At 40.7% G+C, this 72,089-nt stretch overlaps 1 protein-coding gene across 1 annotated transcript; it reads right to left on the bottom strand.

Annotated features, from left to right (window-relative positions):
• Window positions 1-12,179: 12,179 nt before the first annotated feature.
• Window positions 12,180-45,059, bottom strand: LOC308679986 (nuclear factor 7, ovary-like; the record flags this gene model as incomplete). Its single annotated transcript, XM_081347860.1, has 6 exons — window positions 12,180-12,667; window positions 39,479-39,597; window positions 39,679-39,701; window positions 39,779-40,009; window positions 40,235-40,330; window positions 44,661-45,059. 6 exons carry the CDS (start codon window positions 45,057-45,059, stop codon window positions 12,180-12,182), a joined length of 1,356 nt encoding a protein of 451 aa, XP_081203986.1.
• Between the last annotated feature and the right edge of the window lie 27,030 nt (window positions 45,060-72,089).

Raw genomic sequence — 72,089 nt, 5'->3', positions numbered from 1 at the left:
ATTACTTGCCTCCTCCTTTGTCTGTCTGTTGCGTGCCTGTGGTGTCGGCTCCTCACGGTGGTGTCTGGAGTCAGGGGCGGCTGGTCATCCGAGTCCGCCCCGGCCTGCACCGGTGACAAAAAATGTGATTCATTTATTGCTATTGGAGAGGAAGAATTTTGCAAACTCGTTAATTCATCTAAATCGACATGTATGTTATACCCTATTCCGACTAAGCTACTGAAAGAGATGCTTCCAGATGTCACAGATCCTCTTCTTAATATCATTAATTCGTCTTTGTCTCTAGTATACGTACCAAAAAACTTTAAGCTGGCTATGATTAAACCACTTGTTAAAAAAACGCAACTTGATCCTACAGAATTAGTCAATTACAAGCCAATCTCGAATCTACCTTTACTGTCAAAGATATTAGAAAAAGCAGTATCCTCACAACTGTGTTCCTTTCTTGAAAGAAATGATATCTGTGAGGATTTTCAGTCAGGATTTAGACCGTAGCATAGTACTGAGACAGCTCTCGTTAGAGTCACAAATGATTTGCTCTTATCATCCGATCGTGGTTGTATCTCTCTATTAGTGTTACTTGATCTTAGTGCAGCATTTGACACCATTGACCACAACATTCTTTTAAATAGACTAGAAAACTATATTGCCATTAGTGGAATTGCACTAGCATGGTTTAAGTCATACTTATCTGACCGTTATCAGTTTGTAGCAGTAAATGAAAAGATGTCTCATCGATCACAAGATCAGTATGGCGTACCACAAGGCTCAGTACTAGGACCGCTGCTGTTCACTCTGTACATGCTACCATTAGGAGATATCATTAGGAATCATGGAATTAGCTTTCACTGTTATGCCGACGATACTCAGCTGTATATTTCTTCAAAACCTAACGAAACTTACCAATTCACAAAATTAACAGAATGCATAGATGATATAAAAAATTGGATGACTCGTAATTTGCTACTTCTAAATTCTGAAAAACAGAGATTCTAATTATTGGACAAAAAACTTCATGTAATAATCTAGAATACTGTCTAACACTTGATGGCTGCTCTGTTAAGTCTTCATCGTCGGTTAGGAACCTGGGTGTGCTCTTTGATACCAATCTTTCATTTGAAAGTCACGTGTCTAGTATTTTTCCATCTTAAAAATATATCTAAATTACGCCATATGCTCTCATTGACAAATGTTTAGTTTAGACAAATTAGTTAATGCGCTCATGACATCAAGGCTAGATTATTGTAATGCTCTACTGGGTGGTTGCCCTGCACGCTTAATAAACAAACTACAGCTAGTTCAAAACGCAGCAGCTCGAGTTCTTACCAGAACCAGGAAGTATGATCATATTAGCCCGGTTCTGTCAACACTGCATTGGCTGCCTATTAAACATTGTATACATTTTTAAATATTGCTAATTTCTTACAAGGCACTAAATGGTTTAGCTCCGCAGTACCTGAGCGAGCTCTTAACGCATTATAGTCCTTCACGTCTATTGCGATCTCAAAATTCCGGTCAGTTAATAATACCGTCCTAGAATATCAAAATCGACTGCTGGCGGTAGATCCTTCTCCTATTTAGCACCAAAACTTTGGAACAGTCTTCCTAACATTGTCCGGGAAGCAGACACACTCTGTCAGTTCAAAGCTAGATTAAAGACACATCTCTTTGACCTAGCATTCACATAATACATTATAGACTTCTATAATTCAATTTTAGGCTGCATAGATTAGGTCAGCCGGAACCGGGAGCACTTCCCATAAAATCCTGATGTACTCGTTACATCATAAGAAGAATGGCATCTACGCTAATTTTAGTGTCTTTGTTTATCCCAAGGTTTTCCCGCAGCCTGCCAGATCCAGGCCGTATCCAGATCTGACGAAAGACCTTCGCCTGGACCCGATGACAACGCAGTGCTGAAGTGTCAAATAGTCTCTCCCTATGGAGGATCCCTTTCCCACTCTACAGATAAAGTGTCATTCATTCATTTCGCGTACCTACCCCGAAGTGATAAAATAAAATAAAATTCTGTATCAAAATTTATAAGGAAAGACCAGTACTTTGTTTAGACTTGGTTTGTAGGGAATTCCAAACCTGTGCACAGATATTCAAACGCACATAACTATAGAACCAATTCGTAATGTGCATGTGAACGCCATCAGCGTTTATCACAGGTTCGCGTTTAAAGCCTGTGTAGAGATAATGGTGTTGTCATAGCGGCCCCTAATTTAATAACAAATGATCGTTGCGACGGAAGCGAATCAATCAATACTAACTTTAGCTGGAAAATAACTTTATTAAAGAACCGCTATAAAGCCAAAACAATTTCTGTTACCTTAAATTATACGTGTATCTCTGTAAAGCTGCTTTGAAACAATCTACATTGTTAAAAGCGCTATATAAATGAAGATGACTTGACTTGACTTGACTTGACTAAGACTAAGTTTCCTATTTGTACCTCCTCCTAAAAACCTCCAAATCTATCTATCTATGTATCTATGTATCTATCTATCTATCTATCTATCTATCTATATGTCAGTGTGTGTCATGAAGAACCTTTAATTCTCCAGCTCAGATCTCCTGCAGTCAGACTCACTGTTTGGGAAGATGTCCTGCATCTTCTTCCAGACTCTGAACGGCAGGTTGCCCAAGTATCGTGGCACATGAATCAAAGCTCCAGAAGCCATCTGTGGATCCGGCTGTGAGCTCTGGACTCTGGAAGAACATTCAGGAGTCAGAACTGCAGTGGCTTTGGATCAGAACCAGAGAGACCCAGAGACAGGAGCAGATCACTCACCTTTCCATTGAGACTGGAAACTCCTGCAGAACAAACACACCATTTATCATCAACAACTCAATCAATCAACCAATGATCAACCAATGATCTGAAATCAGACCTTCAGAAAGCAGACGTCATTGGCTTTCATCATCTCCTCCATGTCTTTGATTGTGTGTGAAAGAGCTGAGATGTGTGTGTTCATCTCCTCCAGCTTCTCCTCCATCATCTGCTTTCTCTGCTCCTCTTCCTCCCTCAGTGCAGTGACTGTAGCTTCTTCTTCATCTCTGAGAAACTGATGAAGCTTCTCAAACTGCTGTTTAATCTGACACTCTGTGTGCTCAGCTTGAGACTGAAATCACATCACATTCACTTCAATCATCTCAATCGACACACATCAACACTTTACATCATTCATATCAGAGATAAACTCAGATACCCGACATAGAACGGATCCAGAAGCAGATTGATGCTCGTCATTTATAGAAATAATCAACTGTAATCCATTATATTAAATATATCAAATCATTACTGTTTACAGTGATAGTATACATGACTCCTGATTCTGTTCTCACCTTGATGTGTTGAACTGTTTTCTCAAACTCTCCTTTCATTTCTGCATTGCATTTAAGTTTCTCTTGTAAGGACTTCAGTGCTGTATTGAGCTCCTCCTAGAATTGAACAAAAATACAGAGAAGAAGAGAAGACAATACAGTGATATGATGATAAAATGCTGTGAAGTGCTCCCCTCATCCTGGGGAATTCTTCTATTTTTGTGCACATCTGAAACTAAATTGATAGTAAAAAGGTTAAAAGGTCTTTAAGTGCCCCTATTATGGCTTTTCAAACTTTCATACAGTGTGTAATACGGCTGTTTGTGAATGTAAACGTTCTACAAAGTTGTAAAGTGTAAAGTGCACGATAAATTAAGTTATTGTCTCCCAAAAGAAAGAATCGAGTCAGAACCGCCTAAATGAGTCGTCAGTAACTCCAGTTTCACTGTCGCGACCTGTATGCGTAACAATGTAACACATTTGCATAATTAACGCCTATGGTCTTCATTGGCTGCCCGCGAACAACGTCTTCTTTGCCCCGCCCTCAAAAGCTGTAGCTGTTCGTGTTCATGTTGTGTACATGTCGAGAAGACCCTGTTTTCTGCTCTGCAACAGCAAACTCTCTTTGTAAACACTTCCTAATGATGAGGATGTCACAGTGTCTGGTTTGTGTTTCCCTGGGTGTCCACTAGAGGTCCTCCTCCCCACGGTGTCATTCACATTAGAAACTGCATTCCCCACAATCCTTGTCTGCACTCATCACTGTTCATTGCACTCAGCTGTTCCCCATCATGATTGTTAGTTTCTGTGTGTATAAATACCCTGCCTGTTTAGTGTTTGTCACGGAGTCCTTATGGATTGTCACTACACGTCTTTTGTCTGTTGTCTGTTTTCTGGTCTGGTATGGTCTGGTTTGGTTTGGTTTGGTCTTGTCTTGTCTTGTCTTGTCTTGTTTATTGTCTTTGACTGGTCTGGTCTGGTCTTGTCTTGTTTATTGTCTTTGACTGCTTATTTGGATTTTGACCCCTGCCTGGATACTACGATTTTGGATTACACTTAAATAAACATACTGCTACTGGATCTTCCTGGTTCCCATGTGTGTCCGTGACAGAAGGACTCCGTCATGTATAGATCCAGTGGTAAGGGTTTTCGTGGCTCTTCCCCAGCCATCGAGAGGGGGAATTCGAAAAACCGTGGATGAACATTTTTCAATGTTTTGCGCTATGGGCCCGTCAAACGGAGGAGATCATGGCGGCCAAATCCCCCGAGCCTCCTTCCGTCAGGCATGAACAATTGTTTGAGGGAACCTGCCTGGTCAAGTTTTCTGGGACCCGTGGAGGCCGCAGGGGAGGAGGTACTAGAGGCGACTTCCAGCACCACTCTCCACCTCGGTCTCTCCTCGACCCTGGGCCGGTGATGCTCGACCCAGAGCTCCCTTCACCATAGTTCTTGTCCCGCCCGGAGCCTACTCCTCGCCATCAGAAACGGCGGAGGAGGAGGAAGACCTCCAGCCTCCCCAAAGACCCGGAGCAGCCACTGTTGTCCCGGAGGCCGTCCCCGTGCAGCCCGCTGTTGTCCTGGAGGTTGTGCCCATGCAGCCCGCTGTCATCCCGGAGATCGTTCCCGTGCAGCCCGCGGTCATCCCAGAGGTCGTCCCCATGCAGCCCACTGTCATCCCTGAGATCGTCTCGGAGCTGCCCATCATCAGTCCTGCCACGGCCAAGAGAGATGTCTTCCTCTTTTATGCAGTGGCAGTTCTACATGCATGGAGGAGACACAGCATGTCTGCCGAGCCAGAGACTGTTCAGGTCACGTCTGCCGAGCCAGTGTCTCCAGACAAGATGGCCGCCGCCGAGCCGGTGTCTGTTCCTGAGCCGGTGTCTGTTCCTGAGTCGGTGTCTGTTCCTGAGCCGGTGTCTGTTCCTGAGCCGGTGTCTGTTCCTGAGCCGGTGCCTGTTCCTGAGCGGGTGCCTGTTCCTGTTCCGTGGCCGCCCGAGGGGTCGTCTCCACCATGGCCACCTGAGGGGTCGTCTCCGCCGTGGCCGCCCGAGGGAAAGTCTCCGCCCTGGCCACCCGATGGACTGACTATCCGCCCTGGCCGCCCAAGGGGAGGTCTCCGCCCTGGCCGCCCGATGGACTGTCGTCTCCTTCCTGGCCACCCGATGGATTGTCTGCTTCGCCCTGGCCGCCCAAAGGGTCTTCTGCTTCACCCTGGCCACCCGATGGACTATCTGCTTCGCCCTGGTCGCTGGCTAAGCCGTCACCCCCTATTTCTGTTCCCCTTCATGGACCATGGCTCTGAAATCAGAGCAGAGTAGACCAATCACAACAGACTGGGCCATCTGACCAATCAGAGCAGAGTAGACCAGAGTTGACCTAAACACAATAAGGAACCTTTAAAATAGCATAATATGGGCACTTGAAACAGTAACACACTATGCCAAAGGTGAAAGAAACTCCAGATATAATAAAGGTGAGTGAAATACATTTGTCTGCGCAGAATTACAAAGCTATTTCAAAGGCTCTTGGACTCAAAGAATCGCAGCGAGAGTCATTATCTCCAAATGGAAAAAACTGGGCACAGAATCAAACCTTCTCAGAAGTGGTTCATCAAGAAGTCACAAAAGAGCCAAGAACAACACAGAAGGAACTGCTTTTTTTCTGCTTTTCAGAAAATCCTAACAGAGAATATCCGATCTTCAGTCTGCTTATTCAGGCGAATAAAAGACAGGCATCACAAGTAGACCTCAGCTCCTCTACAGTAACAGCTGCAAATTCTGTCAGACAATGTTCTAGATGCAAAAGCAACTGTTCTTTCAGTACTGCCATGACACTGGGTAAGCACAGCACCCATGCATAATCAGAAGCATCCGTTGTGACTGTCGTCGGTAAAGAAGGATCAAATAATGCAAAGGCTGGTGTGTAACGTTAGCCTTTCTAAATTACTTGGCTATAGAAAAACTGGGCACACAATGTTAGTTTAGCCTACTTAGCTTGAATTTGATGCAATAATAGAAGCCTAATTTGTTTCAGTTCTAAATTTGTACTGTAATTTCAGTATTGTGATTATGAATTTGTTTAACTACAATGTTTCACTTGAATGTATCTGCTATCACAGCTCTCAATTAGATGCGGCAGATTACGTAATAGAGAGAATAAACTGACACTTTTCAAAGTCTGTGATTGTAGCGCCACTTAGCGGTAAAAGGAAGCAAATACAAGTCCCCAATTTTACCGCTGTGGGAACGGCGGCGGTAAAATAATTATTCTGGTTGAGTACCAACTGTACAAGATATTTAAGGCTAAGCTTTTGTAAGCAAAATCTTTTGCAAAATCTATTGCGGCGGGCCCAAAAGAAGCAGAAAGCTAGGAAAGCATTGTCGGAAGAATAGAGAAAGAGGAAACAGCAGACTGACCGAGATGGGAGGGGGGAGAGTCGCCAACAAGTTTTTATGACAGTGTTGTCAAATATCAATTCTGAAGCTGTAGGGGGAGCTCTTTAGAGAAACCTGCGAGCAAAAAACAGTATGTGTGTGTGTTCAAAACTCACTGAATGTGTGTGCACTAATTCTGAGTATGGGTTCCCTTCACGTCACTATCACTTACATGTGAAACGAGACATTTGTCTTACCTTATAAGATGAAACCACTTCACTGATGGGTCTGACTGTGTGATTGACGTGTTTCTGTGAAGTAAAGCACACTATACACACAGGCTGTTTGTCCTCCAGACAGAAGAGTTTGAGTTTCTCACTGTGTAAACTGCAGATCTCCTCAGATCCTGATGAACAGGTCTCATTTCTCTCCTTCGGGATTGACTCGCACAAGTTTTTTAACGCCAGATTAAGAGGAGGATCTTTGGAGGATCTTCTCCTGCAGACAGGACACTCCTGAGTTTTCTTGATTTTCCAGAACTGTTGAAGACACTCTTTACAGACACTGTGACTGCATGATAAAACAACAGGAGCCTTGAAGATTTCACAGCACACGGGACAAGAAAGCTCTTCAGCAGAGACATTTAGTGAAGCCATTTTCACCGTTTGAGCTCCAGCAACACAAACTTTACTGTCACTTTCTGAACTAAGGGTTTAGAAGTGAATCTCCTTTTCATCACAACGATCTGCTGTCTGTACAGAAACAAATGTCTCAAAAATCCTTCTTGAAAGCGTTTCTCTTCATTCACCACTGATCGCTGCTTCTTTATTGCTTTTGTCGAGAGAGAAGAGCATGACAGAAAAAAGAAATAATAAGTCAGTCTCTTCCTGGTAAGTGTTGTAAGAGGGTGGAGTTTATGATCACCTTTGGTTCAAAGACCAACATCAGGATTTCTTCAGGTTAAATTTTAACAAAACTTGCAGTGAAAGTTTCTCAGGTATAATGCTACAAAACCTTGAATCAAACACTAAAGAACAGGAAGAACACAAATATTAACAATAAAAATATACTCAAAGACACTTAATTTCTGTGTTTTATTTATTGCTCTTTATTTGTACATAGTTCATGTATTCAAGTATCCAATGACTTTTTCTGAGTTTTGTTTGTTTAATAAATCCTTTTGTTATATAATCTGTTTTGTAACTCTTCATCATCATCATCATTGGACTAAACTGTTACATGTCAATTCACAGCTGCTCTTGTTTCACTGTTTTTACAGTTATACTGTGTTTTTACAGTGCAAATGTAGTTGATTTACAGTACTCTTTAATTTACAGGCTTGCTGACAACCATAATTTAAAAATGCTGTAAATTTTAAAGAATTTATTTTTTCACTTTATCCACTCAAACAAGTGGATAAAGTGAAATTTTAGAACGATTAGTATAACAAACGTCTCGGTTATGTATGTAACCCTCGTTCCCTGAAGGAGCGAACAGAGATGCCACGTCGGACTGACTGACGAATTGTAATCTCGCTAGAGAGGCCAATCTACTTCGAGTGTAACTAAAACAAGCCAATGAACATTGGCATGCCATAATTGCATCAGCTGCGCTGCATCACTGCACGCGCATATAATGAGCAGCAGGTGCACCGCATCTTCAGGTTTTCGCTGAGGAGCCGAGCCGGTGACCTGGCTGTCCCAGCGGGACATAGCAGATGTGGCGACGTGATGTTCCCTCCTTCAGGGAATGAGGGTTACATACGTAACCGAGACGTTCCCTTTCAGGAGGTCACGTTCGACGCCACATTGAACTGACCGATGAATAGGAATCCCTACCAAAGCACCACAGCTGCTGATCCCATCCAGCGCCCTGTGTATACCTAGGATTGCACATATGGCACCAGCCTAGACCCGGTTCTCAGGGATTCAGCGCCAGACACTCCGCCACATCCAGCTGCCGAAGGGTGACGGATCAGATGGACCTGCGCGTAGACATGATCACAATGCATTTCTGAAGTGTACATTTAGTCAAGCACATCTTTGTCCTAAAGCAGCCTTTTTAGATGTCTCAGAGCAAGACGTACTGCAAGGAACTTGATGTGAAGTTGATGTGCCAATGCAGGTGGGGACTGTCCAAACCCCAGCAACTGCATGCCCGTTGCACATGGCCCCCCAGCCGGTGGCGGAGGCATCCGGGAAAACCACAGCATGCCTGGACACTCAGACACTCCTGCTCTCAGAGACCGTGCAATCGGGACCAAAAGGACTGTAGGCGTACCTGCAGTGGGGCAGCGAGGTGGAACACAGGGACCCGGCCGGGAAAGGCTCTCTCTTCGAGTCAATGTTCAGAAATTATTAATTATTATTGTTTTGAACTATGTTGTATAGCTGTGTTTTCCTGTGTGTTTGTTGTCAAACTCAAAAATTATTTCATTTTTAATTATTAATTGTATTTTATTGAGAAAATATTTTAGTTTGTCTTGTTTTTTGATCAGATAGCATTTTAAAGGACACATATCATGCTTTTAAATTATTCCTTTTTACATATAAATCATACGTTTGTAGTCTATATATAGCGGAACTGCAATGCTTGGGTCTGAACTCCTCATTATTATAGCTCCACAGGCCCCTTTTCTACCCCTTTTCTGATGTGCGTCTGAGAGCAACTCGTTTTGGTGCGGCCTCTTTAAATACAATTGAGACACTTCATACCCCGCCCCCTCTCCAGGTTGCAGATGTGACACTCGGTTCAACTCCACCCCATTCGGCCATTTTTGTAGTTTGATAGCAGAGATACGATTATCTAGCGGCACAGAAACTTTTTATTCACACGTTATTAACAAAATGTCAACAACAGAAGACTTGTCCAGCCAGCCTTACATGTTCGAGCCAGAGTCGGAGCCGGAGCGAGATGAAAATGAAGACGACGAACCTGCAGAACAACGTCTTCATATGGATGTATCGCAATGGTGTGTTACTGTATTTACACATGAAACTTTGGTCTTCCGACCTTTTACCACCGTGTCAATTTATTTTGATTAATATGTGCGACTGAGACACAGGAGAGAGAGAAGAGAGAGAGTGCGCGCACGCGACCGGGTCTCTCTCTCTGCTCGTTCTTTCAGTTAAACATGCGCCCTGTCACAAGCGCGGCAGTTACGGTACGGACAACTGGAATGTTATTAGAAGAGGAGTAATGATAATTCCGAAATTTCTTCCGTGACCGGTGAATGTAGCTCGATCGGCGTAGAATTCCGAGTTGTTCACACCATTTATAAGTTTCCGGAGCCAATTGAAACGATCCTTTAAGTATTCTGAGATGGGCTGCAGAGAATTGTAGAGCCATCTCAGGGAAACTAGTGTCATTCAAAAACAGCAAAAACCAAAAAAGACCAAAAAGCAAAACCGGCCAGTGGATACGTGACGACGACAAGACCAGTGACGACCAATGCGACCTACACAACAATTTATCGGTTTAACTACGTTAGCCAGAACCGGTCCGTATCAGACCCACAATCCACACAATCCACAGAAGGGAAGGCTACCCAACCATACCAAGGATTGACACCACAAAATGATAAAGAGAGGGGAGACTCACAGTATCAGATGTCGCGAGGGATATGAGGATAGGAATGGAGAGGGCTCGTAGCCGATCAGTGTGACAGGATCACGGCCAGGTCAGTTATCCAAGAACTTTTGAGCGTGTAAATAGTCCAGAGAATAGTCCAGAGAACAATCCAAAACGTGTTTCAGAAGTGTAAAATAGTCCAGTGAATAATCCAAGAAGATCGATTCCAAGAAAAAACATATCCAAAAACAGACGTAACAACAGTAGACAAACAGGTACCAGCGTGAAGCGGCAGCACAAGCGCGCCTAGCGTTCTCACACCGGAAGTGAATGCGTTTCAGTGTACGTAAGTCACAGTGTACGTAAGTCGTGGTCACTTGATAGAGGAGTCAGACCAAGACTTCGGTGCTCAGAACTCAGTGTTTATTTCAACATTTCTCTTATATGACTCGACATCGTTCCACCCGATTACATTGTGCATCTCCAACCATAACATCTCTTTCTCCTTTTTTTCATGTTTTTTCTCTTTTCTTACGCTCGCGATAACTCGCACCATCTAACTTTATTTAAACCTTCCCATTTCAATTCTTATAGTATCATATTTTGGAGCGAGCTCTGCGTTTGAATGTATCATATTTTGGAGCGAGCTCTGCGTTTGAATGTATCATATTTTGGAGCGAGCTCTGCGTTTGAATGTATCATATTTTGGAGCGCGCTGTGCGTTTGAAAAGCAAAACGCACCAAACAATAGGCTTCATGTTTTTATATTGTAATCAATATATTTTTCTCTAGTGTAGTTGTTACTGAAATCTTTTGGAAGACTTAATTTATTGTTTTTATTATTTTATGCAGCACTGCACGTAGCCTATGCCTACAAGGCACAACAAACCTGGTGTTCATTATTGTTGGAAACATTTGTGTGTGTGTGTGTGTGTATTCTGTGAATTTTAAAAATACATTTTAACCAGAAAAATTGAAAATCTATTCCCAAAATCGTGCAACCCTATATTTTTTCTTGATATCAGTATGTTCACAGTTTTTTTTTTTTTTTTTTTTTTTTACAGGGCCCAGATACAAACACCTTGGAAATGAAAGGTATGTACAATGTTTTTAGGAATGGCACAAAGGTGTCTGTCTTTCTATTATTGTTTTCATTAGGGTGCTTTTTGTTATTTGTTGATTATCTTTGGATTATGTTATGTTGTAAATAAATCCAAACAATCAAAAAGCCATTCTTTTTTAAATCTCCTCATTCTTTGTGCAAGGTTGCTCAGAATGACAGGGCCTGATAGCTCCTGAAATAGGGTCATTAGGGAGTGTCTTTGTCTTTCTCAGGTGTGAAAGGCTTACATATTAATGAGGTGATCATGCCCCTTCGCATAAAGCTTTCTCACACAAAACACTTCTTACAGTTTTAAATCAATATATTGTCTTCTCTGAATGAGCAGTCAGGGTGATTTTTACATAGTTTTGGAGCAAATATTCTAGGCTACGTGATACAATTTTCAAAAGTCTCAGTTTCATGAGCTTATTTCAGTGACAATTGTTTTTTGTATTTTCACAAACCACGCATAAACGTCATTATCTCAAAAGTACAAACTTTTACACAAATGCTGCTGACATATTATTGTACCAGAGTTTGTGCTAAATACAGTGTAATCACACTTTAGCCATGAAAATGTCACAAGTAACAGAAATAAGCACAAATGTCAGAGCATGTCAGAACACCTCCAGGCCCAGAAAACACCTCAGACACCAGAGGGTTAAGTATACTTCATAAAATTAACGGCCCAATCACAGCCACCGTACTGATACTCAGATCAACAGCACTCTTACTCATGAGATATGGATTAAATATTGGAAACATGATGAAAGCAGGAAGATCCAGATCTACAGGAGTGACGTTTACTGAATACTGACTGGTAAAGTCATCAGGGAGTCATAACAACTGAAGAATGGAAAGAGTGTGTGAGTGAAGGTGGTTGTGAATGTGTGTAGATGTGTGTTAGTTACAGGATCAGAGAACGACACTGTTCCTCCGTCATAGTCAAGAGTCACTCTCACACAATCAAGATCCTGATTAACACGAAAACCAGAACCTGGAGTGCATCCATACTTCACACACCAGACATCAGTGTTGAAGAAAACGGTTCCCTTCTTCTGGTTTGATGCTGTAGTTACTCCAAGAGTCCAGCGTTGATTCTCTTTAACCTCCACATCCCAGCAGTGTGTTCCTGAGTTAAAACCCTCTGAACCCAGAACACAGGGATAACAGTTAAATCTCTCTGGATTATCAGGAAGAAGTGGATTGTTCTCGCTGTATCTCACACTGGTCAGATCATCAGACAGGACGAGACGTGGATCTGCAGTGTTTGGATCCAGAATCACAGGAGCTGATGAGACACAATCAACAGAAGCTTTTATTCTGATCTTCATATAATGATCAACAGTGAACCCAACACAGATTATTATGAATTATGACACTCGTCCTGTTGATCAAACACATTTTCCTCTGATCGCTGTCAGTGCTGTTATTAGTTTCACACTCGTTTTTATCATCAGTGTTTAACGGCATCAACTACACACATTAAATATGGGATTCAGACATTTGTGTCCATCAGGAGAAACTGATACTTTGGGAAAGTTAAAATAATAAATCAATGAGATCTGTTGAGATTTCTGCTGTAGATGAAGAACTGTAAGTGTGTGTGTGTGTGATCTTCAGCAGCATCTGATCATCTTCATTTTATTGCCTCTTATAGTCTGTGCATCAGTTTAAAACAGTTTATTCTGGCAGTCTGTTGTGTTTGACTAACTACTTATGTTGGATTGAGAAATTATTATTAGTGGCAAAGCATCACTATTGTTCTCTTGCAGACTAATTATTATTCTTCTGGACAAAACTTCTGTGCGCTACTACTCCCGCAGCGTTTGTTATAGTTATAGACCCATGACGTCAAATCATGCAGATTATTGAGGAATGGTGAGCTTTATCTTTTATTAGCGATCAGGGGTACGATGGCTAGAAATTGGGCGAAAAAGTCCTATAGACTTTGGCGGGTCATAGCTCCAAGCAAAGATTAAACGTGTTTTTTACCACATTTGAAGAGGCTGGCAGGCTCTGCTCAAAGTTACCCCATAGACTTACTATGGTGAAGGACGGCCCATGAAACGCATGTGTTTCTCCTACTATGGTAAATTGCATAGGGATTTTGTCAAGTCAAGTCAAGTCATCTTCATTTATATAGCGCTTTTAACAATGTAGATTGTTTCAAAGCAGCTTTACAGAAATAAACGTATAATTTAAGGTAACAGAGAATGTTTTGGCTTTATAGCGGTTCTTTAATAAATTTATTTTACAGCTAAAGTTAGTTTTGATTGATTCGCTTCCGTCGCAACGATCATTTGTCATTAAATTAGGGGCCGCCAAGACGACACCATTCTCTTTACACAAACTTTAAACGCGAACCTGTGATAAACGCTGATGGCATTCACATGCACATTAAGAATTGGTTCTATAGTTATGTGCATTTGAATATCTGTGCACAGGTTTGTTATTCCCTACAAACCAAGCCTAAACAAAGTACTGGTGTTTCCTTATAGTTTTGATTCAGAATTTTATTTTATTTTATCAATTCGGGGTAGATACGCAGATTGAGTTTTCCCGACGACGCTTTATCTGTAGAGTGGTAAAGGGATCCTCCATAGGGAGAGACTAGTTGGCACTTCAGCACTGCGTTGGCATCGGGTCCAGGCGAAGGGCCTTCGTCAGATCTGGATACGGCCTGGATCCGGCAGGCTGCGGGAAGACCTCGGGATAAACAAAGACACTAAAATTAGCGTAGATGCCATTCCTCTTATGATCTAACGAGTACATCAGGATTTATGGGAAGTGTTCCCAGTTCCAGCTGACCTAATCTATGCAGCCTAACACTGAATTATAGAAGTCTATAATGTATTATGTGAATGCTATGTCAAAGAGATGTGTCTTTAATCTAGCTTTGAACTGACAGAGTGTGTCTGCTTCCCGGACAATGTTAGGAAGATTGTTACAAAGTTTTGGTGCTAAATAGGAGAAGGATCTACCGCCAGCAGTCGATTTTGATATTCTAGGTATTATCAACTGGCCGGAATTTTGAGATCGCAATAGACGTGACGGACTATAATGTGTTAAGAGCTCGCTCAAGTACTGCGGAGCTAAACCATTTAGTGCTTTGTAAGTCATCAGCAATATTTTAAAATTGATGCAATGTTTAATAGGGAGCCAGTGCAGTTTTGACAGAACTGGGCTAATATGGTCATACTTCCTGGTTCTGGTAAGAACTCGAGCTGCTGCGTTTTGAACCAGCTGTAGTTTGTTTATTAAGCGTGCAGGGCAACCACCCAGTAGAGCATTACAATAATCTAGCCTTGAGGTCATGAACGCATGAACTAATTGTTCCGCATGTGTCAATGAGAGCATATGACGTAATTAAGATATATTTTTAAGATGGAAAAATGCGGTTTTACAGATACTAGACACGTGACTTTCAAATGAAAGATTGGTATCAAAGAGCACACCCAGGTTCCTAACCGACGATGAAGACTTAACAGACTTAACATCAAGTGTTAGACAGTATTCTAGGTTATTATGTGAGGAAGTTTTTTGTCCAATAATTAGAATCTCTGTTTTTTCAGAATTTAGAAGTAGCAAATTACGAGTCATCCAATTTTTTATATCAGCTATGCATTCTGTTAATTTAGTGAATTGGTAAGTTTCGTTAGGTTTTGAAGAAATATACAGCTGAGTATCGTCAGCATAACAGTGGAAGCTAATTCCATGTTTCCTAATGATATCTCCTAAGGGTAGCATGTACAGAGTGAACAGCAGCGGTTCTAGTACTGAGCCTTGTGGTACGCCGTACTGAACTTGTGATCGATGATACATCTCTTCATTTACTGCTACAAACTGATAACGGTCAGATAAGTATGATTTAAACCATGCTAGTGCAATTCCACTAATGCCAACATAGTTTTCTAGTCTATTTAAAAGAATGTTGTGGTCAATGGTGTCAAACGCAGCACTAAGATCGAGTAACACTAATAGAGAGATACAACCACGATCGGATGATAAGAGCAAATCATTTGTGACTCTAACGAGAACAGTTTCAGTACTATGGTATGGTCCAAATCCTGACTGAAAATCCTCGCAGATATCATTTCTTTCTAGAAAGGAACACAGTTGTGAAGATACTGCCTTTTCTAGTATCTTTGACAGAAAAGGTAGATTCGAGATCGGCCTGTAATTGACTAATTCTGTAGGATCAAGTTGCGTTTTTTTAACAAGCGGTTTAATCATAGCCAGCTTAAGGTTTTTTGGTACGTATCCTAGAGACAAAGACGAATTAATGATATTAAGAAGAGGATCTATGACCTCTGGAAGCATCTCTTTCAGTAGCTTTGTTGGTATAGGGTCTAACATACATGTTGTCGATTTAGATGATTTAACGAGTTTAGTAAATTCTTCCTCTCCTATAGCAACGAATGAATCAAATTTTTTCTCAGGGAGACTACAATGCACTGCCTGATGCGATACTGTAGTAGACGGTTGCATAGTTATAATTTTGTCCCTGATATTATCAATCTTATAAGTGAAGAAGTTCATAAAGTCATTACTGATGTGCTGCTTGGAAACTTCTGTGTTTGAAGCTTTCTTTTTCATTAGTTTAGCCACTGTTTCAAATAAAAACCTAGGATTATGTTTATTTTCTTCTAATAGGGTTGAAAAATAAGCAGATCTAGCAGCTTTTAAGGTCTCTCTGTATGCAATCGAGCTCTCTTTCCATGAAATGCGAAATACCTCTAGTTTTGTTTTCTTCCAGTTGTGTTCCATTTTTCTGGCTGCTCTCTTAAGGGCCCAAGTGTGCTCGTTGTACCACGGCGTTGGACTATTTTCTTTAATCTTCTTTAAGCGCAAAGGAGCAACTGTGTCTAAAGTGCTGGAAAAGAGAGAGTTAAAAGTTTCTGTTGCAATATCAAGTTCTTCAAAGCTATCCGGGATGCTGAGATGATGAAACTGATCAGGAAGATTATTGATAAAGCAATCTTAAGTGGCAGAAGTGATAGGTCTAACATATTTGAAACACGGAGTTGGCTTTGCAGCCTTGGCTAAATGAAGTTTACACGAGACTAGATAATGATCTGAGATGTCATCGCTCTGCTGCAGAATTTCAACGGCATCAACATCTATTCCATGTGATAATATTAGATCTAGAGTATGTTTACGACGATGAGTAGGTCCTGACACGTGTTGGCTAACTCCAATTGAGTTTACAATGTCTTTAAATGGCAAACCCAATGCATCTTTTTCATTATCGATGTGTATATTAAAATCACCAACAATTAGTACTTTATCTGCAGCCAATACTAATTCTGATAGAAAGTCCGCAACTTCTTTGATAAAATCTTTATGGTGCCCTGGTGGCCTGTATACAGTAGCCAGCACAAATCTCAAACGTGATTTATCATTTATACTATATATTTTTACATTAAGCACTAACACTTCAAAAGAATTATATTTAAAACTTCTTAGTGGTTTTGAAAATATCACTATAAATTATAGCAACTCCTCCCCCTTTGCGTTTCAGACGAGGCTCATGTTTATAACAGTAATCTTGCGGGGTGGACTCATTTAACCCCCTGAGGTCGGCAATCACGCCGGCGTGATCTGCTCGTTTTTTTTTTTATATCAGTGCAAAATACTCTGTTGATTTTGATTTTACATACTTGTGTTTTACATCATTGAAAACTGTTAAATGTCTTCTTTTATTTGTGTACACTCATAATAAAAACAAAATGTTGTGTTTTTCGTAAAACAAAGAAAATAAACATCATGCGCGTTCTGCCGTCTCTCTAAATGTGAAACTCATTCTGAAACGCGACAGAAAATGACCTGTAACTCAGCGAATTTTTGTCACACAGACTTGAAACGCATGTCTATACAACGCTTGGAATCTCTATTTTTAAAGTATGTAAATTATATAAAAAAACAAATATTCTATTTTTAAGTAATCCATACGAAAGCAGCGGCATGTACAGTTTCTCAAACGCGCCCTCATTAAATTTAATTTGAACACGCCCACGCGCGCACGAGCTATTGACATGCAAATGATCCATGCGGAGAAACGCAGACCTGTAAACGCCCTCATTACCTCAAAGCAAAGAAGCAGAGACTTCGTAACTTACTCCTCTCTGCTTTTCATCGAGAGTTTGGAAGACTGTAAACTGTGCTGTGCTGTGCTGTTTACCTTGAATTTACCTCGGATTTACCTGAGAAGAACGCAATTTGAAGATGAGACGATTTTTAAGGTAATTCAGTGATTGTATACATGTTCGACATGAGGATGTTTTTATATTCTATAATAAAACACAGCATGGTAAAAGTAGGCTAGTATATATATATATATATATATATATATATATATATATATATATATATATATATATATATGTGTGTGTGTGTGTGTGTGTGTGTGTGTGTGTATTCTGTACATTTTAAAAAGCTATTTTAACCTGAAAAATCTAAAATGTATTCCCCAAATTGTGCAGCATAATTTCTCTTGATATCAGCATGTTCACAGCTGTTTTCTTGTTGTTGTTGTTTTTAGAGGAACAAGATGCCACTGAATAAGTTCTGCTGACTTCAACATTCACATAAGTCTCCATACATGAACATGCTAAAGTGAAAAATCAAACACCATGGAAATGAAAGGTATGTACTATGTTTCAGGAATGGCACAAAGGTGTGTGACAGTTCAAGTCTCTGTCTTTAGTTCAGTGTGTTAAATAATGTGTTTTTTTGTCATTTGTGTATCTTTGGATTATGTTGTGTTGTACATAAATTAAAAACAATCAAAAAGCCATTCTTTTTTAAATCTCCTCATTCTTTGTGCAAGGTTGCTCAGAATGATAGGGCCTGATGGCTCCTAATAGGGCCGTTAAGGAGGTTCTTTGTCTTTCTCAGGTGTGGAAAGCTTACATATTAATGAGATGTCCACGATTCTTGCATAAAGCTTTATCACACAAAACACGTCTTACACATTTAAAATCAATATGTTGTCTTATCTGAATGAGCAGTCAGGGTGATTTTCACATAGTTTTGAAGCAAATATTCTAGTGTCAAAAGTCTTATGAAGAAATAATCAGTATGGTTTTCATGAGCTTATTTCAGTGACATTTTTTTTTAGTTTTTTTCACAAACCACGCATAAATGTTATTATCTCAAAACTACAAACTTTTATATACTTGCTGCTGATATATTATTGTAGCAGAGTTTGTGCTGAATACAGTGTAATCAGATTTTAGCCATGAAAATGTAACAAGTAACAAAAATAAGCACAAATGTCAGAGCATGTCAGAACACCTCCAGGCCCAGAAAACCCCTCAGACCCCAGAGGGTTAAAGCAATGTAATCGTTTGGTTTTAGCCAGGTTTCTGTCAAACACAGCACATCTAGCTTATTATCTGAATCATATCATTAACAACAAGTGCTTTTGAAGTAAGCGATCGAATATTCAGCAACCCAAGCTTTAGCATTTGCTCATCTGTATTATAGCTGTTTTTTATTTGTTGAACATCAATTACATTTTTAACCTTAGATGGTTTTTTTTGAATTTCCAAATTCGGGGAACAGACACAGTCTCTATATGATGATAGCTAGGTGAAAGAGGCTCTATGTGATAGGATTTATCTGACCTGGGTGACGCGAGGCCGCTAGCAGACGGTCGGTTAAGCCAGTCTGTCTGCTTCCTGACCTGAGCCCCAGATTGTCATGTTTGAGCTCTAAGACTATGTGCCATATTACTAGAGAGAAGAGCAGCACCATCCCAGGAGGGATGAATACCATCTCTTTTCAACAGGTCAGGTTTGCCCCAAAAACTTTTCCAATTGTCTATGAATTCTATATTATTAAGCGGACACCACTTAGACAGCCAGCGATTCAGTGAACACAATCTACTAACTATCTCATCACTCCTGCGAACAGGAAGGGGGACAGAGCAAATTACAGTGCTTGACATCGTACTTGCGAGTTCACACACCTCTTTAATATTCATTTTGGTGATCTCCGACTGGCGGAGTCGAACATCATTAGTGCCGACGTGAATAATGATCTTAGAGAATTTACGATTAGCATTTGCCAGCACTTTTAAATTTGCTTTGATGTCAGGCGCTCTGGCTCCCACCAAACATGTGACTATGGTCGCTGGTGTCTCTATTTTCACGTTCCGTGTGATCGAATCACCAATTACTAGGGCACAATCAACAGAATTCTCAGTGGGTGTTTCACTGAGCGGGGCAAATCGATTTGTTATGGTAATCGGAACGGAAGAGTGTTTTTTCTTTTTTTTTCTTTTTTTTTTTTTTTATTAATTATGCATCACATCTTATTCACATATTCAACATTTTTTACATCTATCCCCCCCTTCAAGAGAACCCCACCCCCCCTCCAAAGTTGAACATGCAGCACAGCATTCAGTCACAGTCATGGTAGAATATCATATGGCAATGGTAATGACAATAATTAACAATAGTATAAAATTAAAAGATAATAATAATTAAAAAAAAATAAAAAATAAATAAATAAAAATAAGTATACATTACAACAATTAGGAGATAAGATAGAAAGTAAAAAACAAAACAACCAAAAGTAGTATTACAAACAGCAAAACTTCTCCTATAACATTTAACTGTTATTCCTTGGTCTGGGAAGCACCTTCCAAAATATGTCAGATATTCTAGGTCCTACATAATCAAGAAATGGGGTCCATATATGATAAAATAAACCAATTTTCCCTCTGGACCAGTATGTCAAGTATTCCATGGGTAAAAGTTCAAATATTACCTTATGCCAGTCTAAAACTGTAGGTGGTTTATTTGAAATCCATTTCAACAATATAGCTTTACGTGCAGCATATGTTAAAACATTCCACAATTTTTGACAATGTGATCCTTTTATTTGTGGGTGTGGTAATCCCAACAATAAACACACTGGGTCCAGGTCCAACTTCTTATTAAAAACCAAGTCTAATTTCAAAGCCACTTCTACCCAAAAATCCTGGATATGCATACAGGTCCATACAGTATGTATAAAGCTACCAACTTCCCTGTTACATTTCATACACAGAGCTGATTTCCTTGGGTCCATCTTATGTCTGAGTTCAGGTGATATCTGAAGGCGATGCAGTAACTTAAATTGTAATTCCTTCGCTCTAGTACACATGGATATGCTATTAGCATGCTCCCATATGTCCGCCTCCATAACTTTATCTATTACCGCCCCAAGGTCCTGAGCCCATGTTTGAATAATTGTATTATTAGTCTTAATGGACTTATAAAAGGCCTCATAGCATCGCCTTACTATAGCCTTATTGCTATGTATTTTGTATAGTAGTTGCTCAATTGGTGACATTTCCAGAGTAAATTTATGCCGAATTGGATTCTGTATAAAGCTTTTGATTTGTAGGAACCTAAGAAAATGTGTGTGTGATAAGTTGTATTTCAGTCTTAGTTGGTCAAATGACATCATTCTGTCCCCTTCAAATAAGTCTTTCAAAGTTGTGATACCAGCACTTTCCCACAGAGCAAACCCATTATCTGTCATGCCAGGGAGAAAATCTGTATTTCTTCGTATTGGAGTAATTGGAGATAAAACATCTGTTCTCTTTTCCCATTTCTTAATCATGTCCCAAGCCTTTAGTGTGGATTTAACAATGAAATTACCCTCTGCAACCTCTAGTTTATTCCGATTCAGGATAAAAGGGAGACTAGCTAATTGTAATGGCTTACCTAAATTATATGCCTCAATATCGAGCCAGACAGAGTCCGAGTCACTCCGTACCCAATCTACTAGATATCGAAATTGGGAAGCCACTTGATATAGTCTAATGTTGGGAACTGCCAAACCCCCCTGACCCGATGACAATTGCAATTTTGTTAATTTAAGTCGTGGTCTCTTGCCATTCCATATAAATGATCTGAACCAACCGTTAACCGTCTTAATAGTATTATTATTTAGTACGACTGGGATCATTTGGAATTTGTAGAGCAGTCGTGGTAAGATATTCATCTTAATTAAAGAGATTCTTCCCAGCATTGAGAGTGGTAAAGAAGACCATCTCTCTAGGTCATCATGGATGCGTTTAAGCAAAGGCTGAAAATTTGCTTTAAACATCCTTTGCAGCAGAGGAGTAATACATATACCTAGATAAAGAAAACCTTCTGTTGCCCATCTGAAAGGTGACAAGCCGGGGGGAAGAGAGTGATGCACCCGACCCAATGGCAAGGCCTCTGACTTACTGAAATTTATTTTGTAACCAGAAAACTTACTAAACTCGTTAATAACAGTAAGGACTAACGTAACAGATATTTCTGGTTGCGTGATAAACAATAGAACATCGTCAGCATACAGAGAAATCTTATGTTGCCTATGATTAATCGATATACCATGAATAGAAGGGTGGGTTCTAATGGCTTCTGCTAGTGGCTCGATTGCGATTGCAAACAGCAGTGGTGATAAGGGGCACCCTTGGCGAGTGCCCCTTCCCAAAGCAAAGTAGGGAGAGCATTTACCATTTGTGATGACAGACCCTACTGGGTTATGATAAAGCAGCTTGACCCATTCAATAAAATCTTTACCTAAATCAAATTACTTGAGTGTGAAAAACAAAAAATCCCATTCTATACGGTCAAAGGCTTTTTCTGCATCCAATGACACTACCATACCTTTAAGATTATTTTGCTGACACAGCTGAATAATGTTAAGTAACCTTCTAACATTATTACATGAGTTCCTTCCAGTAATAAACCCTGTCTGATCATTATTAATGATAGTTGGGAGGATTTTCTCTAGTCTTAAGGCTAGTATTTTAGATAAAATCTTAAAGTCTAAGTTTAGTAGACTGATAGGTGGGTAGGATGAACACATATCCGCTGGTTTATCCTTCTTAAGAATCAGGCTAATGTTCGCTTCTGTAAGTGTTTTGGGAAGAGCTCTCTTCTCGAAGGAGTCATTAAACATGGCAAGTAGGGGCTTCACCAACAGCGGCTTAAAACATTTGTAAAAGTCCGAGCTAAAGCCATCAGGGCCTGGAGCCTTTCCTGATTGTAAAACACCAACAGCTTTAGCTACTTCTTCCAGTGTTATCGGTCCGTTCAGTACTGTCTTTTGTTGGTCATTAGGCTTGGGCAGATTCAGATTGGAGAAAAAGCCCTCCATAAGTCTGGAAGACCCTGCTGGCTGCTCACTTGTATATAACTTTGCATAAAATTCTACAAAAACCTTATTTATGCCATTGCTATCCAGTTTTGCCTGCCCCAAGACATCTTTAACTGAAGATATGTTCTGAGAGATAGGTCTATTCTTAACCAGGTTGGCTAAATATTTGCTAGGTTTGTTACCAAATTCATATAATTTCTGCCTTGCGAATCTTATAGTCTGCTCTGCCTTCTGAGTGAGCAGTGAGTTAAGTGCTGCTCTTGTGGAAAAAGTTGTTTTAAGATTAGTATCCGTAGGATTCTGGTTATATGCCCTCTCACACTCAGCTAGCTGTAACTCCAGTTTCCGTTGCTTTTCTTGACACTTCCGTTTTGTGCTTTTTTCATAAGATATTATCAAACCGCGTGAGTAAGCCTTACAAGTCTCCCACAAAATAGAAGGAGATACATCAGGTGTATTATTACATGAAAAGAATAGCTGAAACTCAGTCCGAAAAAAAGATATAAAATTTGGGTCATACAACAGATGGTTATTAAACCGCCATTTACTTGATCGTTGCTGGGCCTCTCCATGTGAGAACTTTAAGTAAACCGGGGCATGGTCCGATATTGTAATGCTCCCAATATCACAAGATGAAACAGAATACAACATTGCTTTAGGGACAAACAAGTAGTCTATTCTAGAGCTACTTTTATGCACTCCAGAGAAGAATGTGAATTCTTTGTTGTTTGGATTGAGTGCTCGCCACACATCCAAATAACCTAGTTCTTCACATACATCAGCGGTTGCTTGCGCCCGTTTAGTAGGGTTAGTTCTTTCAGCAGGTAACTTATCAATGCGAGGGTCTAATATGCAATTTAAGTCACCACCAGCAAATGACTGAGCACAGTCCAACTCCGCTAATTCTGAAAAAGCTTTTGTAATGAGAGCAGGAGGATGACCTGGTGGAGCATAAACATTTAAAATAGATATATTTTCGCCAAACAGGTGTCCTTTTATTGCAACATATCTTCCTGCATTATCTTTAATACAGGATTCTAGCTTAAAAGGAAGCCGTTTGTTAATAAGGATGCAGACTCCTCTACTATTGGACGTGAAAGAAGAAAAAAAAAACTTGTCCCACCCATTCCCGTTTAAGTTTTTCATGTCTTTTAGGTGTGTTTCCTGCAGTAGGGCTATGCCAACCTCTTCTTTTTTTAGATACGTCAATATTTTTTTTCTTTTCACAGGATGATGTATGCCTCTAATATTCCATGTACATACCTTAAGTATAGAGTCAATCATAGTGGTTGTAAAGAATTAAATAGAGCGAGGATTGGTTGTTGCCTTAAGTCTGTATGCATTATACTATCCATAATCTAATTCCCTCCATGTACCATACATTGTGACCGGAAAAAAGATAAAACAGAAAGAGAAACTCAAAGTGCTGCGCTGTCTTCCCTAACCCTAGAATAACCTCCTGATCAAAACTATATACACACAGTCTCCCATGAGCAAACAGGCAAATGGAACTCGAAATAAAGAGAAGGGTGGAGACCCCAACTTCAGAAGAGAGACCCTTGCTTGGCCCTCTTAACCTTACTTCAGATGCGACTATGATGTTTCTGAACCCACAATATCGAGTGCAATCAATTATTCAATCAGCCCTATGTTCACTGAGCTGACGTTCAACCATCACTTGTATTTTTCCACATAGTATCACACAAAAAGAACAGGGATATCTCTGGTATCTATACAGTCAGAAAGTTAATAATATAAAGACAAAAAAAAAAAAAAAAAAAAAAAAAAAAAAAAAAAACAACAACAACAACAACAACAACAACAACAACAACAACAACAACAACAACAACAACAACAACAACAACAAAAAAATGTTTTTTTTTTTTTTTTTTTTTTTTTAAGTAAATAAAATTAAATAATTATGTGCTACCACCTGTTGGTGACAGGGAAAAAACCGATAGACACGAGACATAGTCCAAATGCCCTTAACATGATAGTCTTAACGCCAGTCTTTTACACTCGTTCTCCAAAACATTGAGTTTGGAAACAAGCTACAGCAGCATGAACTGTATATTTCAGTTTGTTCGTCACAGACCATGACTAAATTGTAAGATCTTACTTACTCACGCTCGTTAGTCCGGTACAGTGCCTTCACCACCAAGCGTGTTTATATACAGATCTGGCCTTTAAAAACGCGCGTTTTCTCCCGCGGCATTCGGCAATTCGTCTCGTAGAGTCTCGCAGAATTCTGCAAGTGCTTCGGGGGGGCCTACTTAAAAAAATCCCTCAATGTGTTTCGCTTCACAGAATATCCACCAGGTGGCGCATAAAAAACAACTTTACATTAGATTTTTTATTTTACTTCACATTACGTCATGATTGTGAGAAAACATCCACAATAAAATGTAAATTATAAATAGTAATAGACACAAATATTTACAGTAGGCTACTGTATTATACAGACATTTGAAAATATTTGTAAATGCAAAAGGTTCATTAAGACAAGAAGGGGTATTGGACAACGTTTACGAATTTTTATATGCTTTGTCATTGCTGTGGTTTCCAGGAGATGAGTGCATGCAGAATATTTAACATTGCTTTTATTAAAACAGCAAAGTGACGTTCTTGCCAGCGCATAACTTTTTTGTACAACTATTAAGATGATTGTGCATGCAATGCGCATTTATACTAAGCGCAACAGAGAATTTAGTGTGAGCATAATGCACGTGGCTCTGCCTGTAAAAACCCAGCAGTATTTTTTTATATATATACACAAAATCATCCTAACATAATGCAAGGCTTAAATAATGCGACTTACCCAGATTCTTAATTCGTGCAGATATTTCTTGTGTGATTGTTCTTGGGCAGATATTTCTTGTGAGGTAATGTCGCAGCACAACGCGTAGCATACGTTGGGCGCATCTGATTTGCCATTCAATTATTAATAAATATTTTAATTAAACTGTCTTAATGCATTAAGCATAAAGATTTTTCCACGTTAGTCTCAGAATGTCCGGGGTTGGCTTGAGGTCTTGCCGACAGTTTGTAAATATTCTAAATATTCATATTCACAAAATCCATAGGGTGATCAACAGTTATGACTTCTAAAATAAAATAAAAATGACCAGATAAGAGGTATCTGATTGACAGTTTGACAGATGTTGTTTTAAAAAAATAATTACAACATTATGGGGAAGTGGTATTAAATATTCGGTAACACATAGCCTAATACAATTATTTTAATTATGCATTTTGTTCAGTTTTGCTTTTACAAAATGTTCCCTGTTTTTTATAATTAATTTAACCTGAGATGTGCGTTATATCGCTTTTGGATCATTCTTTGTGTTGTCGAATTTTGACACAGTTTCATTACTTGTTCATAATAATTTGATTCATAATTATGTCATTTTTTTCTAAAAGTAAAAAAACTAAAAGTTTTTCTAAAAGCAATATTCTAAAGAGATACAAAGACAGTGTACGTATACCCACCAGATTTCGTCATGAGTCATTTTGTACCCACTACTTTTAACTTCCGTTGACCGTTTTGGTTATGAGGAGCAATGTGAGAGAAAAATTTTGTAATCATTGTCTGACACAAAAAAAAAATATATATATATATATATATATATATATATAATATTAATTTTATTTTAGTTTTCGTGTTCGCATTTATGAAGGAAAAAACAACGTGTCAGTTTACGGTTATGGACGTGAGCGCTCTAAAAGCGGCACTAAAAGACTGCTTTAAAACTTTCACAGAGACCTCAAACAGAACAGCTGCCTTTCTTTAAATTGAATTTCGTTTTGTATTAATTATGTCTTAATTTTAATCAATGTTTCGTGAACCAATTGCCTGGATTTAAGAAGTAAATATAGCAGACAATCACGACATTGGAGGCCCCGGCGATATCTCATAAATGAACCGAAACTCAGCGTGTAATGAACATTCACATTTACAGTGTATTTAGACACATTTAGACGCATTCATAATCATTACTTTTACCGGTTCTTTGTGGCAAGCTTTATGCGTGCGGTCGTACGCTTGAGTGCGGCTATATTATAGTAAATGCTCATTACTTAAAACAAAGCATAATCTTCCTGGCATGCAATGGAATCTACAATGTCAGTTGGTTATATCAACATATGTCAAATTAAGTTACGCGATATCAACAAATTAAGCTATAAACATTAATTTGAAATAACTTAAAGCGTATGTATAGTAGATTTGCTTAAATAGCATTTAAACAAAGGAGCTGCAAGGGATTAAAACCCCAACCACACGCTGGTGAAAACTGGAAAAACCGGTTTTCTTTTGATTCCCTGAGAGGAGATCGATTAGCATTGGGGGTTGAATCAGCAGACCTGGGGGGGTGGGTGGTTGTACTTTCTTGACTCTGTGCAATTGTTAGCAGCTAAAACAAGCAGCTAAAACAAAGACTGTGCAATTAATTACATTTTGGAAATAACTTTCTTAATGTCGTTTTATTTAGCCTATACACTGCAAAATTATTTTTTTTTTTTTTTGAATTTGTAAGTATTAAATATGTTTTACAAACAATTGGTTTACAAACTCTTGGAGGTTTGTGGTTACCATCATTCAGAAGAGTGGTGCTTGTGTTTAGACTTATGTTTTACGTGATTAAATCAGGAAGATTATATTGGTTTCTGTCCACGAAGACGCATTTAAGACTATTTAATCAGGAAATGGAGGCACCGGCGCGATATAACTTGCATTGCTCGTGAACTGAGCTCCTCTCATAAATGAACCGAAACTCAGAAATGTATCTAGAAAGCTTGAAATGTCCACTTTTAAACAAAACAATTCAAAACGAAAAGAAACAGACAACTCTCTTATGTAAGTGTGCATTTCTCTCTATAGGCACGTTCACAATATCTGCGAAGATGACGAGTCAGCATTGTCAACATCTTTGACTGACACATAAAACACTAGATTATTAGTAAACAATTAAAATGTCTCCTTGCTATACTTGACACATGATTACTTTTGCCAGTTCTTTGTGGCAAGCTTTATGCATCCGTTAACTATCGAATATCGTGACTCATATTTTGTACCAGACCATTTATGGTTGTTCATATTGTTCAACAAAGTTCTTGATAAAAAAAGAAAAGAAAAAAAGAAGCTACTGTGCCTAATATTATTGTTGTATAGCGCGCAAGGTTTATGCGCATGCTTTAAGTCTTCTCCGTTTTTAGTATACTGTGGCAGAATTACAGTGCCTGCCTGGTCTGGTATGTATAACCTACTAGGCTACATCGTTTTAAAATCGGTTTCAGTGGTTTCGTGTGTACGCAGATATTTCTTGAGACGACGCCATGTTTTTATGTTTTTATGCACTTTTACTCTTTTAGATTTGTTGCAATTTCACCAAAAGCTTATAATTAGGAAATACACACAACACGCTAAACTTATATTCTCTATTATGTTAAAAATGTTGTAAAAAATACGTATTATTCTTATATAATAAGAATAACAGTAATGTACATTTATATTGCACTCGAAATGATTTAGATATGGAAAGAGGAATTCTTCTCAACTACCACCAATAAAGTTTTAAAATTCTTCTTTAGAAAATATTATATTTTGATGATTCTGCAAGTTCAGCAGACAGTGAGGTTCGGGTTTGTTCCGATCAGAGCTCGTGAGTGGAGAGCGCATTTCTGAATATTCCGCTCCGCTATTCATTCCGGTCGCTCGCTCAACACAGATGTCATGTTGCCTGGTTCGAAAATATGTGGAATAAGGGCTGCTTTCGACTAAAAGTTTTTTTTTCTTTTTTTTTTCTAGTCGACTAGTATACTAGGCTAGTTGTTCATTTAAGTAATTCATGGACAAATCGCCCCTTTATATTAATTTAATTAGCCTACTTATATGGATCATGAGTGTTTACGTAATATAGCCGCACTGCGCACGACCGCACGCATAAAGCTTGCCACAAAGAACCGGTAAAAGTAATGATTATGAATGCGTCTAAATGTGTCTAAATACACTGTAAATGTGAATGTTCATTACACGCTGAGTTTCGGTTCATTTATGAGATATCGCCGGTGCCTCCAATATCGTGATTGTCTGCTATATTTACTTCTTAAATCCAGGCAAATGGTTCACGAAACACTGATTAAAATTAAGATATAATTAATACAAAACGAAATTCAATTTAAAGAAAGGCAGCTGTTCTGTTTGAGGTCTCTGTGAAAGTTTTAAAGCAGTCTTTTAGTGCCGCTTTTAGAGCGCTCACGTCCATAACCGTAAACTGACACGTTGTTTTTTCCCCTCATAAATGCGAACACGAAAATTAAAATAAAATGAATATTCTAATTTTTTTTTTTGTGTCAGACAATGATTACAAAAAAATTTCTCTCATATTGCTCCTCATAACCACTGAAAACGGTCAACGGAAGTTAAAAGTAGTGGGTACAAAATGACTCATGACGAAATCTGGTGGCGTACACTGTCTTTGTATCTCTTTAGAATATTGCTTTTAGAAAATCTTTTAGTTTTTTTTTACTTTTAGAAAAAAATGACATAATTATGAATCAAATTATTATGAACATATAATGAAACTGTGTCAAAAATCGACAACACAAAGAATGATCAAAAGGCGATATAACGCACATCTCAGGTTAAATTAATTAAGCTCCTCATAACCACTGAAAACGGTCAATAGAACCCAAAGTCAAATTATTATGGACTGAAGTTAAAAGTGGTGGGTACAAAATGACTCATGACGAAATCTGGTGGGTGCATACCCACCGTCCCCACCGAAATCGACGCCTATAAGGGAAACATGATAATATAAAAAGTACTGTACAGTAATGCAGAAAAGCGCATTACAACCATGTTAAAACTATTTAAAACGTTAAGATGCAAAAATGAACTAAATGTAAAATTAGATAATGATAATGCGCAAATGATCTCGGTCTCTTCAAAGGTCTACGCAAATTATTGTGTTATAAGACTCAGTTATCATAGCCTACATCACGTCTCTTCTACTGTAAGTACACAGAAAAAAAAATAAGACAAATGATGCGCGTTTGAGTCAGATTTTTATGAAGAATATGTGACTGTTTATGTAACTGGCAAAAGAAAACATTGTATTCGTCATACTTCGTCAACTCAGTATGGCCACATGAAACTCGACTGCCATCTACAGGTTTTATTATTTCCTGCGTCCAACATCTAATCCCCCTTCTGCACGATCCCGCAGAATTTCGGAAGTGCTCGCAGCATTCTTCTCTCTGAGACGCGCATTTTTAAAGGCCACATCTGTATGCCATAGCTTCTTCTGGCTTAATAAAGGACTTGGTAGTGTTATTCACGGTGATCCTCAGAGTTGCAGGATAATTTAGGCCATAGGTGTGTAGTCCGAGCGACTGGAGCCTCCTTCTGGCCTCGTCAAAAGCCCGACGTTTCCTCTGAGTTCCGCTGGAGAAGTCTTGGAAAAAGAAAATTCTGCTGTCCTCAAAATGAAGCTCCTTCGCCCACCTGGCTGCCTCTAGCACCCGAACCCGATCGCTGTAGTGGTGAAACCTTACAATCATAGCGCGGGGGTAAGGTCTGCGTGAGTCGGCTCCCCTCCTCGCCGGGCCCGACACCCGATGCGCCCTTTCCAACTTTATTTTCCCGTCCTTGGTGGTCAGTGTCAAAACTTTGGGGAGCCACATCTCCATGAAACTTACAACAGATGAGCCCTCTGAGGATTCTGGCAGACCGATTATTCTGAGGTTTTTACGTCTGCCTCGATCCTCCTGGTCATCCAGCCGTTCCTGTAGAGAGGCCACAACTTTTTCCAGGTATGAGACACGTTTCTCCGTCTCGACATTTACGTCCTCTGTTGAAGATTTTATTATTTAGAAAATAAGTAATTTAACTGTTTTTTGTACACTATTATTTCCTTGTCTGTGGGTGACTTTGGCTGACTTTGAAACCTGAGAGCACAAGGTGTTGTTACAGCAGAAAATTCTATTTCAGTAAAGTCACATGGTACAAACTATTTCTCAAAATACCTATAGAATGTATTACCATGTTTGGGACAAGGAGAGGGTATATACGTTTGCTGGGCAATCTTTCTGGAGGGGTCTTTCTGCAGAGGGGCACTCGGCTTTGTTTGTTAATAAAGTCTAATATTTCTGATATCAAATATCTTTGAAGTCATTTCCCTGAAAAGATTTAAACCACAACAACTCCACCGCGGAGATGCGATGTTCAGCTTCCCCAACACGCTTAGTTGTGTCTTGCAACTCTTTCGATATGTCTCCAATCTTTTGCAGGAAAGAGTCAAACTTAGCCTCTATCACCCCGGATATATTTGCTGTAAGTGTGGCCATGGCCTTGGTCATTGCGGGACTCAACACATCCGTCTCTGCAGTCTCTGTATTGCCATCTTGTGTCTTATCCGTGTTGCTAGCCGTGACGTTCTTCTTCTCCTGTGTCTTTTTCGTGGATTTTGAAGCCATTTTAACAAAAGCTTTACCCCAGAAGTGGTCCAATGACATCAGCTAAATTCTACACGTGTTTTTTTATCGACTTGGGCTGAATTAAGCATTAGTATCAGGATATTTCGCATCGACAAAGCGGGAGCTCACACCGAACGCTGCTACTCGGTCCGCATCACCGGAAGTCTCCCGGAAGAGTGTTTTTTTGATCCGCGACTAGAGCGATCCCTCACTGTCACCCATTTGCCCGGCTGCTCAGGCACTACTTCAGCTGGAACCGCATCATGTAAAGAGTTCACGCTAGGCGCATCCAAAATAGTATCTAAAGCTCTAGCACTCTTACTATACTCAATTAAAATTTGGATGCGTGCCTCTAATTCTGAAATCTTCTCTGTCAGCCTAACTGACTCCTTGCATTTATCACATATAAATCCTACAGTATATTGCCAACAGAGAAGGCTATGCTAAACATGTGACATGAAGTGCAGGTGACAATAACAGGACAAGACATTACTCACCGTGTTTGTTGAGTGATTCTTACTCACCTGAGCAGCTTTTAATGAACTCAAAGGCGCGGGCGCACGAGAGAAAAATAAAAAAATAGCTGAGTGCACGGGTGGCGCGTTAACAGGCTAGCAGAAGCGAATTACTAGCGTGTTGTGCTAGTAGTAACGGAAGCTAGCGATGTCAGGTTAATCTGAGATGTTGGGTAAGATGTATTTAGTATAAACAACTACAAATTGTAGTAAATGATGGTTCAAATCAAAGAAATACAAGGCTAAGACGGAGCTTACAGCACCGAAGCAAACAAACTCACAGCAGGCAGCGAGGCAGACAGGAGCAATCGATCAGCAGAGCAATCCAACCAGCAATCGATGGAGAAAACAAAGTTATGTATTGAACATAACTCTGGATCACAGTGTCATAGAGACAAGGGGGTGGGCTCATTTTACTCAGATGACGAATCAGTTTCTCAGGATCATTGTGAAGCTATAAAACCACGCCCTAGCAACCATTTAGAGCATCATAGCAACAAGTTCCATAGACTTCCATTGAAACAGATCAAAGGGATATATTTGAGTAGAAGTGTCATAGAAAAATGAGGGTGGTGGAAACAGCCAATCATGAATCACCTTCAACACTTCCTAGCCACGCCCTAGCAACCACTGTCGAGCACCCTAGCAACCTAAATTCAAAGAGGGATATCTTTACATGTGAATGTCAGGAGTTGCAGTTGGTTTATATCATTTATACTGCCAAGCAGCCTTTGGTGTATCATCATTGGCAGCTACCAAGCCACTCCCTAGCAACCAAACAGAGTAGCCTAGCAACTGTTAAGCAAGACGATTGGCGATTGGTTTCTTTGACAACTGCTAGAAAACAGGACTTCTATCATGCTACACATGTTAGCAGTGAATAGCTACATGCTAATAGCAATTAGCTAAGTGTTAAAACGTCAAAAATGCTAACTAAAATGCAGTAGCAGCATGCTTATCATGTTAGCACAATGCTAACAACATGTTAACCATGTTAGTATCATGCTAGGAACATACAACTTTTGTTAACATCATGCTAGCAACATACTAATCGTGCTAACATCTTGCTAAGAACATGCCAGCAGTGTAGGGGACAGTGTAGTTTTGCACAGGAAGCACCACTCATTTCCTTAAGAAAATGTACATTCTAGTTATTATTCTGAGCTATCATCATATAGAGACTGTGTCTGTTCCCCGAATTTGGAAATCCAAATTCCGCCCAAACCCATCTAAGGTTAAAAATTTAATTGATGTTCAACAAATAAAAAACAGCTATAATACAGATGGGCAAATGCTAAAGCTTGGGTTGCTGAATATTCGATCCCTTACTCCAAAATATCATTGTTAATGATATGATTCAGATAATAACCTAGATGTGCTGTGTTTGACAGAAACCTGGCTAAAACCAAACGATTACATTACTTTAAATGATTCAACCCCGCAAGATTACTGTTATAAACATGAGCCTTGTCTGAAACGCAAAGGGGGAGGTGTTGCTATAATCTATAGTAATATTTTCAAAACCACTAAGAAATCAAGTTTTAAATATAATTCTTTTGAAGTGTTAGTGCTTAATGTAAAAATATGTAGTGTAAACGATAAATCACGTTTGAGATTTGTGCTGGCTACTGTATACAGGCCACCAGGGCACCATAAAGATTTTATCAAAGAAGTTGCAGACTTTCTATCAGAATTAATATTGACTGCAGATAAAGTACTAATTGTTGGTGATTTTAATATACACATCGATAATGAAAAAGATGCATTGGGTTTGGCATTTAAAGACATGGTAAACTCAATTGGAGTTAGACAACACGTGTCAGGACCTACTCATTGTCGTAATCATACTCTAGATCTAATATTATCACACGGAATAGATGTGGATGCCGTTGAAATTCTGCAGCAGAGCGATGACATCTCAGATCATTATCTAGTCTCGTGTAAACTTCATTTAGCCAAGGCTGCAAAGCCAACTCCGTGTTATAAATATGTTAGACCTATCACTTCTGCCACAAAAGATTGCTTTATCAATACTCTTCCTAATCAGTTTCATCATCTCAGCATCCCGGATAGCTTTGAAGAACTCGATATTGCAACAGAAACTTTTAACTCTCTCTTTTCCAGCACTTTAGACACAGTTGCTCCATTGCGCTTAAAGAAGATTAAAGAAAATAGTCCAACGCCGTGGTATAACGAGCACACTCGGGCCCTTAAGAGAGCAGCCAGAGGTAACTAGAGGTAAAACTAGAGGTATTTCGCATTTCATGGAAAGAGAGCTCGATTGCATACAGAGAGACCTTAACCCCCTGAGGTCGGCTATCGCGCCGGCGCGATAGGCTCGTTTTTTTCCGTATGAGTGCAAAAAAAAATAAAAAATAAAATATTAATTTTTATCTTATATGCTTGTGTTATACATCAATCGATCCTGTTTAGTGTGTATTATTTTTGTGTATGCTCATAATAAAAACAAAGTGTTGTGCTTTTCGCCAAATAAAGAAAAATAAACATGATGCGAGTTCTGCCTACTCTCCGTCAGTGAAGTCAATTCTGAAACGCGTCCGAAAATGAACTGTAACTCAGCGAATACTCAGTCAAACAGGCATACAGTCACACAGGCATGAAGATTGAATTCTCTTCTTTTAAATGAAGTAATTTTTATAAAAAACAAATATTCACAGTTTATGTAATATGTATGCAAAGAGAGAGATGTCAGTCGTTCTCATCTCAGCTAATTAAGTTTTAATGTGCTCCGCCCACGGAGAGCGCGCGCTATTCAAACGCAAATGTGAGGCGATCCAAACAAACCTGTGAAACGCCCACATCAGCTGGATAACACGCGCGAGTTCACTTTCAGACTTATGTACTTTACGATGCTGTCAGGAATAATACTATCTTGATAATAATCCTGCAAAAATTTACCTCAGAAGTTCTGGAAGTATCATTTCGAGGAGCAAACGGATCCCGCTGAGGAATTAGGTCAGTTCTGTTTGCTTTGTTCTAATCGGAATGAATGAACGCAAAGATGCGTGCTGTTGTGGAGCTACTACAGCTGGCAAAAATACTGTTTAAATATGAATCGCGTTTCTGTGTATTGGAATGAACGAACGAACGCACAGATGCGTGCTGTTGTGTAGCTACTACAGCTGGCAAAAATACTGTTTAAATATGAATCGCCTTTCTATGAATGAATGAACGCACAGATGCGCGCTGTTGTGGAGCTACTACAGCTGGAAAAAATACTGTTTTAATATGAATCGCGAATACAAAGAAAGATTACACTGGAAATATTGTTACAATTTTAAATGTTATTGTAACTGTATAACCTTAAAAAAAAATATATATATATATATATATATATATAAGGATAGATGTAAACAAAATCTTAAAAGGTCATTATGAGCCTTCTCTTTAAATAATTGTATTATGCTTTATTAGTGACACATTTGGGAAGAGAATATATTCCAAATCTGAAAATACAGTATGAGAACAATTAACTGCACAATTACTAGAAATGTTTACCTTGGATATTGTACAATTTGCAAGCAAAATTTGTGGAAAAAACAACAAACCAGTTATATATTGTCCTTGCATTCTTGTGGCTCAGTCACACACCTGAATGAAAGGCTCATTACGTATGCAGCCTCATTATGCGGGCCCCATTGACTCCACAGGTGTGAATCACGCCCACCCGCATATGGCCTTTCCAAACAAAAAGTGTTTTACAAGATTTAAATCAATGTATTGTGTTATATGAATGATTAGGCAGGATGATTTTCACATAATTTTGAAGAAAAAATTCTAGGCAACGTCATCCATTAGTCAAAAGTCTTATTTACATATATTTAGAATGTGTTTTATGGCCTTATTTCAGAAACTTTAGTTTTTTGTTTTTGAAAAAAACATGCATAAACATTATTCTATCAAAAATACAAACATGTACATGCAAGTTGTTCACATATTATGGTAGCCCTGTTTGTGCTAAATAGAGTGAATTTACACCTTTGCCATTAATATGTTTATAAGCAACTGAAAAAAGCACAAATGTCAGGGCATGTCAGAACATCTCAAGGACCCCAAAAACCCCTCAGACCCCAGAGGGTTAAAGCTACACTGTGTAACTTTTTTAGTTGATTCTTAGCAAAAAACACTTAGTTCTTTCAAAAATATATGTGCTCATTAATGTATATTTACTTCTTTCAAGTAATAAAGTATTCTCTTAAGTTTATAATCTGCCATTGAAAGTACATACGGGTGAGGGGTTCGAATGCCGGTCGCCATGTTGCCCCTCCATCTTGAAACTACATTAGCCAAAGAGGGACATGCCTGTAAATTCAAGCTTCGCCTTTTGCGTTTTTCACTCAGTGACACCATGACGAATGCGAGGGGGAGATTACTCGCGAGCTCCGGCAGATTTGAAAGATAGTGTGGTGTGTGTGTGTGTGTGTGTGTGTGTGCGTGCGTACTCACATTTGAAAGAGAGAATTAAAACGTCAACGCGACAGACAAATCAGCAAGACCATAGTCAATATTGGAGTAACTTTTCCCAGATGGAAAGAGCTCATGAGGAGAAAAGATTTTAAAACGGACGCCGAGGTTGCCTGCTTTCTTCTCGACAGGTAATTCAGCCTGTTGTAATTAATTTGTGTAAATTCGAAGTTTTATAGTTGCTTGTCTAACCATAGCATGGTTGTGCATAACGCCAGAACGACCTCTAGTATAACTTCATCCTCGCGTCAATGGTAAAAAAGTATTGTTTACCTTGTAACATAAATCTGTGCTGCGACGGATCACAGGTAATGAATAGTTTTAAAGGCGCAATTTTTTTAAGCTATATAAAAAAGGACACTGAACGTTTTAGTTATTTTTAATTGCTTTTACTTTGTACACATTGTAACGTTAGCCTAATCTGACTATGCTGGGATAGCCGATTCCAAGGGTGATGTTTACCTCCTGACATCTGTCCTGTAGTTTTATTAATTTTAGACGTATTGTTTATTATTGTTATGGACGAAGTGATAACTGGAAGCCATGTTAATCTTGGAATAATACGGCCACCATAGGAGTTAAAACGCCCTCGGAATTGAGAGGAATAGAAACTAAAATTCATTGGGTAGTCATATACAATTTCACCGCTAGATGGGGGTAAAAATCACACAGTGTAGCTTTAAAAGCTGCTAGATCTGCTTATTTTTCAACCCTATTAGAAGAAAATAAACATAATCCTAGGTATTTATTTGAAACGGTGGCTAAACTAACGAAAAAGAAAGCTTCAAGCCCAGAAGTTTCCAAGCAGCACAGCAGTAATGACTTTCTGAACTTCTTCACTTATAAGATTGATAATATCAGAGACAAAATTATAACTATGCAATCGTCTACTACAGTATCGCATCAGGCAGTGCATTGTAGTCTCCCGGAGGAAAACTTTGATTCATTCGTTGCTATAGGAGAGGAAGAATTTACTAAACTCATTAAATCATCTAAATCTACAACATGTATGTTAGACCCTATACCGACTAAGCTACTGAAAGAGATGCTTCCAGATGTCACAGATCCTCTTCTTAATATCATTAATTCGTCTTTGTCTCTAGTATATGTACCAAAAAACTTTAAGCTGGCTATGATTTAACCGCTTGTTAAAAAAACGCAACTTGATCCTACAGAATTAGTCAATTACAGGCCGATCTCGAATCTACCTTTTCTGTCAAAGATATTAGAAAAAGCAGTATCCTCACAACTGTGTTCCTTTCTTGAAAGAAATGATATCTGTGAGGATTTTCAGTCCGGATTTGGACCATACCATAGTACTGAGACAGCTCTCGTTAGAGTCACAAATGATTTGCTCTTATCATCCGATCGTGGTTGTATCTCTCTATTAGTGTTACTTGATCTTATTGCAGCATTTGACACCATTGACCACAACATTCTATTAAATAGGCTAGAAAACTATATTGCCATTAGTGGAATTGCACTAGCATGGTTTAAATCATACTTATCTGACCGTTATCAGTTTGTAGCAGTAAATGAAGAGATGTCTCATCGATCACAAGTTCAGTATGGCGTACCACAAGGCTCAGTACTAGGACCGCTGCTGTTCACTCTGTACATGCTACCATTAGGAGATATCATTAGGAAACATGGAATTAGCTTTCACTGTTATGCTGATGATACTCAGCTCTATATTTCTTCAAAACCTAACGAAACTTACCAATTCACAAAATTAACAGAATGCATAGATGATATAAAAAATTGGATGACTCGTAATTTGCTACTTCTAAATTCTGAAAAACAGAGATTCTAATTATTGGACAAAAAACTTCCTCATGTAATAATCTAGAATACTGTCTAACACTAGATGGCTGCTCTGTTAAGTCTTCATCGTCGGTTAGGAACCTGGGTGTGCTCTTTGATACCAATCTTTCATTTGAAAGTCACGTGTCTAGTATTTTTCCATCTTAAAAATATATCTAAATTACGCCATATGCTCTCATTGACAAATGTTTAGTTTAGACAAATTAGTTAATGCGCTCATGACATCAAGGCTAGATTATTGTAATGCTCTACTGGGTGGTTGCCCTGCACGCTTAATAAACAAACTACAGCTAGTTCAAAACGCAGCAGCTCGAGTTCTTACCAGAACCAGGAAGTATGATCATATTAGCCCGGTTCTGTCAACACTGCATTGGCTGCCTATTAAACATTGTATACATTTTTAAATATTGCTAATTTCTTACAAGGCACTAAATGGTTTAGCTCCACAGTACCTGAGCGAGCTCTTAACGCATTATAGTCCTTCACGTCTATTGCGATCTCAAAATTCCGGTCAGTTAATAATACCTAGAATATCAAAATCGACTGCTGGCGGTAGATCCTTCTCCTATTTAGCACCAAAACTCTGGAACAGTCTTCCTACCATTGTCCGGGAAGCAGACACACTCTGTCAGTTCAAAGCTAGATTAAAGACACATCTCTTTGATCTAGCATTCACATATTACATTATAGACTTCTATAATTCAATGTTAGGCTGCATAGATTAGGTCAGCCAGAACCAGGAGCACTTCCCATAAAATCCTGATGTACTCGTTACATTATAAGAAGAATGGCATCTACGCTAATTTTAGTGTCTTTGTTTATCCCAAGGTTTTCCCGCAGCCTGCCGGATCCAGGCCGTATCCAGATCTGACGAAGGACCTTCGCCTGGACCCGATGACAACGCAGTGCTGAAGTGTCAAATAGTCTCTCCCTATGGAGGATCCCTTTCCCACTCTACAGATAAAGTGTCATTCATTCATTTTGCGTACCTACCCGGAAGTGATAAAATAAAATAAAATTCTGTATCAAAATTTATAAGGAAAGACCAGTACTTTGTTTAGACTTGGTTTGTAGGGAATTCCAAACCTGTGCACAGATATTCAAACGCACATACCTATAGAACCAATTCTTAATGCGCATGTGAATGCCATCAGCGTTTCTCAGAGGTTCGCGTTTAAAGTCTGTGTAGAGAGAATGGTGTTGTCATAGCGGCCCCTAATTTAATAACAAATGATCGTTGCGACGGAAGCGAATCAATCAAAACTAACTTTAGCTGGAAAATAACTTTATTAAAGAACCGCTATAAAGCCAAAACAATTTCTGTTACCTTAAATTATACGTTTATCTCTGTAAAGCTGCTTTGAAACAATCTACATTGTTAAAAGTGCTTTATAATTGAAGATGACTTGACTTGACTTGACTTGACTGAGACTAAGTTTCCTATTTGTAACTCCTCCTAAAAACCTCCAAATCTATCTATCTATCTATCTATCTATCTATCTATCTATCTATCTATCTATCTATCTATCTATCTATCTATCTATCTATCTATCTATCTATCTATCTATCTATCTATCTATCTATCTATCTATCAGTGTGTGTCATGAAGAACCTTTAACTCTCCAGCTCAGATCTCCTGCAGTCAGACTCACTGTTTGGGAAGATGTCCTGCATCTTCTTCCAGACTCTGAACGGCAGGTTGCCCAAGTATCGTGGCACATGAATCAAAGCTCCAGAAGCCATCTGTGGATCCGGCTGTAAGCTCTGGACTCTGGAAGAACATTTAGGAGTCAGAACTGCAGTGGCTTTAGATCAGAACCAGAGAGACCAGAGACAGGAGCAGATCACTCACCTTTCCATTGAGACTGGAAACTCCTGCAGAACAAACACACCATTTATCATAAAGAACTCAATCAATCAACCAATGATCAACCAATGATCTGAAATCAGACCTTCAGAAAGCAGACGTCATTGGCTTTCATCATCTCCTCCATGTCTTTGATTGTGTGTGAAAGAGCTGAGATGTGTGTGTTCATCTCCTCCAGCTTCTCCTTCATCATCTGCTTCTTCTGCTCCTCTTCCTCCCTCAGTGCAGTGACTGTAGCTTCTTCTTCATCTCTGAGAAACTGATGAAGCTTCTCAAACTGCTGTTTAATCTGACGCTCTGTGTGCTCAGCTTGAGACTGAAATCACATCACATTCACTTCAATCATCTCAATCGACACACATCAACACTTCACATCATTCATATCAGAGATAAACTCAGATACCCGACATAGAACGGATCCAGAAGCAGATTGATGCTCGTCATTTATTGAAATAATCAACTGTAATCCATTATATTAAATATATCAAATCATTACTGTTTACAGTGATAGTATACATGACTCCTGATTCTGTTTCCTCACCTTGATGTGTTGAACTGTTTTCTCAAACTCTCCTTTCATTTCTGCATTGCATTTAAGTTTCTCTTGTAAGGACTTCAGTGCTGTATTGAGCTCCTCCTAGAATTGAGCAAAAATACAGAGAAGAAGAGAAGACAATACAGTGATATGATGATAAAATGCCTCATCCTGGGGAATTCTTCTATTTTTGTGCACATCTGAAACTAAATTGATAGTAAAAAGGTTAAAAGGTCTTTAAGTGCCCCTATTATGGTTTTTCAAACTTTCATACAGTGTGTAATACGGCTGTTTGTGAATGTAAACGTTCTACAAAGTTGTAAAGTGTAAAGTGCACGATAAATTAAGTTATTGTCTCCCAAAAGAAAGAATCGAGTCAGAACCGCCTAAATGAGTCGTCAGTAACTCCAGTTTCACTGTCGCGACCTGTATGCGTAACAATGTAACACATTTGCATAATTAACGCCTATGGTCTTCATTGGCTGCCCGCGAACAACGTCTTCTTTGCCCCGCCCTCAAAAGCTGTAGCTGTTCGTGTTCATGTTGTGTACATGTCGAGAAGACCCTGTTTTCTGCTCTGCAACAGCAAACTCTCTTTGTAAACACTTCCTAATGATGAGGATGTCACAGTGTCTGGTTTGTGTTTCCCTGGGTGTCCACTAGAGGTCCTCCTCCCCACGGTGTCATTCACATTAGGAACTGCATTCCCCACAATCCTTGTCTGCACTCATCACTGTTCATTGCACTCAGCTGTTCCCCATCATGATTGTTAGTTTCTGTGTGTATAAATACCCTGCCTGTTTAGTGTTTGTCACGGAGTCCTTATGGATTGTCACTACACTTCTGTTGTCTGTTGTCTGTTTCCTGGTCTGGTCTGGTCTGGTTTGGTCTTGTCTTGTCTTGTCTTGTTTATTGTCTTTGACTGGTCTGGTCTGGTCTGGTCTTGTCTTGTTTATTGTCTTTGACTGCTTATTTGGATTTTGACCCCTGCCTGGATACTACGATTTTGGATTACACTTAAATAAACATACTGCTACTGGATCTTCCTGGTTCCCGTGTGTGTCCGTGACAGAATGACTCCGTCATGTATAGATCCAGTGGTAAGGGTTTTCATGGCTCTTCCCCATCCATCGAGAGGGGGAATTCGAAAAACCGTGGATGAACATTTTTCAATGTTTTGCGCTATGGGCCCGTCAAACGGAGGAGATCATGGCGGCCAAATCCCCCGAGCCTCCTTCCGTCAGGCATGAACAATTGTTTGAGGGAACCTGCCTGGTCAAGTTTTCTGGGACCCGTGGAGGCCGCAGGGGAGGAGGTACTAGAGGCGACTTCCAGCACCACTCTCCACCTCGGTCTCTCCTCGACCCTGGGCCGGTGATGCTCGACCCAGAGCTCCCTTCATCATTGTTCTTGTCCCACCCGGAGCCTACTCCTCGCCATCAGAAACGGCGGAGGAGGAGGAAGACCTCCAGCCTCCCCAAAGACCCGGAGCAGCCAACTGTTGTCCCGGAGGCCGTCCCCGTGCAGCACCACTCTCCACCTCGGTCTCTACTCGACCATGGGCCGGTGATGCTCGACCCAGAGCTCCCTTCACCATTGTTCTTGTCCCACCCGGAGCCTACTCCTCGTCATCAGAAATGGCGGAGGAGGAGGAAGACCTCCAGCCTCCCCAAAGACCCGGAGCAGCCCACTGTTGTCCCGGAGGCCGTCCCCGTGCAGCCCGCTGTTGTCCTGGAGGTTGTGCCCGTGCAGCCCGCTGTCATCCCGGAGATCGTTCCCGTGCAGCCCGCGGTCATCCCTGAGATCGTCTCGGAGCTGCCCATCATCAGTCCTGCCACGGCCAAGAGAGCTGTCTTCCTCTTTTATGCAGTGGCAGTACTACATGCATGGAGGAGACACAGCACGTCTGCCGAGCCAGAGACTGTTCAGGTCACGTCTGCCGAGCCAGTGTCTCCAGACAAGATGGCCGCCGCCGAGCCGGTGTCTGTTCCTGAGCCGGTGTCTGTTCCTGAGCCGGTGTCTGTGTCTGTTCCTGTGCCTGTTCCTGAGCGGGTGCCTGTTCCTGTTCCGTGGCCGCCCGAGGGGTCGTCTCCACCATGGCCACCTGAGGGGTCGTCTCCGCCGTGGCCGCCCGAGGGAAAGTCTCCGCCCTGGCCACCCGATGGACTGACGTCTCCGCCCTGGCCGCCCAAGGGGAGGTCTCCGCCCTGGCCGCCCGATGGACTGTCGTCTCCTTCCTGGCCACCCGATGGATCGTCTGCTTCGCCCTGGCCGCCCAAAGGGTCTTCTGCTTCACCCTGGCCACCCGATGGACTATCTGCTTCGCCCTGGTCGCTGGCTAAGCCGTCACCCCCTATTTCTGTTCCCCTTCATGGACCATGGCTCTGAAATCAGAGCAGAGTAGACCAATCACAACAGACTGGTCCATCTGACCAATCAGAGCAGAGTAGACCAGAGTTGACCTAAACACAATAAGGAACCTTTAAAATAGCATAATATGGGCACTTGAAACAGTAACACACTATGCCAAAGGTGAAAGAAACTCCAGATATAATAAAGGTGAGTGAAATACATCTGTCTGCGCAGAATTACAAAGCTATTTCAAAGGCTCTTGGACTCAAAGAATCGCAGCGAGAGTCATTATCTCCAAATGGAAAAAACTGGGCACAGTATCAAACCTTCTCAGAAGTGGTTCATCAAGAAGTCACAAAAGAGCCAAGAACAACACAGAAGGAACTGCTTTTTTTCTGCTTTTCAGAAAATCCTAACAGAGAATATCCGATTTTCAGTCTGCTTATTCAGGCGAATAAAAGACAGGCATCACAAGTAGACCTCAGCTCCTCTACAGTAACAGATGCAAATTCAGGAGACAGTAAGGCCACCATTTCAGGCTCTTGGTATCATTTGTATTCAGCTGATGGAAGCGGAAGTCTGGACCAACAATCAGCTGTGACATTGTCTTCGCCAGGTTTGTATTCCACGCTGTAATTAAAACACAGGAGACATGCAGACCATCGGGCAATTCTCATACTTGCACGTCCAAGGCCTTTTGTGGAAAGCAGTGTAGATAAGGGGCTGTGGTCAGTGCAAAGAGTGGCATGGCGGCCCCATAGGTCTTTTTCTGTTGTAGAATACTTCCTTTCACAGTCAGACAATGTTCTAGATGCAAAAGCAACTGTTCTTTCAGTACTGCCATGACACTGGGTAAGCACAGCACCAATGCATAATCAGAAGCATGCGTTGTGACTGTCGTCGGTAAAGAAGGATCAAATAATGCAAAGGCTGGTGTGTAACGTTAGCCTTTCTAAATTACTTGGCTATAGAAAAACTGGGCACACAATGTTTAGCCTACTTAGCTTGAATTTGATGCAATAATAGAAGCCTAATTTGTTTCAGTTCTAAATTTGTACTGTAATTTCAGTATTGTGATTATGAATTTGTTTAACTACAATGTTTCACTTGAATGTATCTGCTATCACAGCTCTCAATTAGATGCGGCAGATTACGTAATAGAGAGAATAAACTGACACTTTTCAAAGTCTGTGATTGTAGCGCCACTTAGCGGTAAAAGGAAGCAAATACACGTCCCCAATTTTACCGCTGTGGGAACAGCGGCGGTAAAATAATTATTCTGGTTGAGTACCAACTGTACAAGATATTTAAGGCTAAGCTTTTGTAAGCAAAATCTTTTGCAAAATCTATTGCTTTCGGCTGCACTCTATCAGCAAAGGGCAATGCATATTCATTATTAGCATTATTAATCATTGTGGTATTTACTCTTGCATATCTATTGTTAATACATTTTATTACAGCTGTCTTCTAAGACTCTACTAGTTGTCCAGACTCTCACAAATCCTTCAGATAAGTCAGTTGACTAACTCCCTCTAGTTTACAATAATTCTAAACTTTTCAGAGTGTTTTTAAATAGTTAAGATAGTATTCTTGACTGGTGCCCCATATTGCAAAGGGGGAGGGGTCATCTGATACACTCACAACAACACCTTAAAGGGGAACTATGCAGTTTTTTTAGTTTTTTTTTAGAGTCATTGGAATGGTTATATTACTTTTTTCGGGTTGAATGGTGGCCGTCTCGCTTCCCCATAGCGCCTGTGAGTGGAAAAAACACCCTTGCAACTTTGGGCCGGCGGGCCCAAAAGAAGCAGAAAGCTAGGAAAGCATTGTCGGAAGAATAGAGAAAGAGGAAACAGCAGACTGACCGAGATGGGAGGGGGGAGAGTCGCCAACGAGTTTTTATGACAGTGTTGTCAAATATCAATTCTGAAGCTGTAGGGGGAGCTCTTTAGAGAAACCTGCGAGCAAAAAACAGTATGTGTGTGTGTTCAAAACTCACTGAATGTGTGTGCACTAATTCTGAGTATGGGTTCCCTTCACGTCACTATCACTTACATGTGAAACGAGACATTTGTCTTACCTTATAAGATGAAACCACTTCACTGATGGGTCTGACTGTGTGATTGACGTGTTTCTGTGAAGTAAAACACACTATACACACAGGCTGTTTGTCCTCCAGACAGAAGAGTTTGAGTTTCTCACTGTGTAAACTGCAGATCTCCTCAGATCCTGATGAACAGGTCTCATTTCTCTCCTTCGGGATTGACTCGCACAAGTTTTTTAACGCCAGATTAAGAGGAGGATCTTTGGAGGATCTTCTCCTGCAGACAGGACACTCCTGAGTTTTCTTGATTTTCCAGAACTGTTGAAGACACTCTTTACAGACACTGTGACTACATGATAAAACAACAGGAGCCTTGAAGATTTCACAGCACACGGGACAAGAAAGCTCTTCAGCAGAGACATTTAGTGAAGCCATTTTCACCGTTTGAGCTCCAGCAACACAAACTTTACTGTCACTTTCTGAACTAAGGGTATAGAAGTGAATCTCCTTTTCATCACAACGATCTGCTGTCTGTACAGAAACAAATGTCTCAAAAAACCTTCTTGAAAGCGTTTCTCTTCATTCTCCACTGATCGCTGCTTCTTTATTGCTTTTGTCGAGAGAGAAGAGCATGACAGAAAAGAGAAATAATAAGTCAGTCTCTTCCTGGTAAGTGTTGTAAGAGGGTGGAGTTTATGATCACCTTTGGTTCAAAGACCAACATCAGGATTTCTTCAGGTTAAATTTTAACAAAACTTGCAGTGAAAGTTTCTCAGGTATAATGCTACAAAACCTTGAATCAAACACTAAAGAACAGGAAGAACACAAATATTAACAATAAAAATATACTCAAAGACACTTAATTTCTGTGTTTTATTTATTGCTCTTTATTTGTACATAGTTCATGTATTCAAGTATCCAATGACTTTTTCTGAGTTTTGTTTGTTTAATAAATCCTTTTGTTATATAATCTGTTTTGTAACTCTTCATCATCATCATCATTGGACTAAACTGTTACATGTCAATTCACAGCTGCTCTTGTTTCACTGTTTTTACAGTTATACTGTGTTTTTACAGTGCAAATGTAGTTGATTTACAGTACTCTTTAATTTACAGGCTTGCTGACAACCATAATTTAAAAATGCTGTAAATTTTAAAGCATTTATTTTTTCACTTTATCCACTCAAACAAGTGGATAAAGTGAAATTTTAGAACGATTAGTATAACAAACGTCTCGGTTATGTATGTAACCCTCGTTCCCTGAAGGAGCGAACAGAGATGCCACGTCGGACTGACTGACGAATTGTAATCTCGCTAGAGAGGCCAATCTACTTCGAGTGTAACTAAAACAAGCCAATGAACATTGGCATGCCATAATTGCATCAGCTGCGCTGCATCACTGCACGCGCATATAATGAGCAGCAGGTGCACCGCATCTTCAGGTTTTCGCTGAGGAGCCGAGCCGGTGACCTGGCTGTCCCAGCGGGACATAGCAGATGTGGCGACGTGATGTTCCCTCCTTCAGGGAATGAGGGTTACATACGTAACCGAGACGTTCCCTTTCAGGAGGTCACGTTCGACGCCACATTGAACTGACCGATGAATAGGAATCCCTACCAAAGCACCACAGCTGCTGATCCCATCCAGCGCCCTGTGTATACCTAGGATTGCACATATGGCACCAGCCTAGACCCGGTTCTCAGGGATTCAGCGCCAGACACTCCGCCACATCCAGCTGCCGAAGGGTGACGGATCAGATGGACCTGCGCGTAGACATGATCACAATGCATTTCTGAAGTGTACATTTAGTCAAGCACATCTTTGTCCTAAAGCAGCCTTTTTAGATGTCTCAGAGCAAGACGTACTGCAAGGAACTTGATGTGAAGTTGATGTGCCAATGCAGGTGGGGACTGTCCAAACCCCAGCAACTGCATGCCCGTTGCACATGGCCCCCCAGCCGGTGGCGGAGGCATCCGGGAAAACCACAGCATGCCTGGACACTCAGACACTCCTGCTCTCAGAGACCGTGCAATCGGGACCAAAAGGACTGTAGGCGTACCTGCAGTGGGGCAGCGAGGTGGAACACAGGGACCCGGCCGGGAAAGGCTCTCTCTTCGAGTCAATGTTCAGAAATTATTAATTATTATTGTTTTGAACTATGTTGTATAGCTGTGTTTTCCTGTGTGTTTGTTGTCAAACTCAAAAATTATTTCATTTTTAATTATTAATTGTATTTTATTGAGAAAATATTTTAGTTTGTCTTGTTTTTTGATCAGATAGCATTTTAAAGGACACATATCATGCTTTTAAATTATTCCTTTTTACATATAAATCATACGTTTGTAGTCTATATATAGCGGAACTGCAATGCTTGGGTCTGAATTCCTCATTATTATAGCTCCACAGGCCCCTTTTCTACCCCTTTTCTGATGTGCGTCTGAGAGCAACTCGTTTTGGTGCGGCCTCTTTAAATACAATTGAGACACTTCATACCCCGCCCCCTCTCCAGGTTGCAGATGTGACACTCGGTTCAACTCCACCCCGTTCGGCCATTTTTGTAGTTTGATAGCAGAGATACGATTATCTAGCGGCACAGAAACTTTTTATTCACACGTTATTAACAAAATGTCAACAACAGAAGACTTGTCCAGCCAGCCTTACATGTTCGAGCCAGAGTCGGAGCCGGAGCGAGATGAAAATGAAGACGACGAACCTGCAGAACAACGTCATCATATGGATGTATCGCAATGGTGTGTTACTGTATTTACACATGAAACTTTGGTCTTCCGACCTTTTACCACCGTGTCAATTTATTTTGATTAATATGTGCGACTGAGACACAGGAGAGAGAGAAGAGAGAGAGTGCGCGCACGCGACCGGGTCTCTCTCTCTGCTCGTTCTTTCAGTTAAACATGCGCCCTGTCACAAGCGCGGCAGTTCATCTACATTAGACGGTGTAATGAAGCGTGTGGGTTACTACATCCAAAAAACCAAACATTTTACCTTACCCTCTCGTAACTTCTGCATCCTTTAGCTTGGACTACAAAATTGCAGCGAGAAATAAAAATGGCTGGGCCGTTGGGCCAGAAGTCAAGTCAAGTCAAGTCAACTTTATTTATATAGCGCTTTTCACAATACAGATTGTATCAAAGCAGCTTCACAGTATTAGATAAAATAGTACATCAGTGTTTGTTTCTAGTGTAAAACATCCACGTTTGGTAATGCTGATCAATAGTATTGTTGATTGATTAATTAAATTAAGTATCCCCAACTGAGCAAGCCAAAGGCAACAGTGGCAAGGAACCGAAAAACTCCATCAGGTGACCTAATGGAGCAAAAAAAACCTTGGGAGAACCCAGGCTCAGTCAGGGGCCAGTTCTCCTCTGGCGTTTATGAAGTAGAGACCGGATTTAACTGTAAGATTAAAAATATTATATAAATGCCTGGCTGAAGAGATGTGTTTTTAATCTAGTTTTAAACTGGGAGAGCGAGTCTGAGCAACGAACAGTATCAGGAAGGCTATTCCAGAGTTTTGGAGCTAAATGTGAAAATGATCTCCCTCCTTTGGTTGATCTGGATATCCTAGGTATGACCAAAAGCCTCAAATTTAGTGATCTTAAGGAGCGCGATGGATTATAGGGCGATAGAAGATCCGTTAAATAGACTGGAGCTAAGCCGTTTAGGGCTTTATAAGTCAGTAGCAATACCTTGTAATTAATACGGAACTTTATAGGTAACCAATGTAGTGATGATAAAATTGGTGTTATATGGTCAAATTTTCTTGATCTAGTAAGAACTCTAGCGGCGGCATTTTGGACTAACTGTAGCTTGTTTATTGAGGATGCAGGACAACCAGCTAATAAAGCATTACAGTAATCTAGTCTCGAGGTCATGAACGCATGAACTAACTTTTCTGCATCAGAAACAGATAGCATATTACGTAGCTTAGCAATGTTTCTAAGGTGGAAAAAGGCTGTTTTTGTAACATATGAAATATAATTTTCAAAAGACAGGTTACAATCTAATATAACACCCAGGTCTTTTACTGTAGAGGATAAAGTAACAGGACATCCTACTATGTTAACCCTCTGGGGTCTGGGGTGTTTTTGGGGTCCTTGAGATGTTCTGACATGCCCTGACATTTGTGCTTTTTTCAGTTGCTTATAAACATATTAATGGCAAAGGTGTAAATTCACTCTATATAGCACAAACAGGACTTCCATAATATGTGAGCCACATGTATGTACATGTTTTCATTTTTGAGAGAATAATGTTTATGCATGGTTATCAAAAAAACTAAAAATGAAAGTTTCTGAAATAAGGCCACAAAACACATACTAAATATGTGGCAATAAGACTTTTGACTAATGGATGTCATCGCCTAGTGTTTTTTCTTCAAAATGATATGAAAATCATCCTGCCTAATCATTCACATAAAACGATACATTGATTTTAGTTTTGTGAAACACTTTTAGTTTGGAAAGCCAATATGCGGATGGGGCATAAACGTTCCAACAGCATCATGCATATTTAGTAGTTCACACCTGGTGAGACTACGTCCCTGCATACTTAATGAGCCATTCATTCAGGTGTGTCACCTATAGCTAACTTAAATATACAAGCTTCATTAAAAAGAGCATTCTAGGAGAAAATTTCAGATGGCATTTAGAGGCTTTTGCATCTGAACTCTTCATATATACACACACACATATATATATGCATGCACATACATACTTTATAATCTTTTCAAAACTAGTCAACGTCTTTCAAAACTAAACATTTTATCATACGTATTTCAAAGTAAAGGATTCATTAGTTAGTTGATGACTTTATTTTTGACAAAACACATACAGTATATATTCCTCATCTCAGTATAGCAATAGAGTTTGCTAAAAGCTGTTCATTCAATACAGCAGTATTTGAAAATCGATCATATTTTGTAAAATTACATTTATATTTGCATTTATGTCAAAACCTAGACACTTTTAAACATCAAAAGGACATTTATTAATATGTATTCGTGTCAAAATAACAAATAAACAGATTTTCCTATTCAATTTTGCATGGAAACGCTTCCAAGACGCTTGCGTGTCGCGTGAAAAATAGGCGTCGGTTCTATTTCTAGAATGCACGCATTTTCCACGCGGCTCGTGCCGCACCTGAGACGCGCGTCTCACACAGGCAGTGTGCAAACTCTAAACTGTTAACATGGGAGCCGAAATAAAAACGGACACGCCACGCAGCTGAGACGCTTACGCCACGCATCCAATGTTTCACTGGCCTTATCCAGCGGATGTGGGCGTTTCACAGGTTTGTATGGATCGCCTCACATTTGCGTTTGAATAGCGCGGTCTCCGTAGGCGGAGTCACATTAAAACTTAATTAGCTGAGATGAGAACGACTGACATCTCTCTCTTTACATACATATTATATAAACTGTGAATATTTGTTTTTTATAAAAATTACTTCATTTAAAAGAAGAGAATTCAAGCTTCATGCCTGTGTGTATGTATGCCTGTTTGACTGAGTATTCGCTGAGTTACAGTTCATTTTCGGACGCGTTTCAGAATTGACTACACTGACGGAGAGTAGGCAGAACTCGCATCATGTTTATTTTTCTTTATTTGGCGAAAAGCACAACACTTTGTTTTTATTATGAGCATACACAAAAAAAAAAAACACACTAAACAGGATCGATTGATGTATAACACAAGCATATAAGATAAAAATTAATATTTAAAAAAAAAAAAGATTTTTGCACTCATATGGAAAAAAACGAGCCTATCCCGCCGGCGCGATAGCCGACCCCAGGGGATTAAACTGAAACAAGGAATGTGGTGTATAATTGTGTGAAATGTATGATGAAAATTGGCTAGCAATTTCGCTAAGCAAATACAAAGAAATAGTTTGCAACAGTTTGCCTTTCGACTACACTTGCAAAATCCTCGATGGGACTGAGCTCGAACAGCTTCAGCGTCAGCGACTTTTTATAGTACAAATTCGCTGTCAATCAAAATGAGGTCTTTCGACAGACCCTCCAATCATCACGCAGAAGCTCGGAGTCCAGGCTCAAGACCACGCTTTTGTCTCTCGTGCTTTCTCACTGCGTGATGTGTACGGTTATAGGTATATTGTTCCCAAATGAGTTTTTGTCTTATATTTATATAATATTATGTTGCTATCACAGGCCTACAATATCACATCAGCAAGAGTGTCGTTTTCCCGTGCACAATTGCAAATGTGATATTTATTTTATATAACAGTTAAATGAACAATAAATTAACATTGTGAGTTACATTTATAAACAATATTGTCAATATGTTTGTTTTCCCAAACATTATTTCGCTGACGAGAATTTCAAAATGAAGCCATAGCAGAGTCTCAATGCAACAGACAGCGATGATTCTTTTGACTGGAATCCGCGTTTTGAACGAATCAATTTAATGATTCAATGAACAATCACTTGCTTCTTTCCCGAGTGAATCAGCCGTTTGATCAAATCGGTTGAATGAATGACTCCCTCAACTCACTTATTAAGACAGTGACTTGCCGCCACTGGCAGCTTTAGTTTCACATTTAAAGAACCCTTTAATTAGAACGCTAAATATGAACTGATTTCTAATTTTAGCAATGTCATAGCTTTATTTATGCATTTGTAAATGCAGTGTAAATATATTAATGCCAGATCTGATGCCGCCACTGTGTCACCTCTGCACTGCAAAGATGGATTTTGATTTAATGATTTAATTTGACTGGTAACAGTGGTATTGTATTATTATTCTAATAGAATTTAATTTGAATGTTAGAATTTGACATAAAAGGTGATGCATCAGGGGCGTAGCCACGGGTGTGCCAGGGTGTGCCGGTGCCACCCACAGTGGCAGTGACACCTAAAAATAGATGCAGAATTATTTTTTATAGTCTCAATAAAAAAAGTTTACTAAACTTGGGCTATTGTTGTTTACTTAGAAAATATATTTTTTAAATCAACCCTTTCACGCGTAAGTTACACATATTTTAACTGACCCCTTGTTTCCATGGCGACGCGTCATGATTGTCACGTGACAGACCGCAGCCACAATAACTAACAGATGTATCGCTATTCGTTTTATTTCCTTTTTCCTTTTTTATCAAAAAATAAAATAAATAAAAAATAAGAATCCAATATATGGTGTCATAACGCTCAAAATGTTAAAATGTAATTTACATTTTAAATTATTTTCGTTAAAAAAATATCTGCCGACATTCGGACTGCCAACCAATCAGCAAACAGCAGCTGACTGTGACCCCAGCAGCTCCCCAGAGATGTTTGCCGCGCATATAAACAGAGTATTTTTGATTGCACATTGCTAGCTAGCAATATGTTGCAAAGCTCCCTTCTTAATTTTTTTAGCAAAAAACCTCGGCTTGATGGACAGCCGGACACAAGACCTAACGTTACACCTGATGAGGATGTTTCTCCCTCCCCGGGCCCAACATCAACAGATGTGACTCCTCCTGCACTCCTGGCTACGGAAAAAACTGTTGAATCAGAAGACACCGAAATGGCCTCCATCTCAGAGCTTAAGCCTAACCTTTCCGCAGCAGATGAGCCTGCATGTCAGCCAAAACTGTGTGCTTTTCCAGTCACGCAAACAGTCAGTGGAAAGAGGAGGAATTTTTCTGCTACGTGGTATGACCGGTACACTTGGTTAGAGTACAGTATCACAATGGATGCTGTTTTTTGCCATTCCTGTCGCCACTTTAACACTGATGCCAAGGAGGACAGATTCAGCAAAGCAGGACTGAGAGACTGGGGGCATCTTGGTCAGTTTTGTATAAAACATGAAGCCAGTAAAGCCCATGCTGCTGCTGTGGCCCGACACAAGGGTTTCATGGAGATAAAAAGGGCTGGAAAAGGTGACATCATGCATCAGGTAACAAAAGACACACAGGAGCATTTTACTGACCTGATTGAAAGAAACCGGGCACATGTCAAAGTTATCATTGACATTTTGCTTTTCTGTGCGAAACAAGGGATTGCACTGCGTGGTCACAAGGAAGACACAGAAAGTCTTAACAGAGGAAACGTTTTGGAGTTGTTTAAAGTGCTTTGTAAATATGACCCCGAGATAAAACAACGCCTTGATGAGCTTCCAGCTAATGCAAAAATGATGAGTCTAGATATTCAAAACGACCTCCTTGAAACTGCAGCATCACTTCTCAGACGAAAAATCAGAGCAGAATTGCATGCACAGGCTGACACCTATCATGCCGTTTTAGCTGATGAGTACAAGGACCTCTCGAAGAAGGAACTAATTGCTGTCTGTGTGAGGTATATTTTTAATGGCAATCTAAGAGAGAGAGAGCTGTCGGATTTATGGCAACAGATGATATGACACCCTCTGGCATCGCTGGCAAAATTTTGCAAGTACTGGAACCGCTGCAGTTGGATCCTGAATTGTGTGTGGGTTTCAGTTTTGACGGAGCGGCAGTCATGTCAGGTGGGAGAACTGGGGTGCAGGTGCTCCTCAAAAAAACTTTCCCCCATGAAGTGTATGTACACTGCCACTCGCACCGCCTGAATCTTGTTCTTTCAACAGCCTCAAAAGTGTCTCCTACTGTGGTCACTTTTTTTGATGTTATAAATTCACTGCACCATTTCATGACCGGAGCCAACAGACACGCACGGTTTCTACATATCCAAAAAGAGCTGCACCCCGACAAACCCTGTCTGGAGCTTGTGCGCTCCACGGATATTAGATGGAGTTCAAAATCTGAGTCTGTGAGTCGAGTCTTGAAGTTGTATGACGTCATATTGGAAACACTGAGTGAGTTTGCAGAAGGCTCAGGCCAGACCAAAATAGATGCAGAGTCTCTTTTGCAACAAATACAGACCAAGAGGTTCATCTTTCTCCTTGTTGCATTTTCTAAGCTGTTTAGTGCAAGTGAATTTGTGACAAAAGGCCTACAGTCCCTATCTGTTTCTGTTACTGACTCTGTCCACATGATTGAGGGTTTAAAAGAAACTTTTACTACATTTAGGAATAACTCAGATGGGGAATTTGAAAGAATCATTGGGCTTACTGATGACGTCATGAAGAAGAACGATGTGCACAACTGGGACATAGTGGGTGCACGTAACAAAAAATGACCTGCCAGGCTTTCCGACTCGCATGTGACCTCTACAGTGGGCAGGTGTGCGCCCATTAGGAGTGACTTAGATTTGCAATCCTTGTGGATTTCCATTCTTGACAGACAGCTAATGGAACTTAACAACCGTTTTCAGAGTGACTCCTGCGGAATACTGAAGGCTGCTGCCTCCTTGCTGCCCGGATCTGACGCGTTTGGCCAGATGGAAATGTTACAGGCACCGAGCAAGCACTATGGACTTGGAGTGGAAGGTCCTGAATTTACAGTATTTGTGCAACTGCTCAAACGAAAGGTGGATGGGGGTCACCTGTACCCATCCTTAATTGAAGTCTTAGACTCATGTGAGAAGGACGTTTTCCCCAACACAGTTTACTGCGTGTTTTGCTCACATGGCCTGTTTCAAGCTGTTCTGTGGAGCGCTTATTTTCAGCAGTGAACCGAATCAAATCCAGTAACAGAGCAACCATGCTCACAGAAAGACTAAATAGCCTCTCGTTGCTGACATTTGAAAGAGAACTCGCAGAGACACTGGACCTGGATGAAATAATTGAGGCTTTCAAGGCCAGGCCACGCCGTTTCGCCCTTTAAGCAACAGGCACTATGTTATGACTATGTTATTGGCGATCCTGAGTGTAATGTATAGTTATATTTTATATAGTTTTATGGTTATGTGGGGCATGGTTATGGTTAGGGTTAATAATTTTGCACAGTAATCTGACAATAAATATGGCACACCCAGATTTTCATATGCACACCCAGAGTCTCTTTTCTGGCTACACTACTGTGATGCATACATCTACAAATGTCCATATTTCACATATAGGTAAAAAAAAAATGCCCCTGGAAATCTATTTAAGGTGGCAAATAGACCTCTTAATAAAAAATGTTCATTTCTGTCACTTCTAGTCAAGTCAAGACTTCTGTGAACTGATCACTGCATAGAATATGAAAAATATGAATATCTTCGTCAGTCAGCTGTCAACAACAAACCAGCCATGGCACCAAGCACAGAAACACAATCAGTAAAATATTATCTAATTATTATCAACAAAATTTTGAAAATATTGAGACATATTTTGTCAATATTGCACACCCTAATACATGGTATTAATTTTGATTTCTTCCGGTCTTAAAAAGGTCTTATGCCTGGTTCAGATTACACAATTTTTTTTGTCTGTTACGATAGTCACGGTGTCAGATTACACGATTTTGACTCCTAAAAATCTTGTCATGTCGTGGACAAGAAACATGTCAGACTACACGTTGCTTTCCGACCAGTCATCGCGAGCCGTCTCACACACACATTCACTCGCACACACACTCGCTCACTCACTCTCGCTCGCGCGCACACACTCACACACACACTCGCTCACTCACTCTCGCTCGCGCGCACACACTCGCTCACTCACTCTCGCTCGCGCGCACACACACACACACACACACACTCGCTCACTCACTCTCGCTCACTCACTCACTCACTCCCCGCGCACACACACTCACACTCACACTCATTCACTCACACACACATTCACTCGCACATACACACGTCACGCACTCACTCACATTCACGCACTCACACACACACACACACGCTCACTCACTCGCACATGTATATACACACACACACACACACGCTCATTCACTTGTGCGAACACACTCCAACCGTCGTGGAGGACCGAAAAAAAAAATTAAACATGCTAGAGCATCGCAGACGCGACGTAGGTTGTCGCCCACTACTGTAAACCCTAATGCTCAAAATAATTCATTGGTTTGAGTAGGAAAAACTTAAATTAAACTAATTAGTTCAGTCAAATTAACTTTTATGAGTATTTAGCACTTTCTTTTTCTTTCAAGTTCACAGAACTGATATATTTTAAGTAAACTGAACTGTTTCATTATTTTGAGTTTTATGAAATTATTTATTTTAATTTAGACAAACTTAAGTTTAACTGAAACGGCTTTGATGTCTATTTCCCAGCATGCTTTGCCGATGGCACTCGAAAGGGAGAGTAAATGCTAAAATTAAAAGTGTAATATAATGTTGTTGTTTTTTTGTGTAAGATTAATGTTAAGTGTGAGATTTAGCAGTGATTAATGTTTTGTTATGCTAATTTAGAGGAATTTCTGTTAATGTTGGCTTTATGGTGTCAAGTGGTGCATGCAGCTTGATTTCAGAGCAAATAATCTCTTTATATTGTTGCGCTCATACAGTAAGTGCTCCTGTATAACATACTATTGTTAATATGTTAGCAAATTAGTATGTTAGCAGATTAGCTTTTAAAAGCTAACTAAGTTTATACTAATAAAAGTGTTCACATTGAGATCACATTAAAGTTTTAAGTTAATTGTATGAATTAATGGACTCATACATTTTAATTGTTCTTAACTTGAAATGTTTAAGTACAAAATAAAAATCTTCTAGTTCTGCTTACTTATTCGGGTTTACAGTGTACTTCAAAGATTTGAGTTATATTAATTGAATGGACTTAGTACTATTAACTTTATTTACCCAAGTTATCTTAATAATAAGTTATTGAGTTACTTGGACACAAATAAAATATTTTTTATGCTTAAATTTTTTGAGTTAATAAACTTAAATGATTTAAGGCAATCGGTTTCCTCAAACAGTTTGAGTTGAACTAACTCATCAGGTTTTACAGTGTGTTCTGTAAGATCGGGTGATACAAAACCTTCTTTTCTGTCTTTTAAAGAAAATGAAAAGCTCGTCTTCACTGGATGATGATGATGATGATGATGAAGTGTCCATGTTTTCTCAGCTGGCGGCGCTAAAGTGTTGGAATGTTGAAGCTCTGAACGTCGCGGCTGATGTGAATGGTTTTGACGCGAACTATTCGCACACGAACTATTCGCTTTTTCATTTCGCTTTTTCGTTGCGCATCCGGTGTGAAAGGGCCTGTAGGGTGTCGTGGGGATTCGTAAACGACAACGGGCGTCGGGACGCAAGATTCGATCGTTTCATCTCGTATAGTGATAAAATAAAACTAAAATTGGACATTAGCAAACTCCCTTCAGACTCTCTGCAGAGAGTCTGAAGGGAGTTTGCTAATGTCCAATTTTAGTTTCCTTTTCCTGTCTCCTGTCTCCTGTTTCTCACACATGTGTCCCTGAGGTTTTCCCCCAGTTTTTTTTGCGTCTGCAACAAAACACAGTGCGTTTTGTAATGTCAATACACATTACATGTAACACACTAGTAACAAGTTACAATCATTCGACTAGAAACTGTAGATATCACACAAAGAATGTATAGTATACTAAAAGCAGCCTTAAATAGTCTCACTACATTTTGTTACATGTTCAAAGTAAACACGGATCTTTGACAATAATAGTGTTAGCTTTCTATCTCCTGTAGTTTATCCTGCTAGCCTACACAGCACAGGACTATACAACGACTAAAACGATCACACAACACACTCACAGTCGTGATAACCGAGTTGGTTGGCAATGCTACGCCACACATTGTCTTTCAAATCGTTGTCCTTGTAGTATATGATTGGCTGAAGCCTATTCTGTCGCCGCAAAAGTAAAAAAAAAATTGACATCGAAGCAGAAAAAATAAAAGTCGTTTTTTCCGCTGCTGCACATTCGCGTTCGGTGTGGAAGCGCTCATTACACAAACAGCTGATCAAATAATAAACCCTTCGCGAGAATTATTCGTGCGTCAAAATCACGTCCAGTGTGAAAGGTCCTTACGTCAAACGGATCGTGCCAGAATCGGGCTAAAATCGTGTAATCTGAACCAGGCATTAAAAAGCCTAAATTTGACTTTAAAAAGTGTGCAGAAACCCTGTGAAGAAAAAGCTGCTGCACATTGAAATATACAATGAATGATATTTAATATGTCAAATGTGTGTAAAGTCATGTAGCCTACAACCATTAACCTTTTATGCTTTAAAGCTTTACCTGATTGAATTATGTTTTTATTATTTTCCGAGTTTTCACCTCAGATATTATAACAGTGATTAAGATTTAAACTTATATATTGACTCTGAAGTATGCAGACGTCTTTCAGTCAGGTGATGTTGCCATGGTGAATCGTAATTTCAGAGCTCCATTGAACTCTCAGGGTAAGTCAACTCAAGTTCAAGTTTTAACTCAAGAGTCGTTCGAACCCTCTTATTGCCCTGAGTGGGCAGCTCCCCACCCCAGTGACTAAGAACTTCTGTGGAACTCTAAGAAATGGTTAGGAAATATGTTTCATGGTAGTGAGAAACACCCGATTTTGTGTTTCAGTTCTGATCCACGTTTGATCCTAAAAGGGGAAGAACTACTTGATCTCACAGCATTTCCCAGTTTTGTACTTGAAAAGAAATAATCTGAATTGAATTGACAGATGGGGAAAAATTCGCTTCTAAAAAAACCACAAAAAAACGCTTAAATTTCGGGAAAAAATACAATCCTTTTTTAACCTTTTGGCTTCCCGTACATCCAGTTGTGCTTCTTGCTCGTATTCAATTCTGATGGTACCTATGGTAACTCGGCAACTACGCATGATTTGTAGTATGATTGCGTAAAGGGAACAGGAATTCCGGTAGGGAACAGAATCGACTGCTTCAGCCGGCCACCACCACTTTGCCCACCGGTGTCGAAACGAATGACCTGGAGCCCTCGTCCCAAGCCTCGCCTCAAGGCTCGTCAACGTTGGATGTCATTGATTCCAGCGTAGAAGTTGAAGGACATCCTGATGATGGCAGCGTAGCACCACCAGTCAGGGGCGGTTTCTTCATTAGGGCGATTGGGCGACGCACCACCAAAGTGTGAAAGGGACTTTTTCAATCACATTCACAATCTCATTCAACCACAGAGTTATGCTAGCCGTCACTGTATGTTCTGCCTCTGGATATAGTCCAATCAGCGTCATGTCACGTTCTGTGGAGTACCGCCTCTTTTTGGGCGATTTCACTCTGGCTGAGAATCGCCCAGATAGACTTACTTTCAAAGATGTTTTTTTTCGAACTGCAGGCACTGCAATGCATTCTCTATGGGTTCCGGGAGGGCTCGCACTAATGTGCTTATGTCATCATACGTATCCTTAACTTGTGCAGCGATTGGTGGGAACAAACTATTAAAAATCTTTAAGATTAAGTGACAAATAATATTTGAAAACAATTTTGAATTTGATCAACAAGAAAAAATGAAACACTACTTTAATATCTTTATCAAATGTGATTAAAAAAATAAAAATAAAAAAGAGAACGAGAGCGAGAGAGACTGTTGGGACATCTCGCGAGTTGAGGCCAGTTGAACTTGAACAACGTCATGGCGAACGCAGTTAATTCTATCGTGTCATTAAAAGAAATACCATTCAGCCGTCATAGTAATCAGGATAATAGTGAGTAAGTTAGTGTAATGTGCAGGGTTCATACGGGTGCTTGAATTTTGATGTGTTTAAGATTTGCGCTACGCTGGCCAGAGCAAGTAGCGTAAATAGTGAGTTATGTGATTTCAGTTGTTTCTTATTAAATTGAAATTGGAGTAAACGTTTTTGGAAATTCGCATCCTGGCTGGGCTTTGTTTGAATTGATGCTGAATTGTTAACACTCATATAGAAACAAACAAGGAGATTTATTGTAAGAGTCACTTTATTTTTCATTAATATTAAAGTAGCCTAATGAAGTTGCCTTTACGTGCTTAAGCTGTTAATTTATCCATTGCATGGGTGGACCTTATCCTTATCAATCATCCAAACTATTCTGAAAATAGTAAGAGGTTGCAGGACATGCTGTGGAGAATTATGTTGATGGGAGATACGATGTTGCACTGCAACAGTACATAGTATCAGACACTTTCTTGTTTGTTGAAATTGTTTTCATACCTTGTTCTTTGTAGATTCTACATGTTTTTTTACTGGTTTGTCGATGGTTTTAACACCCTTGGACTTCTTCAAGAAATGCAGACACACACAGATCTGTTTCACACCATATTTGTTGAAGACAAAAAACCACTGAGATCTTCAGACCTGACATCACTTTTTGAAGAAAACCTGTCAGATCAAGACACCTATAAGAGAGAACTAGAGACCAGGACCTTGTGCTTCTGGAGAGACTGGATCATTGATGTTGAAGGCATTTACAATATTTTTATTTTTATTTTTTTACATATTTTGTCCTATAAAGTTTTATACACAGCTTCTGTATTCACAATCTATTCACATATGATTAAACGTGTGATATTGCTTTTATAAAGTGGTTCATCCAACAGGTTAATGTAAGTGACATTTCACACAAATATTGATAGATTTGATCTCTATCTCGGTTCCAAAAGAAGAGAGCAGTTAGAGATGTCATTACTTGTCTTAAATTAGGGTATTAATACTAAATTAGATTTCAGACACTATTGCAAATTTTGCATTTGTGCTCTGTCAATGCTGAACCATTGCATTTCTCAAAACATTGCACAGTAGCATGGTTTCTCTCCTGGATGAATCACATTTTTAAAGAGTTACATGGAGAATGACTGCATAATTTATTTAGTTATTTGTGTATATATACAATTATTTACTGAAAAGGTGAAAAATACCCACCACCAATACACTGTCAGCTTGTTTGGAATGGCACAAACAGTACAGTTTTTTGTCCTTTAGCGACAAAAATGAGCCTTTTTAAGTGGCTTCCAGAGAAAACACGAAAGGATTGATGACATCATGCTTTAGCTTCAGACACACTGAAGAATTTCTCAGGGATGCTTCAGTCCAGCTTCCACTCTTTGCCTCTATAGTAGATGATGCTTCTGAGTCACTGCACTACAGCTATGATTTTGATGGCATTGTGGTTCAGCTACATCACTGCTGGACTTCATTACTTGTTTGTTGGTAAAGTCGATGGGTCCAAAGTATGCAACCACTGGCACCTGATAAAGAAGCATCTGGACCTTCAACATTACAGTGCAGACGGGGTCAGGGCTCTGAGAAAAAGTGTGGGGATTGTCCTGGCCTTTCTGGATGGGGGATATTTCCTAAATTTGACATGTGTCCCCGCCAACCCTAACAGCGCTCACCCCATGTTCCAGAATGAGACGGTCGTCAAGGCCCATGCCATTGGCCTGATTCATGCACTTTTTAACAATTTCTCATTTAGAATGAGAAGTCTGCCGCCACAAGATCTACAGCGACCGACTGTGCAAAAGAATAATCTCATCAACTTGGGCAGGATGAACATTTTGCTTGACGACCAGAAATTCATCCTCCGGCTCTTTCACCAGTCTCTACTGTCTGTAAACGAAGATGATTTCTACATGTGTTACAGATGAAGAATATACACCATTGACGCTGGAGAATGTGCTGGAGTTTACTTCAGGGTCTTCAGCCATTCCACCCCATGGCTTTCTGCAGCAGCCCAAGATCGAATTTCTCCATGAAGCACCAGAGAAAATATTCCCAGAGGCAAACACTTGCAACATTGAGTTAAAATTGCCCATCCATTACAATTACGAGTCATTCAAAACACACATGAGCAATGGCATACTGTGGGCACCAACATTTGGCGTAGCGTAGTTCAACACATGTGCATTAAAGGAATTGTTAAACCATAAATTAAATTTACCCCATAATTTACTCACCCTCATGCCATCCTAGGTGTACAACATCTTTTTTTCTTCAGCCAAACACAAGTGGAGTAACATTTAACAAAATCCTAGCAGTTCATATTGAATTGTTATCACAACAGTGGCATTACAAATCTATGAACAGACAGAATTTTATTTATTATTACTCCACTTGTGTTTGGCTGAAGAAAGAAAGACGTCGTACACCTAGGATGTCATGAGGGTGAGTAAATTATGGGATAAATTTCATTAGGGTGGAGTTTAAATACATTGTTGTTTGAAAATACTATGTTTTTTTTTTTTTTGACAACATGAAATGTTACAGTTGTTCAGCTGTTTTATTGCTCAGCTGTTTTATTGTTCAGTGACAATGCACGATAACCAGTCAAGTTCATACTACAAGATTTGTTCATTGCTAAAAGCAGTAGCAAAAAAGAAAACGCCTCGGTTACGACTGTAACCTCGGTTCCCTGAAGAGGGAACGAGCGTTGCGTCGAGAATGACGCTATGGGGAACGCTTTGCGTGATGACGTCTTGAAGCACATGTAAAATCAGTCCAATGGTGTAGCGGGACGTCAGAGGCGGGTGACGTCACGTACCAGGAAGCTATAAAAGCCGGCCCGAAACAGAAAACGAAAGCTTCGTAAAAGTCTGAAGTCGAGCTGACAGGCATGAAGGAGATATGGCAAGGCGACGCAACGCTCGTTCCCTCTTCAGGGAACCGAGGTTACAGTCGTAACCGAGGCGTTCCCTTTCAAGGGAACTCCCGTTGCGTCGAGAATGACGCTATGGGGAACGTCTATACCAACGCCTCCATAGCTACGAATGTCTGTCCTGTGTGTAATCTAATAGAGCAGCACTAGGATGACAAAACATGAGACCCTGGAGCAGAGTCTAGATCCAAAGAGTAAAACCTGACGAAAGTGTGCGGTGAGGACCAGCCTGCCGCATCACAGACATCCTGTAGTGAAACTCCTGAAAAAAGGGCCTTAGAGGCCGCCATACTCCTTGTAGAGTGCGACCGGACAGCCAAAGGAGAAGGCTGCCCAGCCGCCTCATAAGCAAGTGAGATAGCCTCGACCACCCACTTGCTCATTCTTTGCTTAGACACCGGCCCTCCCTTGTTAGGGGAGCCAAAGCAAACAAACAACTGATCACTTCTGCGCCACAGGGCAGCTCTGTGGACGTAGGCGTCTAACGCCCAAACTGGGCAAAGCAAATTATTAGCCTCCTGGTCCGCATTCTGGAAGGGAGGAGGACAGAAGGCCTGCAGAACAATAGGCCTGGCCACATTAGTGGGGACCTTGGGGACATAACCCGGTCTGGGATGGAGAAAAGCTTTCACCATACCCGGAGCAAACTCTAAGCAGGACGGAGCAACCGACAATGCTTGAATATCCCCAATTCTCTTAAGAGAAGAAATGGCAAGAAGGAAAATAGCTTTCAAAGTCAGAAACTTTTCCGAAACCTCCTCAATGGGCTCAAAGGGGGCCAGGGACAGGCCTTGTAGAGCAATGGACAAGTCCCATGGCGGCACCCTAGAGCGGACTGCAGGCCTCAGCCTCCAAGTGCCACGAAGGAAACGAGATACCAGAGGGTCCTTCCCCACAGACATTCCACCCAAAGGAATGTGGTAAGCACCTATGGCCGCCACATAGACCTTTAAAGTGGACGGGGTCAGACCTGCAGTGAACCGGTCCTGCAGGAACTCCAGCACTGTACCAATTGGGCAGTGGACTGGGTCCAACCGACGGTCACTACACCAAGAAGTGAATACTCTCCACTTCAGGGCATAAAGTTTCCTCGTGGAGGGAGCTCTGGACTGTAGAATGGTCTCAACAACCTCAGTTGAGAGACCTGACTCTATGAGCTGGGCCCCCTCAGAGGCCAAGCCCACAGGTTCCACAGTTCTGGGCGGGGGTGAAATATTGAGCCCCCTGCCTGGGACAGAAGGTCTCTCCTGACGGGTAACTCCAGAGGATGCCCGTCGAGGAGGGAGACCAGATCGGGAAACCATACTCTGCCCGGCCAACGCGGGGCTATAAGAAGCAGGCAAACCCGGTCCCTGCGAACTCTCTCCAGAACTCCCGGGAGCAGAGCAACTGGGGGAAAGGCGTACAGACGTAGCCTCGGCCACGTCTGAACCATAGCATCCAGTCCCAGAGGAGCTGGATGCGTGAGGGAGAACCAAAGTGGACAGTGAGACGTCTCTCGAGACGCAAACAAATCCACTTGAGCTTGGCCGTACTCCCTCCATATCAGCTCCACCACCTCGGGGTGGAGCCTCCATTCCCCGGGCCTCGGCCCCTGCCTCGACAGAGTGTCTGCTCCTATATTCTGAACCCCGGGGATGTAGGCTGCTCTGAGTGACAGCAACTTCCCCTGGGACCACAAGAGGATATGGCGTGCCAGATTTGATAATGGGCGCGAGCGCAAACCCCCTTGGTGGTTGATGTAGGCGACTACCGACGTGTTGTCCGTATGCACTAACACATGGTGTCCCCTGAGGTCTGTGACAAAGCTCCTCAGAGCCCGGAAGACAGCTAACATCTCTAGGCGATTGATATGCCAGGAACGATTATGGTCTTCCCACAGACCTTGAGCTGAGCGACCCTCCAGGATCGCTCCCCAACCCGTGAGGGAAGCATCCGTCGTTAGCAGTCTGCGACGACAAGAAGCTCCCAACACTGGGCCCTGGGACAGGAACCAAGGTTTCTTCCACATAACCAAGGCACGTAGGCATCGCCGCGTGACCTTGATTGTGCGAAATGGGTTGCCCCTCGGGGAAAACCCCCTGGTCCTGAGCCACCACTGCAGGGGCCTCATGTGCAGCAGTCCAAAAGGTATCACGTTGGAAGCTGCTGCCATGAGACCCAACAGTCTCTGGAACTGTTTGACAGTGAGTAGCTGGCCTAGCTTTACACTTTTCACAGCTGCAAGGATGGACTCTATACGTGGCGGTGACAGGCGCGCCTGCATAGACACTGAGTCCCAAACCACGCCTAGGAAAGTGGTTCTCTGGAGTGGAGAAAGCACACTCTTCTTGGCGTTCAGCCGTAACCCCAGCTCTTTCATGTGGGCGAGAACAACATCTCGATGTTGAACCGCCAACTGATGCGACTGAGCTAAAATCAACCAATCGTCGATGTAGTTCATGATGCGAATCCCCTGAAGGCGCAGAGGCGCCAGAGCTGCATCCATACATTTCGTGAAAGTGCGGGGTGATAAAGCTAGGCCGAATGGAAGAACACGATATTGGTATGCTTTGCCCCCGAAAGCAAACCTCAGGAACTTCCAATGACACGGACGGATGGAAATATGGAAATATGCGTCCTTGAGATCTATCGTGACAAACCAGTCCTCGGACCTGATCTGTGGCACGATCTGTCTCAATGTCAACATTTTGAACTTGAGCTGCATGACTGACTCGTTCAGAACTCGAAGATCCAAAATGGGACGCAATCCCCCGTCCTTTTTTGGAACTATGAAGTACCGGCTGTAAAACCCGGTTTCCCTGTCGGAGGGAGGTACATATTCTATGGCCCCTTTCTCTAACAAAGTGTTTACTTCCTGTTCCATAACCAGAACCTGCTCGGGGCCCACCACTGTGGGTAGGACCCCCATAAACCGAGGTGGGCGTTTCTTGAATTGTATCTGATACCCTTTTTCTACGGTCTGCAGGACCCAACGAGAAACATTTGACAGTAGCTTCCACGCTGTCAAAGATTCTACTAGAGGTACCAGCCTCTCGAGACTGGTTTCTGGATTTTGTTGTTGTTGAGCAGTCAATTCGACGCCCTGTAACGGCGCACCGGCAGGGAGCGACCGAACAGACTGCTCTAACACCCTCCTCGGAGGGGGCGGGCATCCCGAGGCCACTACGTTTCCGGGTGGTCCTTGAGATATGTGCTCGCCGGAGACCGCTGCGCCCTGTAACACCGATGGCGGCAGGGTTGGCAGAACGGTCCCCTGAGGGTACCGAAGAGAGACGGGCACCGTAAAAAGAGGTGTTAACCGCTCTGCTTCGGGGGGGACTACCCTCATTAATCCTGAGCCCTCGGACGTCAGGATTTCTTCCCAGCAGCCTTCTTGGCGGTAATAATGGTCCGCAGATCCGTTCTACCCCTCGAAGACTGCTGGGTTTGAGCGCGCCCTCCGTGTCCCCGAGATTTTTGTGGGGGAGCACGGGAGGACACGCTCTGCTTCTGAGTGGCACGATGCTCAGCACCCTTTTTAGAGGAGTGAGGCTGCTCCCGCTCAGCAGCCTCATAGAAAGAACGGCGGGGAAGAAGCTTTTGAAGAGCAGATGCTTGTTTAGCGGCTTCTTGTGATTTTGCAACCGCAATATTTACTGCATCCCCAAATAACCCGGCAGTGGAAACCGGAGCGTCTAACAGAACATGCTTTTCTTTGTCCTTAATATCGCTCAGGTTGAGCCACAGATGCCTCTCAGTGGCCACCAGGGCTGCCATAGACCGCCCGATAGATTTAGCGGTCTCCTTGGTGGCTCTGAGAGAAACATCCGTGGCTCTGCGCAGTTCAGCCACAGTGTCGGGACCGATTCCCCCGCCCTCCTCTAAATCCCCCAATAATTCTGCCTGATAGGCTTGTAAAATGGACATCGTATGCAGACACGCTGCAGCTTGACCAGCGGCTGCATACGACTTATTAATCAGGGTAGATGTCAACTTTACTGGCTTTGAGGGAAGTGTAGGAGCCTTCAGGGAAGATGCCGTTGCTGGAGAGAGATAGCCCGCGAGCGTCTCTTCCACCTTCGGCATCTCCCCATAACCATGCTCTTTATATTGTGAAATGGTGGAATATAGAGAGGTGTGTGGTGTGTAAACTCTGTAAGAGACTGGTCTCCCCCACGATCTCGACACCTCGGTGTGGAGATCGGGGAAAAACGGCAGGCTCCTACGCTGGGGCTGAGCACGAGATGGCAGGAAGCGTTCGTCGAGTTTGCTTTTTGAACGAACGTCCTGCCTATCCTCTGGCCACTCAATAGACAATCTGTCAACTGCTCTCGTGATCACATCGAGCAGTTCTTCAAAAGCATGAGACTGAGGTGGCGAATCCTCAGACTCAGCATCAATACTTACAACATCCAACTCCTCAGAGCTGGATAGTTGCAGTACTGGTGCCTCTATCGGGGGGGAAGTAACCGCAACGCGTGCTTCCACACCCTGATGAGAGGCACTGGATCTATCAGAAGGAGGCTGAGATAAGGCAGAGCCCGTCTCAACATCCACTGATAGATCCATCTGCGAACCCCAGGTCTGAGATCGACGCCGTGCCTCGGCAGCAGCGGGACCAAAGCCCTGGGGAACGTGGTCGGGATTGAACCGAGCCAAGCGGGATCGGAGCGTACGCAATGGAAGCGCACAGCAATGCTCACAGTCACCACCCTCGAGTGCTGACTGGGCATGCTCCTCTCCCAAACAAACAACACAAAGAGTGTGTGTGTCACCTCCCGTTAAATAACGCGGGCAGGGATGGACACACACTCTAAACTGCTGCTTGCTCGCCATACTGAATATAATATATATATATACAGACAACACCAAATAAGACAGACAGATTTCAACACAGAGCGCTACTGAAGACTCAGAAAGCTTTCGTTTTCTGTTTCGGGCCGGCTTTTATAGCTTCCTGGTACGTGACGTCACCCGCCTCTGACGTCCCGCTACACCATTGGACTGATTTTACATGTGCTTCAAGACGTCATCACGCAAAGCGTTCCCCATAGCGTCATTCTCGACGCAACGGGAGTTCCCTTGAAAGGGAACTCATGTAAACATTAACACATTAACCCTCTGGGGTCTGGGGTGTTTTTGGGGTCCTTGAGATGTTCTGACATGCCCTGACATTTGTGCTTTTTTCAGTTGCTTATAAACATATTAATGGCAAAAAAAAATTACACACTATTTAGCACAAACAGGGCTACCATAATATGTGAGCAACAAGAATGTACATGTCTGCATTTTTGAGAGAATAATGTTTATGCGTGGTTATTGAAAAAACTAAAAACTAAAGTTTCTGAAATAAGGCCACAAAACACATACTAAATATGTGGCAATAAGACTTTTGACTGATGGATTTCATCGCCTAGTGTTTTTTCTTCAAAATGATATGAAAATCATCCTGCCTAATCATCCACAAAAAAACGATACATTGATTTTAGTTTTGTGAAACACTTTTAGTTTGGAAAGCCAATATGCGGATGGGGCGTAAACGCTCCAACAGCATCATGCATATGTAGTAGTTCACACCTGGTGAGACTACGTCCCTGCATACTTAATGAGCCATTCATTCAGGTGACGTGTCACCTATAGCTAACTTAAATATACAAGCTTCATAAAAATGATCATTCTAGGAGAAAATTTCAGATGGCATTTAGAGGCTTTTGCATCTGAACTCTTCATATATACACACACACATATATATATGCATGCACATACATACTTTATAATCTTTTCAAAACTAGTCAACGTCTTTCAAAACTAAAGTATACATTTTATCATACGTATTTCAAAGTAAAGGATTCATTAGTTAGTTGATGACTTTATTTTTGACAAAACACATACAGTATATATTCCTCATCTCAGTATAGCAATAGAGTTTGCTAAAAGCTGTTCATTCAATACAGCAGTATTTGAAAATCGATCATATTTTGTAAAATTACATTTATATTTGCATTTATGTCAAAACCTAGACACTTTTAAACATCAAAAGGACATTTATTAATATGTATTCGTGTCAAAATGACAAATAAACAGATTTTCCTATTCAATTTTGCATGGAAACGCTTCCAAGACGCTTGCGTGTCGCGTGAAAAATAGGCGTCGGTTCTATTTCTAGAATGCACGCGTTTTCCACGCGGCTCGTGCCGCGCCTGAGACGCGCGTCTCACACAGGCAGTGTGCAAACTCTAAACTGTTAACATGGATGGGAGCCGAAATAAAAACGGACACGCCACGCAGCTGAGACGCTTACGCCACGCATCCAGTGTTTCACCGGCCTTATCCAGCGGATGTGGGCGTTTCACAGGTTTGTATGGATCGCCTCACATTTGCGTTTGAATAGCGCGGTCTCCGTAGGCGGAGTCACATTAAAACTTAATTAGCTGAGATGAGAACGACTGACATCTCTCTCTTTACATACATATTATATAAACTGTGAATATTTGTTTTTTATAAAAATTACTTAATTTGAAAGAAGATAATTCAAGCTTCATGCCTGTGTGACTGTATGCCTGTTTGACTGAGTATTCGCTGAGTTACAGTTCATTTTCGGACGCGTTTCAGAATTGACTTCACTGACGGAGAGTAGGCAGAACTCGCATCATGTTTATTTTTCTTTATTTGGCGAAAAGCACAACACTTTGTTTTTATTATGAGCATACACAAAAAAAATACACACTAAACAGGATCGATTGATGTATAACACAAGCATATAAGATAAAAATTAATATATTTTTTTTATTTATTTTTTGCACTCATACGAAAAAAAACGAGCCTATCGCGCCGGCGCGATAGCCGACCTCAGGGGGTTAATAATTGATGCATGACAGTTAATCTTGTCATACTGGCATTGTTAATTCCAACTTTTAATGAGGAGTTTAAAATGTTGTTTACAGCATGTTAACGCATAAAAAATTAAATGAAAAGTTTTTTCAGATATTACTGTGTCTGTGATTCCTGATCAACAAATACAATATGTCTGTCTGATATGCACATATACAATATCTCTGCCTAAAGTATTTTAAACCTTTAAAAGAGAAGACAATGATTCGCCAATCATTTGTTTTCCATGTAGACAGATAATGCATCTGAGAAAGGTACATCCAGGTTTGGTAGTGTTGCCAGCTCTTCTTCGGTCAAACCTCGAGGCAGATCCAACTCAGGAACATGAACACCTTCTGCTTGTTGCCCTTGAATATCTTCCCTGACTTCATCATCAATGTCAATCTACAACAGTTACAATATGAATAAATCATCTAGAAAACAATAATTAAATTAATTGATCAGTACTTAAGTTAAAATCTTTACTCTTAAATTTTCCATTGTATCAGACAATTTATCAGTGAAGAAATAACAAATGAAAAAATGGCCATGCTTCTATAAAAGCAAAATAATTAGCTAAACCCACTGCATAAATACCTGATTTGAGCCTTCCTTCTCATGATTTGACCAAAGCTGCAGCAGAGTTCTGTTGCCTGCAGATCTTAGACTGTGTTGTGCACACTTCTGTGATGTGTGAATGTCTGTTTGTTTCTCTATCATGAAGCGGGCAACCATTAAATTTTATCCCCCCTTGTCAGAATGCACTCTAGAGGGAACACCATATATTTGTACAGCAGACAGGAAGCTTTGTGTAACGGAGGCCAGCTAGTAGTCGCTGTGCGAGTAAACCTCACTCCTCTGATCTCAATAGACGCTCTAGTGACAGATGCTAGGGGCTTTAGCCTCCTTGTTAGAGCGCCTGACTCTCATGCCGGAGACCCGGGTTCGAGACCCGCACGGAGCGGGGCGTGAAGGACCCGGTGAGAGGGGTTACATTTGCAGCACTGTTTGAGCCTTGTTGTTTGTGGCAACTTTTAAGTACACCACAAGCCGGGAATAGCCGTCAATTCCCCCATGGATAACAATTCTCCATCTGCAAATTAAAGTATTTAAAGTTACTCATTTTAGAATACAACATGTATTAAAAAATAACTTGTCCCACACAAGCACACAAAAACTATATGCAATGGCTACAACATTGAACATGCTTTTGTGTCCAATAGTACAGGAAATGTTTTAAGGAATGGCTGTCCTTCCTACACCACATATTCACTTATGTCAATAAAAGCATAACATGAAATCATTACATATAACAAGTAGGGCAAGATCAAGCATGCAGACTTTTTTTAAAAATTGTATTTATTTTTTATTTTTTTTGCAGATTTGGAAAAAGAAACAGGCAAGGAAAATGGTGTATTCTATCAGATCTATCAGAATATAAGACTGGCTTATGTTTATATTCACTATAATTGGTAGCTGAAAACAAAACAAAACAAAATATTTAATAAATAAAACTTTGTGACTGATGGGAATTTTATTTTGTAGAAATGTGTAAAGGATTATATTTAGGTCTGTAAGTGCAGATTCTGTATGACCCCAGACATTAGCAACATTATCCATTAAATTTACCAAAGAAATGCTTAACACCAACCGAATAAGTTTATGATTCCCATCAATGTGCCACACACTGTTGAGAGCTGGTACACTGTGACGTCGGCGTCGGGCCGTCCTAAGACGTAACCTGCGCAGTTCCATTCCTTCAGGATCTACTCGTCTTAATGATGCTAAAACCCTGTGTTCTGCAACAGATTATAACAATAATATTCATATGTTAGATCTTGCATTTTTTTAATAGAAACTGCACATTTTGATTGATTGATTGATTGATTGATTGATTGATGATTGATTGATTGATTGATTGATTGAGTACTTTTTAAGCAAGTTTTTAATTGATGATTTGATTGATTGATTGATTGATTGATTGAGTACTTTTTAAGCAAGTTTTACATAATTTAAATCTGACTCAAACAAACCAGCGGCGCATTGTTATTTCTTGCGTAGTGATGGCTATGTTCAAGTACATCAGATACATGCAGATGCTGTGCAATTCGACTGTATTTAAAACATACAGTATATGACTCACACATTGACACATTGAGTAATTGCGCTCAATTTGTTCTGGTTTGATTTAATCTTCCCAGTAAAGTGAAAAATATAATAAATAACCAGCCTAATGTTTCTACATGCTGTATATGTAAGGGATAATGTACTGTAGAGCGAGGCGGTTGTTATAGCGAATACAACCCCGACAGGCTGATCAGGACCCTGACGCGAAGCGGAGCCTGAAGGGGTTGTATTCCCTATAACAACCGCCTCGCTATACATTATCCTGCTTATTACATGGCTACCTACCGTATAAATCAACAATTTAACACAAAATAGAATCCTGCGTCCATAACAACGCTCTGTTTTCATGGCAACGGTGTGTTATCCTTAGCATTCTACATCAGAATTCAATCAAGCCATGTAATAAAATACTATAAAGTCAGTCATGCGATTGACCGCTGTAGTTAAACACGAGCAGGCATATTCTTTCTGGAAACATTGATACAACATTTTCTTTTACATACCTTAAGCCATCATGTGCAAGTTTTTGTCGGACTGTCCTTAGCAACATACCAATACATCTTGCCGTCTCTTCTGTAATTACAATTAATGTAATTAACAGATATTTTCGGCCTTTTTTTCTTTTTGGCTAAAAACCAATAATGCCATTTTCGGCCAAAATATTTCAGCAGCTGAAATTTTGGTGCATCCCTACCATTGGCTTTTTCCATTTAAACCATTACTAAATTCCTTTTTGTATGTTTTGGGCATTATTCCTATGTTTTGGGCATTATTCCTATATAATCCAATAAATAGGATTTAATGGTGTGATTAAATCCAACTGACTGTGAAGTTTTCTGCCCAGATGGAGCTCAGCAGGTGACATTCCAATAGTCTCCTGAACTGCGGGATTAAGTGCAAAACGAAACTTGGGAAGGTAGTGGTCCCAACTTTTATGATTATCTTCCACGAAGGAAGCAATCATTCACTTCAGAGTACGGTTGACTCTTTCCATCATATTTGTCTGCTGGTGGTAAGCAGTGGTTAGCTTGTGTGTCACACTCCACTTCGCACACAATTCAGTGAATAATGCAGATACAAA

Source organism: Scardinius erythrophthalmus (genome assembly GCF_964197995.2).
Source record: "Scardinius erythrophthalmus genome assembly, chromosome: 19".
In the NCBI taxonomy this organism is placed as follows: domain Eukaryota; kingdom Metazoa; phylum Chordata; class Actinopteri; order Cypriniformes; family Leuciscidae; genus Scardinius; species Scardinius erythrophthalmus.
The sequence above is the reverse complement of the archived record's forward strand: the minus strand, read 5'-3'. Positions and strand labels throughout refer to the sequence as shown.